Raw genomic sequence first — 72,089 nt, 5'->3', positions numbered from 1 at the left:
GATGGGTGATTTATGTCGGAATGTGGATTGTTGTGACATTGGTGAAGTGTGATTGTGGCTGGAAAGTGACATGATGGATCATTGGTAAATTATCTATTTTGAGTTTGTGTAAATCACAGGACAGCTAAAGTGCAACATGTATGGAGGTTCAATTGTTCAATAGCTAAGTAATAAATCAGTTACACATTCAGTTGATTGGAATTGTCTTTTGTAGCTTAAATCTATAACTAGGTAGACTAGAATGTTGGTTGCTTTACTCTGGTACGAGCCCTTGCCTGAAACAATGTACATTTGGGGCATATTTCCTACCAATAAAGGTGGCCAGTCGCCATATGACTTGAGAACCAACTTAACTATCTTTTTTGGTTTAGTTAAAAGAGTTTGTTTAAAATATGGTCAATGTTTACAATTTGAGATTGGAATGTTGTTATGTTAACCCAGTGACTTTTCAGTAAACTCTTGGACCATGGAGTCTGAATGGCTTGAGTGGCATCAAATGTGATGATGGATAGATGTCAGAAAATGGATTGTTAAAGCACACATGTGACAGAGTAGTGAAGAACTTGACATGCATGGTGGAAGTTGATGGAGACTATCAATTCTTCGAGAGGTCCAGCGACTATGATACTTGCAAGAAGGATATGGTATGGAAAAGCTTTCTACATCTCTGTGCTGGCAGATTTGTTAGATTGGAAGTTGTTTCAGTGTGGAAAGAGATGGACACTTTGTATGGTCAAGTAAAATTTGCTTTTGAAGTCGCAAGTAAGTCTCAATAAAGGCATTGCCATTTCTAGTTGTTTAACTAGCTATGCACTGGAAAGTTGGTGGTTCTACTTTTATAAGGTGTCTGTCTTTGTCTGAAACAATGCCATTAAGGCACATTTTCCTCTATACCTTTAAAGCTGGACAATCACGGAAATAAAACGTAGAATTGTATCTGTTTAATGGAAATATTGTATAGGTTATACTGTTACTTTTAAGAGATTGCAATGTTGTTCTGTTAACCCCAGTGACATTTCAGAAAACCTTTACAACATGTTGGCCAGATTTCTAGCTTGATGTCGGAAGTTGTGATGGTGGGGATGGTTGTGTGACATTGGTGAAATGATTGTGCTGGAAAGTGACATGATGGAGCATGGGTAAATCATCTATTTTGAGTTTGTGTAAATCACAGGACAGCCGGTGTGCAACATGTATGGTGGGTTCAATTTTTGAGTAGCTAAGTAATAAATCAGTTACACATTCAGTACATTTGAATTGTATTTTGTAGCTTTAAAGTCTATAACTAGGTAGACTGGAATATTGGTTGCTTTACTCTGGTACCAGCCCTTGCCTGAAACAATGTACATTTGGGGCATCATATCCTACCATTAAAGGTGGCCGGCCAGTCGCCATATGACTTGAGAACAAACTAAACAATTGTTATCGTTTTAGTTCAGAGTTTAAGTTATGGTCAATGTTAACATTTTGAGATTGGAATGTTGTTTTGTTAACCCAGTGACTTTTCAGTAAACCTTTAGACAATGGAGTCTGAATGGCTTGAGTGGCATCAAATGTGATTATGGATAAATGTCAGAGAATGGATGATTAAAGCACACCTGTGACAGAGTAGTGAAGAACTTGACATGCATGGTGGAAGTTGATCGAGACTATCAATTCTTCGAGAGGTCCAGCGACTATGATACTCGCAAGAAGGATATGGTATGGAATAGCTTTCTACATCTCTGTGCTGGCAGATTTGTTAGATTGGAAGTTGTTTCAGTGTGGAGTGAGATGGACACTTTGTATGGTCAGGTAAAATTTGCTTTTGAAGTCACAAGTAAGTCTTGATAAAGGCATTTCCATTTCTTTTGTTTAACTAGCTATGTACTGTAAAGTTGGTGGTTCTACTCTTATTAGATATCTGTCTTCGTCCGAAACAATGCCATTAAGGCACATTTTCCTCTACCTTTAAAGCTGGACAGTTGCCAAAGTAAAATGTAGAATTGAATGTGTAATGGCAATATTGTTTTTTAGGTTATACTGTTACTTTTAGAGATTGCAATGTTGTTCTGTTAACCCCAGTGACATTTCAGAAAACATTTACAACATGTTGGCTAGATTTCTTGCTTGATGTCGGAAGTTGTGATGGTGGGGATGGTTGTGTGACATTGGTGAAGTTTGATTGTGCTGGAAAGTGACATGATGGAGCATGGGTAAATCATCTATTTTGAGTTTGTGTAAATCACAGGACAGCAGGTGTGCAACATGTTATGGTGGGTTAAATTTTTAAGTAGCTAAGTAATAAATCAGTTACACATTCAGTACATTGGAATTGTATTTTGTAGCTTTAAAGTCTATAACTAGGTAGACTGGAATATTGGTTGCTTTACTCTGGTACCAGCCCTTGCCTGAAACAATGTACATTTGGGGCATAATTTCCTACCAATAAAGGTGGCCGGCCAGTCGCCATATGACTTGAGAACAAACTAAACAATTGTTATCGTTTTAGTTCAGAGTTTAAGATATGGTCAATGTTAACATTTTGAGATTGGAATGTTGTTTTGTTAACCCAGTGACTTTTCAGTAAACCTTTAGACAATGGAGTCTGAATGGCTTGAGTGGCATCAAATGTGATTATGGATAAATGTCAGAGAATGGATGGTTAAAGCACACCTGTGACAGAGTATTGAAGAACTTGACATGCATGGTGGAAGTTGATCGAGACTATCAATTCTTCGAGAGGTCCAGCGACTATGATACTCGCAAGAAGGATATGGTATGGAATAGCTTTCTACATCTCTGTGCTGGCAGATTTGTTAGATTGGAAGTTGTTTCAGTGTGGAGAGAGATGAACACTTTGTATAGTCTGGTAAAATTTGCTTTTGAAGTCACAAGTAAGTCTCAATAAAGGCATTGCCATTTCTAGTTGTTTAACTAGTTATGTACTGGAAAGTTGGTGGTTCTACTCTTATTAGGTGTCTGTCTTTGTCCGAAACAATGCCATTAAGGCACATTTTCCTCTACCTTTCAAGCTGGACAGTCACCAAAATAAAATGAAATATATTTGCTTAATGGAAATACTGTATAGGTTATACTGTTACTTTTTGAGATTGCAATGTTGTTCTGTTAACCTCAGTGACATTTCAGAAAACCTTTACAACATGTTGGCCAGATTTCTAGCTTGATGTCGGAAGTTGTGATGGTGGGGATGGTTGTGTGACATTGGTGAAATGATTGTGCTGGAAAGTGACATGATGGAGCATGGGTAAATCATCTATTTTGAGTTTGTGTAAATCACAGGACAGCCGGTGTGCAACATGTAATTGGTGGGTTCAATTTTTGAGTAGCTAAGTAATAAATCAGTTACACATTCAGTACATTGGAATTGTATTTTGTAGCTTTAAAGTCTATAACTAGGTAGACTGGAATATTGGTTGCTTTACTCTGGTACCAGCCCTTGCCTGAAACAATGTACATTTGGGGCATAATTTCCTACCCCATTAAAGGTGGCCGGCCAGTCGCCATATGACTTGAAAACAAACTAAACAATTGTTATCGTTTTAGTTCAGAGTTTAAGATATGGTCAATGTTAACATTTTGAGATTGGAATGTTGTTTTGTTAACCCAGTGACTTTTCAGTAAACCTTTAGACAATGGAGTCTGAATGGCTTGAGTGGCATCAAATGTGATTATGGATAGATGTCAGAAAATGGATGGTTAAAGCACACCTGTGACAGAGTAATGAAGAACTTGACATGCATGGTGGAAGTTGATCGAGACTATCAATTCTTCGAGAGGTCCAGCGACTATGATACTCGCAAGAAGGATATGGTATGGAATAGCTTTCTACACCTCTGTGCTGGCAGATTTGTTAGATTGGAAGTTGTTTCAGTGTGGAGAGAGATGAACACTTTGTATGGTCAGGTAAAATTTGCTTTTGAAGTCACAAGTAAGTCTCAATAAAGGCATTTCCATTTCAAGTTGTTTAACTAGCTATCTATTGGAAAGTTGGTGGTTCTACTCTTAATAGGTGTCTGTCTTTGTCCGAAACAATGCCATTAAGGCACATTTTCCTCTACCTTTAAAGCTGGACAGTCACCAAAATAAAATGAATTGTATTTGCTTAATGGAAATACTGTATAGGTTATACTGTTACTTTTTGAGATTGCAATGTTGTTCTGTTAACCCCAGTGACATTTCAGAAAACCCTTGCAACATGTTGGCTGGATTTCTAGATTGATGTCGGAAGTTGTGTTGATGGATTTATGTTGGAATGTGGATGGTTGTGTGACATTGGTGAAGATTTGTCAGATTTGGAGTTGCTCCAGTGTGGAGAGATGATTGAAATAAACTACTAAAGTATCTCACAGGTACGTCTCATTATAGATAACAAGTCAGGACACAGTGTTTATAATAAGGTACAGTCCATCTTGCTTTGGATTGAAAATTTACTTTTAATAATTGATGGGTTTGAAAAATCAAAATATGAATATAGTGATAGACGACAAATATTCCAACTTTTTTGTCATATGCCAATCATAGCAAAAGTACCATTAATAACACACTTGTTTCCATAAGTCAGTCAAAAAAAAAAAACGAACAACAAAAGATGTGTACAAAATAAAGTTTTATTGGCATATTGGAGGCATGAAATTATTTGCATTTTATTCTCCATTATGTAGAATATGTAGTTACATGAAAATTATGACCGTCATCTTTAAGCATTTACAGTAACAACACAGTGTAAGTTTTAAATAACGTACATATTCACTTTTAAAATATCTTTTGATAGTGGACATAATGCACTGATTTGAAATAGAGAAAGAAATTTTTCATATACAAAAACATGGTAGTATTTGCTTTTCTATTTATTTCTCTATTTCAATTGTTTTAAAAAAAATTAGTAATTTGAATGCTTTTAACCGTCCAATAATTAAATAAATAACTGGCTTGAAATTTAAAAAAACAAGAATAATTATCACCATTGTCTAAATACACGAACGGGTATTAATTTTTCACAAGTTGGGACGGTCAACGGTGGATCAGTGTCAGTTTCTCTGGCTTCGATAATAGGTGTGAATTTCTTTTAAAATTGTAAAATCAGACCAAAATTTACTTAAAAATATAAGAGGTATTCAGTTAATGTATTTGGAATAATATGTTTGTATTTATATTGATTTATTAATTTATTGTAATGCCGAAGGCGGGCGGGCGGGCAGGCAGGCGGGCGGGCGTCAACTTTTGGTTTCCGCTCAATAACTTTAGTTTGCTTTGGCCTATTGACAACAAACTTGGTGTGTAGGTAGCTTATATCAAGAGGCAGCTTGGGATTGCTAGCCAGGTGTCTGTGATCAAGGTCAAGGTCACTGTTACTAAAAATAGAAATTCAGTTTCCGCTCAATAACTTGAGTTTGCTGCTTTGGCCTATTGACACCAAACTTGGTGTATGGATAGCTTATATTAAGAGGCAGCTTGGGATTGCTATCCAGGTGTCTGTGATCAAGGTCAAGGTCACTGTTACTAAAAAATAGAAATTCAGTTTCTGCTCAATAACTTGAGTTTGCTTTGGCCTATTGACACCAAACTTGATGAATGGGTAGCTTATATCAAGAGGCAGCTTGGGATTGCTACCAAGGTGTCTGTGATCAAGGTTAATGTACATGTATTTAGTTTTCATGTTATAACTTGAGTTTGCTTTGACCTTTTGACACCAAACTTGCTGAGTGGCAGCTTTGGATTGCCACTTAGATATCTGGGAGTAAGTTCAAAGTCATTTGCTTACAATAGAATTTTCAGCTTCTACTTAATAACTTCAGTGCACTTTGACCTATTGATTGCTGTCACATCAAAACTTAGACGTTGAAAACCTGGTTTTCGTCGCATTGCGGCGCTTCTTGTATAATACTGCACGTTTGTAACGTCAATTTTTGATTTTATAACCGTGATGTTAATATACACGGCTGAGAAATCTCATTTTTTTTTCTAAAAATGAAGTTTGCAGAAATATTTATTCCTTATAAATATTCCTGACAGGTTATATGGCCAAACAACCAAGCGGCTCGGGTTATATTTCCAAACAACCTTTTATATAGGGCCATATAAACGGTCGACAATCTTTATAACTAATTATATAGAGATAAAAAAGGACTGCTGATCTACTTTGGATAATATTGGGTATTGAATAAAAGGTTGTCGAATAACTGGGTCAGACTGTAAAAGAAATCCTTTACTTCATTTATTTATAACTTGGATGAAAAGAAATTTCTGTATAGGTTCCAAAAGATTTAAGTACCAAGCTATTAATTCATGTATCCATCAGCAAGCCTTAAAATTATCTTTGTATCCCAGTCCGTTGCAACCATACCAGTTTTGGTAAGGTCGGTCAATAACATTTTTTGTTATCCCAAATATTTTTTCCTTTCAAAGTTATATGGTTTAAGTTATAAATATAACAAAATGTGAATGTTAAGCATCTGTTTAAAGGTTAGAACCATGTTTTATCCAACATATATCCAAATTTTATCTTTACTATTAAAAACATGGGACTAATAAAAAGATGTGACAGCCTTGTTGGCACCCTCTGCTTTCTGATGTTTAGTAGAAAAAAAAAATTTTCTAGGCAGTACGATTTTTAGGTAGCTTTAATTTTTGTGGGAGGGGGAATAATATTTTATTTTAGGCCTATTCAAACTGAATATGCATACACTGAATGATTTGTTGAGAACATTAAAAATCATTAAAGGTAACTTAAGCAATAATATCCATTTCAGCATTGTTTATCGACTGTTTAACACCAGTTTAGAGTTTTGAAGCATAGTAATTGACAAAAAGCCTGTAGGCCGGAGTAGTAAATTTTCTCTCATCATAATGACGAATGCTATTTTAGCAAGTAGACATTACTATGCTGCCATTTTTTGAAAAACATTGTAAATCTTTTTCACACCCTACTCTCGCTAAGGTTTAAAAGTTATGAAACTAAAAAATATGATTTGAAAACAATGTTTCACCTTATTATTCAAGAATAACTTAATCAAATTTTCAACAATTTAAACTTGCGTGTCAGACTGTATTGTTTTGTGTTTACATCAGTGCTTGATAAGTCATTCTTTAAACCCCACCAATGTCAGTTTAAAATGATGTCATTGGGGCACCTTTATGAATGTGTTGCGTACTTAGGAGGATGTCATTATCCTGTTTACAAAATTAATTGACGCTGATAAGTCTTGTATAGATTTTATCACTTGATATAGATGGAACCTGTAGTGTTAGTGTATGTAAGATGTTATTTTAGCATCATATAAGTAAACAAATATTAAGAAAAATATTAGTAAAAAAAGGTGATACTTTACAAAGCTTTTTTAAGGGAAACAATATTTTTTAATCGAGTGGAAAAAAAATAACAACCACATTAACATGTAGTCCCTATCCCTTTTTATCAGCAGTTTTTCGTATAGATTCACATCCAATAAGCTATCATATAATTATAAGTATTCACTTAAAAAATGCTGTATCAAATTGGTATGCATTTTTAGCTCGACTATTCGCAGAATAATCGAGCTAATGCAGTCACCCATTTGTGGGCGTCCCTGTTTTTGCGTGTAAGCTGGTATCTCCATAACTACTGAAAGGAATGGATTGAAACTTCACACACTTGTTGTCTGCGATTATCTTAGATATCTTAGATAATTGGCACAAGTCCCATAACTCTGATTTGCTTTTTAACATAATTATGCCCCTTTTTCAACTTAGCAATTCTTGGTTAAGTTTTTGCGTGTAAATTGGTATCTCCATAACTACTGAAGAGAATGGATTGAAACTTCACACACTTGTTCTCTGTGATTATCTAAGATGATTGGCACAAGTCCCAAAACTCTGATTTTTTTTTTGCATAATTATGCCCCTTTTTCGACTTCTAGGTAAATTTTTGCTTGTAAGCCGGTATCTCCATAACTACTGAAGGGTTTGTACCTTTTCGGACAATTTTATGTATTCATATAGGTAAGCATTATTATACTCAATGAAACACCTTTGTGACAACTTTTCGAATAGTCGAGCGTTACTGTCCTCCGACAGTCCTTGTTAATGGACAGATAACTCTGACTAGTTTTGCTTAATTGTCTCCCTTTAAATTTAAAATAGTTTATATTTAAAAACAAAAAGCATCACACATTTGCTATAAACTTAAAATACTTGACTGCTATCAAGGACAAGTAACTCTGCCAGGCACTTTGTTGAATTATGCCCCCCCCCCCCTTTTCTACTTTCTGTTTTTTAAGGGGAGCATGCTGCCTGTTAACAGGTCTTGACAGGTCTAATTAATTCACTCCAGATCACGGCAATAAGCCACATTGAATTTACCAGAGCTCAATTTGGCCACTGCATTGTTACTGGGCATGCTATCATGCATGTTTACCTGTACTGATTGCCTAGCTTCACTTACACAATGAACTGATTACTTCTGTACATGTCAAGGCAGCGGTACAGTGTGAATTGCCATAGTAAGAATTTAGTGATCAATCACAATGAAAGTGACCTGCACTGTCAGGGAATCAAACTCAGGTTGCCAGATTCACAGTTCTGCCTATTGAGCTAACCGGATAGCTATTTTGATAATTGATAATTTGTCTAATAATTGCCATTTATACTTTTTGTTGATTCTTTAATTTGGTCATCATTCATGATCTTGTATTAAAATGTACTGATTATTAACCAATTCTTCTGTATTTTTCTTGTAGGAGATCTGTTGTTTCATTGGAAAATGGTGAAGTGTGTGTGTTGATCTTACGGGACAATTAATGATTCCAGTATCTTGTAAGAAAGTTTCAATGATTTACAAATGTATTGACATTTATTCCAAGTAGAAGTTGTTTCATGTCGACCGAGTAGAACCACCGACCTTTCATAGTTTATAATGTCTTTAAATCTTTAAACTTTAAAAAGTAAAGAATTTAGCAAAATTTCATTCATAGTAAATTATTTATTAGTTAAAATAATTTATTCGAATATATTAGTTGTTAAGAATGTATAATGTACAATAACTTGCATTTCTCTTTTCAAAAATAGTTGTTAAATGGTGAGTACTAGATGATATTTTCCATCAAGTTACCAAGACAAGACGGTAAGAATGGCAATGTTTTTAGTTGCTCAGCAGTGTGAAAGACAAGGCAAGTACAGAACAGAGAGGTAAAATATTGAAAAGGTGTAATATTGTATTTATTGTGGTGGGAGGGACATAAATAAATGCCATTATGAATTATATGTTGCGGTTAGTGTTAAATTGTGATATGAATAGAAAAGGATATTGTGAATTGCCTGGATGGAAATGAGAATGAATTTAAAACATTGTGAAGTTTTGAGAATGGAAATAGGGCATGAAAAGTTAGTGCAGTGAAAAATGGAAAGTGTTAGTTGAAATATGAAAGAAATGAAAATGGAAAGTGTTAGTTGAAATATGAAACAAATGAAGGAACTACAAGAGGTCAGCAATAGACATTTTTGAAAAATGGAGATGTGAAAGTGAAAAATGAATGAAAATAATTGGAAAGGGAGAGAATATATGGAAATTGGAATGGAAACAATGGAATAATAGTCAAGGAAATGGAAAAAACTACGAGTGTTGAATGAAATGAAATTTGAAAGCGAAAATACTTTATCATATGTTAAAAGCAAATGAATAAAAAAGAATATAATTGGGTTGAGAAAATGTAGATGAAAAAGATAATGAAAGTAATTGGCGTTCTAGACAGATCAACTTTCTGTAGAAAGTTAATTCCAGGTTTCCTGGCATCAATGATTGTTGATTGTTTGCACCTCCCCATCATAGTTCTGCCATGAAGGGGAAGTGCAGATTCTATTCTTATCTAACTTTATCTCGATCTTTACAAATTTTCTTTTCTATACAAAGTTTTCCTCACTTATTGGCCAGACAAGATTATGTAGGTACTGACCATTGGTCATTGACATATACCAGTTGTGACAAACCTCTCCATCAAAATATTTGATCTTACTAGCTTTTGTAATGACATTGACCAATTTACAAGACTTTACAAACCGGTCATAGCTTTCCCAATAGTTATTAATTGGGGAAGCTTTTTGACTAATTTACTTTAACGACGAGGCCCATGCAATCTTAGACCAAAACTTTTTCCGGTTATTGGTCAGACAGAGACATTTGGCATTTATTGAAGCTCTTTGGCGGCCGTTGAATGGTGGGAGATGTGTGTACTTGTGACTTAAACCTCAGTGTCTATTCTAGGACTTGTTAATGCGGGATTCACACTATTTTTTAAAGATTGCGCACATTTTGGAAACACGTGTGAAATCCTGCATCTGAATTGATCAGTTTTCTCAAAAAGCATAAAGGTCTAGACAACTTATTTTGTTTACATGAACACGGGGAAGCCAAAGGGGGGTAATTGTGAACTAAATAAACAATCTCCTTCACAGTGATCTCCCCTTGTTAGTATAGTGATTACAATCTGCCAAGGGAGGTAATCACTGTGAGGAGTTTGCTAAATAAAATCAATATTTTTTCGTTGACAACTCCTTTTTCTATAAAGTTTGTAACGGCACTTTTAGAATCTGTTTGCAGCAAAATTCATGTTCAATAATCCTAACTCTAACCCTAACACATAACACTAACCCTTACTCATAACTCGATATTAATAATAATGTGTAATATGATAAAAATAGCTGCAGACATATTCTAGTTGAGCCATCCCTGATTTGTTTCTTTAATGAATAAAAACCCAATCTAGTTATCTTTTTATTTTAAAGAAAATAAAAATATTAGCTCTGGCTCAATATAAACAACATTGAATTTTTTTACACAATTACTCTTTTTACTGGCACCCCTTGTTTTTGAAAAACCTATTTTTTAATGAGGGGGAAAATACACCCGTACTTTTAAAATTCTAGAAAAGACATTGAACCCTACAACCTATTGTGACCAATCCTACAACGTACAGTGACTGACTTAAATCCATTCAACATTTCAGAGCTTCAAAGGTTTTGACAATCTCAACACTTCTCCCAATGCTGCCTAGTTTTAAAACAGCACACTCCCAGATTCATATTGTTTTTATGGGGAATATTTTATTATATGTCTTAATGATTTAGTAAAATATTTAGATTTAATGTTCTTTAGAAAACTTACAAAGTCAGAATTAAGACAATGTATCCTTTTATGTCTTAGTTTTTATTTAGCAACAGTGTATAATATTTATTTAATATTAGAGTAAAATTAGTAAATCAATACTATTTATTTGCCATAAAAAAGCAAATTTTGACTCAAATTGAAAAAAGTATAATTAAAAAAAAAATCCTGAATTCAAAAATACCCGGATGTGTGCAGTTTTAACTACTAGCATGTCCCAAGCCATGATAAAAGCAGAGGGGGAGAAAATAATCTAGTATTTGAATTGTTATTTTTCATATTAAATATTATACATTTTGCCCATCGTGCTCATTACGTGTGGAGTGATTGAGATTTTAACTGGTTTTAGTTAAACAGACAAAAAAAACCCAGAAACTGCTGGAATATTTAACAATATTCAAACTTTCTTTAAAGTGATTTACATCATGTCACTCAGTGTATGCATCCATTTAATACATGTTAACTGATATAATATGAAGTTCAAAGAACAACACTTGTCAAGCACTATATTGTTGTGCAAAATAATTTCTGTACAAAGTTTCTTTTGTAACAGCCACAGATATGCCTCAGAAAAAATATTAACAACCAAGTTGTGATAATTATGTTCTTTTTTACATTTGTAGATCTGACCATGGTTATTGAAGTGGATGTAATATGTTAGCAAGGATAAGCTACAAATTTATCTGATTCTCTTAAGAAAGGCAAGTTTATGTCAGCAAAATTTAAAAAAAATACCAACAATATTGAACATGTTTTTATAACAAATTTTGTTGTGTATCAACATACACACCAAAATCATTTCATTTGAAAATGCATATAAATAAATTCAACCCACAAATGTTCAGGACCATGTTTATTCTGTTGACACCAAGTCCGTCTGCTTGCTTAGCTCATCAGGGAGAGCATCATTTTCCTAATCCCCTCTGACATTAGGAGCTGCGGGTTCCATCCTTTGACATGGCATAATTTCACTGTGGCTTTTGACCTCAGATATTGTGCGGACTGGTTATTTGTCTGATACAGAAATCATTTGAGCCGTGTCACAACAAAACCAACATAGTGGGTTTGCGACCAGCATGGATCCAGACCAGCCTGCGTGTCCGCGCAGTCTGATCAGGATCCATGCTGCTCGCTTACCAACTCTTTTACAAGTGGAGAAACTGCCGGCGAACAGCATGGATCTTGATCAGACTGCGCGGATGCGCAGGCTGGTCTGGATCCATGCTGGTCGCAAACGCACTTTGTTGGTTTTGTCGTGACTCAGCTCATTTGAGATTAGTAGTCGGGTCACTTGTTGAGAAACTGGTTAGTTATCCTGGAAAACCCATAATGGTGATCAACCTCCAAGATGTTATGGTCGTCTTTAGGTAATGCTTTGCCGCCAAAACAATTCTAACATTATCTTAGCATATTGATTATTTCCAGAAATTTATTTTTGGCAATTGGTTAGGTTATCATAATCAACAATCGCTCATCCTTTATCACTATGTACTAAATTCTGATTATTAATGGTTAAAAAATAATGAATACCGAAGGTTGTGAAAAATATCTTTCCTGAAATGATTGATTTATTATGATATAATGGCCGATGTAAAGGAATTTTGGCAAGTACATGTATGCATTACAGTATGACTACCTTAATTAAAGCCGAAGTTAAATCCAGAAAGATAATAAAAATTTGGCACCCATTGAGTACTGGTGACTTCCAGGAATTGTACTTTAAATGGTTCAAATAAGCAATATACAATGTACTTTGTTAACTATCAACCATATATAAATGATGATAAACCTTAAGGAACTCCACTGAGGTCCAATAGCCTAAAATGATAAATTATGAAAATCTTTCTTAAATCAACTGGTACATTTAAATTTAAAACCAAGCAGAAGATGATAATTATATAAATACACACAGTATTAAATTGATAATCAATTTTTTATGCCATTTTTGGCCGATTTGAGTGAAAAGCGTTGCAACGGTTTTCATTTTTTGGGCCAATTTGCACAATAAAATTATTTCTGGAAAATGGAGTGACACATCTAGTTACGATATACAAAAATCTTGAAAAAATATTTTCGGCCCCCTTCATGTCAAAAAACCTCAGTGGAGTCCCTTTAATTACAAATGAAAATGTTACCAGTAAAGATGGATCTAGATTCATTTCAAGGACAGCTAGATTATCTTTGTCAATTTTGCAGTCATATTTAAACCATCTTTTCCGTAAGTGAATTTAATATCAAAGCTAAAATTTGTAGTGTAAAATAATCTTTGTGTACATTTAATCATTTTCATGAACATTTTGGAATCAGAATCAATTATGATACATGATATTCTTATAAATGATATTAAAAATAATATATATCAGCATTTTCCTTACTCTGAATTGATATTTAAAGCTACCTGCTTCCAAATGAGTCAATATTTTTCATTAAAATCAAGCTTTCATTACATTTTTTAGAAAAGTAAAAGCATCAAGATTCAAGTAATAATTTACATGTGTGCAATTAAGGACTGATTTCATTGTAATTATCACCATATTTCTTTGTGTTGCTTACATTGCAGCATTAAGAGTTATTTTTTGCATATTTTGACCAGTAATTTATATGAATTGTAAGTGTCTGCACTCTTTGTCCACTTAATAATGTTTTATTTTGAAATACATTTTCATGGACATTGGCATAAATCTGGAGGCAAGCTGCTTTAAGGATAGACATTCCTTCCTTTAAGAGCAGAAATTCTCAGTATTTTACAGGGGTTTAGGTTTGATGAAAACAATTTTAAAGATATAAGTAAAATATTAAGCAGGGGTCTGTTTTTGAGCCTAAAAGTAAAATATTTATAATTATTTCTTTTTCATGTATATTCTATTAAAAGGAACTCCGAGGTGGAACCGCAAATTGCGGCATATATTTCTTATCCTGTAACGGCTTTTAAAAACAATTCTCACAATTATCTTGATATCAATTTATATTATCCAAGTGCATGACCTCTAAGATATAATATCATTTCAACATTTAGACTTGCTACTTAAAAAAGTGGCCAAATTTGATGGTTTCTTTTTCTATATGGCTCTTGATTTCACCTATTTTTTAAACTAGCAGATTATATTATATTGAGATTACTTACTTCAAGACAATTCAATTGGATTATATGAAAAGCTGTTCAAATGTTGGACAAACAAAAAAAGTAAAGCCTGTAAAAGTTCGAAACTATGCACCGCAATATGCTGTCCTATTCCTGAGTTCCTATAGCATTTTGAAATTCTAAAAAATTAACCATTATAAAATCTGTATCTTGTTGATTACTAGGCCACAAAGGAACAGTTGTTGCCTTACTATAGAAGTTCCTCCCATACATTAGCCAATATCAAACCATGGTAAGTTCTTAAGACAATTACTCAAGAAAATTGTTGATCACTTTAAATGGAAGGAAAAGGGCTTTTGATGGCCAAGTGAAAAAAAAACAAAACATTTTCCCCTCAACACCATAGGCACTTGGTTTCGGGATAAAAAGCCTTTTGAAGGGTTTGTATAACTTAAATTGGATTGAATGTAACGATTTTTTAACGTAGATGTCTCGATTCTAAATTCGACATTTTTCCGATATTACGGAGTCTGACGGATTTACCACCAAAAGCTCCCAGAGAGACATAAATTGTTACGGACTGACACGGTTTGATACGGAGCGACACAAATCCGGACGGACGCACTACGGATACACTACGGTCTGTTACGGTATAAGCACGGGTCATTACGAATAAGTATGGTCTGATACAGAGAAGAAGGAATTGATACGGAGAAGAACAAATTGCCACGGATCTATACGGACCTATTATATCCGTCCACAACCTCTTGCATGCTCATTTTCAAAATGCCTCACAAGAAAAGAACACCTAAAAAAAGAAATTGCAGAGTTCAATGATTTTGGCGGAGAGGATTCGGTCTCATCGCGTCCGACCCCTGAGACATATCAGGTCTGATTAAAGTGAATTTCTTTAAGGACGCCGGATCCTCAACAAGTTCGGCCATTAAAGCCTAATACTAAACATGAAGGGGTCTTTGTAAAAGCCCATCTCTAGTCCACCATCTCGTCTGTCTTAGGTATCGACTATAGTAATCATTAATGAAGAATGTTGATCAATACTGCTTCTTTTTTTAATTTTAAGATTTGCTGTTCATTTTACAATTACATCAATTATCGTGAATGTTGATGTTTTAAGGATATGTTAAAAGCTTGTTAATTAATCTTATTATCACTCAAGGGCCAGGGTCCGAGGCTTATGAGACACTTTGTTTTATGTACATATTTACTCCAATTTCACGATCTAATGTTTGTAAAATATGTAACATTAAATGTTATTCTATTGCGGATGTATTATAGTACGATATTAATATATTTTTACCTCTATGCATGTCATCAAGCAGCTCGACCACTGCCTCCGCATTCTGAGCCATTTCAATATAAAGTTGCAGCCAGTAAATAGTAATTGTCATTTATTGAATGTTCCCGCAAATATGTATGTTTTTAACAAGAAGGTAGTATTTATTACCTGGAATAAGTACATGATACTTAATTTTTTCGTACTAAACAGTGGTGGACCGTACCATTCCGTACCGTTTTGTGTTGCAACGCAATAAACCATATAAGACCGTGCTAATCCTTGCCTCTCCGTAGTACAACGTATTACGATCATGGCTTTCCGTGACAATGCCGTATTAATCCGTATTAAAACAAAACCGTAGCTTATACTTAGGGTAACGGTACAAATAAGTAGTTCTCCGTACCAAACCGTGGAAATCCTTGACAAGTTGGTGGACTACAAATCGATACGGACTAGCATGGTTTTGGTACGGACCAATACGTATCAGTACGGTTTAGTACGGACTAGCAGGGATACGCTACAGTTGATTTTTCCGTAGCAATTTTTTGTGCATGTTCAAAAATTGTCGAGGATCGCTACGGATATACAAGAACTATTACGATTGATTATGGTTACATTACGGATAGCTACTGACCAGTACCGTTAGCTACGGATGATGCCGGAATTAATCCGTGGTTTATTCTGTGAATATTCACTGGTGTTTAATGCTTTGAGTAGCAAAATAACTTTAGTAAAAAAGACTCAAATTCTGCTATACATAATTATGTAAGTAGTTAAAATTGTTTCTCCAAAAGACAGTTTTCATTATGAATTATAAATCAAATATTTTATTTTACAGGACTGATGCTTGCTGGACAAGTTGTTTAATATTTGATAGAGGACCTCCATGTGAATTGATACTGTGACATTAAACATTGTATATCTATGGCAAGTGATTGACACAGAGTTGTGTGCTGGGCAGTGCCGTGTGGGGGACGGGTAGAGGAGCATGTTGCTTAATGAGTTGCAAAAATTGCAATAAAGATATAATACAACCAATTTAGACATTGTTTATGACTGGTAAAGACCATCAACTTGGGCAGTTTTTGCAAGATTAATAAAACATTCATTATTTTATTAGGTTCTTGATATTAGATCATCCTCTTTGCCAAATTATGTTCTAACACAGAGCAGCAGTACCATATGGAAAATGGGGCCAATACAAAAATGAAACTTTTTGATTGGTTGAGAAAATGGGCTGAGTGTAAAAAAATTGAAATGTCAGGTGTTTTTAACAAATTTTTTAAAATTTATCATTTCTAAATTTCCGTATTTGTAATTTTAAGTTTATTTGATACATAAATATTGATGTTAGTCCCTTATCGGTTTAACCAGAGGTGACTAGGTTACCTTCTGTATGTCCGTCTGTCCACCAAACTGGATCCCTTGGTGATGCAAAAAGTACTGAAAATACTAATGAATGAAGCTTGAAATATGGGTAAATGGCTGTATGGAAATTATGAACATCTTCTTTTCTTACTTTGTTGATAAATTTGGCTGCTATGGCAACAAATAGACTTAAAATATGGCAAATATAACAAAATTTGGTATTACTCAAAAGTACTGAAAACATTTATATTAAACTTAAAATATGAATAAATGGCATCATGACCTTACGGCCATTTTGCATGTCAAGGTTCACAACTCTAGCACCAAATTTATTAGATTTATCCCCCTTGAACTTACAATTTTCACAACCCCCCCCCCCCCAAAAAAAAAAAAAACGTTCTTTATCAACGTTCTTTATTTCTTAGCATATCTGCTTCAAACTTTAGATATATGTTTTTGTGTCTCACCTTTATAATGTCAGAATTATCAATCCTTAAATTTTCAATTTAAAAAATTGTTTGATTTTTTTTAGCTCACCTGAGCTTGTGCTCCAGGGTGAGCTTTTAGGATCGGTGAATGTCCGTCGTCCGTCGTCCGTCGTCCGTTCGGCCGTCCACAATTGCTTGTGAACATCTCTAGCGGGTCGCATTTTTTGCCTCAATCATCAATCAAAACTTGGGTCAGGATGCTTATCTAGTTGAAAGCTCAGATGAGTTCGAACATGGGTCATCTCGGATGAAAAAACTAGGTCACAAGAGCTAAAAATAGAAAAACCTTGTGAACACTCTAGAGGTCACATTTTTGACCCAATCATCATCAAACTTGGTCAGGATGTTTGGTCTAGGGTGATAGCTCGGGGATGAGTTCGAACATGGGTCATCTCGGATGAAAAAGTAGGTCACAGGAGCTATATAATAGAAAAAAACCTTGTGAACACTCTAGTGTCACATTTTTGAACCAATCATCATCAAAAACTTGGTCAGAATGCTTTGTCTAGTCAATTGCTTGGATGAGTTCGAACAATGGGTCATCTCTGATGAAAAACTAGGTCACAGGAGCTAAAAATAGAAAAACATTGTGAACACTCTAGTTGTCACATTTTTGACCCAATCATCATCAAACTTTGTCAGGATGCTTGTTTAGATAATAGCTCAAATGAGTTCGAATATGGGTCATCTCGGATGAAAAACAAGGTCACCGGAGCTATAAATAGAAAAACCTTGTTAACACTTTAGCGGTCACATTTTTGCATCAATCATCATCAAACTTGATCAAGATGCTTGTCTAGGTGATAGCTCAGATGAGTTCGAACATGGGTCATCTCGGATGAAAAACTAGGTCACAGGAGCTAAAAATAGAAAAACCTTGTTAAACACTCTAGTGGTCACAATTTTTGACTCAATTGTCATCAAACTTGGTCAGGAAACTTGAATAGGTCATTGGGCTTGGAATAAATCGAACATGGGACATCTCGGATGAAAAACTAGGTCACATTGAGCTAAAAATAGAAAAATCTTGTTAACACTCTAGTGCTACTGTTGTGATCCAAATATTTCTGTTAGTTGGTCTGAAAGTTTTTTTTGATGATTTCTAAGTCAAGATCAAACATGGGTCATTTTGGATGAAAAACTAGGTCACACCCGCCCAAATATGGAAAAACCTTGTTAACATTTCTAGTGGTCACATTTTCGACTCGATTATCATCAAACTTGGTCAGGAATGCTTGTCTAGGTAATTGCTTGGATTAGTTCGAAATCGCATGTGAAACTAGGTCACCGGAGCTAAAAATAGAAAAATCTTGTTAACACTCTAGTTGCTACTGTTTTTGATCCAAGTATCCTGGAAATTGGTCTGAAAGTTTGTTTTGATGATTTCTAGGTCAAGTTTGAATATGTGTCACCTGGGTAAAAAACTAGGTCGCACTGCTCAAATATGGATAATCCTTGTTAGCACTGTAGTGGTCACATTTTTGACTCACCTGTCATGAGACTTGGTCAGAATGCTTGTCTAGGTAATTGTTTGGATGAGTTTGATAATTCAGGTGAGCGATCTAGGGCCATCATGGCCCTCTTGTTTAAATTTTCTTCTTTGTTACTATTAATGATATATTGTATTTTCCATTGCAATGTCATGTTGTAGTACTATGTTACAAGAAATAAACTTTACTTTTTATATATTTGAAAATTGTTATATTTTTCACTTTTCTTCTTTGATTCTATAAATGGTTTCTACTTGATAATTGTTGTTTGTCACCACTTGCATCATGTATGACGATGTTCATAAGTCTAGCATCTTTATTTCAGTAGTTATCTCCTCTTTGGTGTAAGAATTTTGCTTTTTTATATTAAGTGTTAAAGTAATATGAGCCGCGCCATGACAAAACCAACATAGTGCGTTTGCGACCAGCATGGATCCAGACCAGCCTGCGCATCCGTGCAGTCTGATCAGGATCCATGCTGTTCGCTATCAGTTTCTCTACTTGTAATCGAGTTGGTAAGCGAACAGCATGGATCCTGATCAGACTGCGCGGATGCGCAGGCTGGTCTGGATCCATGCTGGTCGCAAACGCACTATGTTGGTTTTGTCGTGACGCGGCACATATTCTGGTTACAACCAGGGACATTAAAAAATTTGCCTTAAGTCTATCTGTCTGTATGTCTGGCCATCCCAAAAAACTATATATCTTCGATTATAATTAAAGAACTTGTAACTTTTCAAACAAATTTAATTAAAATAGAGAAATGTTGACACGTTAGCACATAGGCCTTGACCCTTCAAATGTTGCTGGGGTGCTAACCAGTAGAGGACTTTTGTATTGCTTGCAATAATATGATAATTGCTCATTATTTTTATGCTCCCCGAATATAGTCACCAACTTGTCCGTCCGTCCGTCCATTGTCTTGTCCGGAGCATAACTTGAAAACCCTTGGAGATAATTTGTTTAAACTTCATACAGTGGTAGGGGCATTGAGGGGAGTGCAGTGTCAAAGAACCATAACTCTATTTTCCGGTTTTTGAATTATCTCCCCTTATAGAAAAATCTTGTCCGGGACATAACTCTAAAACTATAAAAGATATCAACATGAAACTTCGTAGGTGAATAGATCTCAATTGGTAGATGTGCAGTGCAAAAGATCCATAACTCTATTTTGCCCGGTTTTTGAATAATCTCCCCTTTTAGAAAAATATTGTCCGGGACATAACTCTAAAACTATAAGAGATATCAACATGAAACTTTGTAGGTAAATAGATCTCAATGGGTAGATGTGCTATGCACAAGAACCATAACTCTTTTTTGCCTAATTTTGGAGTTATTGCCCTTTGTTAATTTTAACACTTTGAACTTTGTCTGGAACATAACTCTAAATTTATAAGAGATACCAAGATGAAACGTTATAGGAAGATAGATCTCATTGAGTAGAAGTGCAGTGCAAAAGAACCATAACTCTACTAAGCCTCATTTTTGAATTATCTTCCCTTTTAGAAAAATCTTATCCAGGACATAGCTGTAAAACTATAAGGGATATCAACATGAAACTTTGTAGGTAGATATATCTCAATGGGTAGATGTGCAGTGCACAAGAATCATAACTCTGCCTTGCTTAATTTTGGAGTTATTGCGTTTTATTTTTACTTTTTGAACTTTGTCTGGGACATTACTCTAAAATTTTAAGAGATATCAACATGAAACTTAGTTGGTAGATAGATCTCATTGAGTAAAAATGCAGTACAAAAACCATAACTCTGTTTTGCCCAATTTTTGAATTATCTCCCCTTTTAAAAAAAGTCTTGTCTGGGAAATAACTCTATAACTACAAGAGATATCAACATGAAACATTGTAGGTTGATGGATCTCAATGAGTAGATGTGCAGAGCACAAGAACTTGAACTCTGTCATGCCAAATTTTGTAGTTATTGCCCTTTGTAAATTTTTACATTTTGAACTTTGTCAGGGCATTTGACATGGAAACCATAAGAGGTTTTAACAAGAAACTTTGTTGGTTGACAGATCTCATTGATTAGAAGTGCAGTTCAAAGAATGGTTACTCTGCCTTGCCTAATCTTGGAATTATAGCACATTGAACTTTTTCAAGAGACATTACTCTGAAACTACAAGAGGTGTACTTTCCTGTGTCCAAAACCAATTCGGGGAGCATCAACCGGCTCAAACCGGGCTCTTGTTTATATTTATTTCAGTGTTTCTGAGAGTGCGGGCCGTAATAGGTGTTTCTATAGCTGAGTAGTTAATGTCAGTCTTAAAATTATTTGATCCTCAACACTGTTGGTTCAAATCTTACTAGAGGAATGTTGAGTCCTTTCAAGTGAGGAAGTTATCAAGCTAGTTTATGGAAGGTTGGTGGGTCTACTCGTGTACCCACAAATTAATGCAACAGTGCACCAAAGCATGTTCTTGTTCTTCCGTGAGTAAAGCTGGAAAGTCTAAGTTTTAAACACATGAATACAAATTATGGCATGTGGTGGGACAAGAAATATATCTCGTAGATTTGGGGGTGCTCCAAAGATCAGCATTCTACTATCAAATTTGCCATCTTGTGGTAATACAAGTATATGTATAAACTAGTCTTTTGAATGTGATATTAAAACCTTTTGCCACCAGTATAGAAATCTGGAAACAAAGTGATACGTTGGAAGATTTAATCACAACAAAGTTACATGAAAATTGCAGACTCGGTTTGATTGTGTCTGTACATGAGGGATAATGAAGAAGTGCAACATCCCTCACGCCCCCTAGCACCGGCTTGAGCGGTACTTAATTCTCAACACCTAATAGTGCTGGCATAAATGATCCCGAAGGACCAGAAAAATATAAAAAGGACGGAGCAACTATTGGGTGTTTATTATTCTACATTGGTGTTTGAAAATGATGCTGCAGCCACTAGTGGTCAGGGATCTCAGTCTGTCCATGTTCTTCCATACTAATACAGATTGTATTTCCAGGATTATCTTCATTTATTTTTTTGAATGAAAAATTAATATATTTTTTAAAGTATTATCTTCGTAATTATACCTGGTTTATACTTTGGACTTACTCACATCATGAATGACAAGGTTCATAAATCTAGCATCTTTATTTCAAGACTTATTTCATCTTTGAACTTGACATAATATTGTTCAATTGTTACATCATTATTTTTTAAACTTTAACTAAATTGGAACCGAACCTTCACCAATGAATTGTGTATATATACAGAAGAACTTCTATGAGTCGAACTTCGATTAGTCGATTTTCTCGATGTGTCGAAGTAAAATGAAAGTCCCGATTTTTTCCCTCATATATTCCTTATAAAAACCTATTGATGAGTCGAGATTTTATGTGTCGAGTTTTTCGATGTGTCGAAGTTTTTTCGTGGTCCGTATAGAATAAATCTAGTATATGTATTACGCTAACAGCACATTTTTAGGCCTAATATAACTAAAATGTACTATGTAGGTAATGAATATATTTATAAACGTACATTTATATTAAGTTATCGTATAGTGTCACGGTCGTGCGTTTGACAGCCAGTTGCAATAAATATATGCCACCGTTTACTGTAAATGAAATGGATAGTATACAAAGTAATTAATAAATTATTTATATTATATAAACAGTAAGCATTTGTTTGATTCAAGTATTGTGTTTCATTCAGAGTATCAACTTTAGTATAAAACATTCATTCAGAACAAAATGTTATTTACTGCTGGTCATGCGAAAACGTATCCCCTTATTAATTCATTGTGTGTTATAATGAAAATGGTGTAATTCCAAACGTATAGTTTTTCCTTCTAAAAACAATATGTTCGTTATTCGGCAATAAAATAAAATCGAGGAACAAACTAACGTTATAACGAATTACAACATGTATGTTAGTTTAAACGTATCTATTTTTGCTCGATTGCGAACTTATATTAATCGCTTTCGAGTCCGTTTCCTGGAACCAACCAGTACTGAAACATGGTCGTGACCCGAGTAGGGCTCGAACACGTTATCCCTGGGTTGAAAGGGAGACACCTTAATCACCTTAACCACTAGGCAACCACCACTCCCCTTAACATGTATGTTAAGAGATTATGCTTAAGTCAGTTATAATTTAAATACGACTGTTATTTACCCAAAACATATTCAGACAGATTTTACTCATGTTAACTCGGAACCGTTGACATCACACTCCTTGCCCCCTCACCACTGTGGAATAAGGTCCTGCCAGGTATTTGGGATTTTTTTCATGTGAGAAAGCTATCAAGCTAGGTTAAGGAAAGTCGGTGGTTCTACTCATGTTTCCTGTTCATGGCTGAAATAATGCATGGAGGTCTTGAGGTCTTCCAATCGCAACTACTCGGCCCTTTCTACCAGTCTTCGGATAAGGATAATAGATAATATTATATATAATAGCCGAGGAAGTTCCGAATGGTCTTTCTTCAACAGTGATGCTGGAAAATTTCCAAATGTTTTATACTGTGTTGGTGCGACGTAAAACCTAACAAAAAAAAGAAACATAATTTGATTAATGTTTTTGTTCTTAGTCGCCACTGTACTAACTAAAACACTAGAGTTTGACCAAGTTGAAATATTGACCTCATAGGTTATTTTTCGACGGATCAAAGTTTAGAGTTAGAAATTGACCCTTTCCATCAATTTCTGACACACCTACGTGTAAAAAATACAATCTTTGAAACTGATAATAGATCTAATTAAAACATAATCTGAGTGAGCTGGTTATTTAGTACATTTAATTTTCTCTCATCATGTGAGGGAAGGTTATACCATTATGGCCGGGGAATCAATATTTTGAGAAAAAAGTTATGAAAATTAAAAAGAAGACATCGAAATGAAACAACTGATTTATCCACTGCATAACATTCTATCTGGGAAAAAAATTCCCGTGGACTTGAACTTGCAACTTACTTACGGACGTATGCTTATATTTAGGCGATCTGGTCGTAATTACAGTATAGATTGAAGAATCGAGAACACGTAAATCGTTATACCTAGCGAAAATAACAAAAAAACTCCCGAAAATTAATCAGTTTTTGTTCAATATTGCGAAACAATACAATACAAGTCGCCGTGCAAGGCATGTGGGTGTGTTTTTCAATTGAACATGAACTTTCCGTGGGATTAAAACCCCAAGATGACAGCAAAAGAGGCGGCAAAATCATACACATACAGACTGATGTGATATATGACCATTGTGAGCACAGTACAAATTGAAAGTAAAGACGCGGGAACCAAAATAGCACGAATATTTCGTGCTAAAACACGCTTGCTTCACACTGCTTAGTGAAATTGAAGCATGTTGACCGCTTCATGAACATCACATGTAGACGCATTGTGGCAATGTAAAAGGGGGAAATGAACAGGTATGACTTCTTCTTCTCAATTTATCGAATTAACGTGTTATATAAACAGTAATCACGTGCACTTTATTGTCATTACATGCACACGTAAATGTTACTGTGCTAATAGCGTTTTGTAAGTTTTTCTTTCGTTCCAATTTTCTCCAAATTTAAAATTTCAGCTATGTAATATGAAATATTATTTCACTTTCTATCTCAAAGGGATAATAGACATATAGACCTTGCAGAAGTTGGTGCTACATGTGATGTCCTCATGAGCAATGATTTTATCATTTTATCATTCCATTCTGAATTGTAAATTCTCAGTTTAACATCATTTCTTGCATGTCAGACTGGCGTTTCCGTGAGTTTTACCCATACCGGAAATTTCATCTGGCATGGGGGGTTCCAGATGAGTCGCGTGCTGTACAATGGCACGGTTAGGATGACGTCATTTTACCGTTATGAATGAAGTTGTAATTCATACGCAGTTGTAAGAAAGTAGTTACGGTTGTAATGATATAAATTTTCATTGAAAATAAAGATAAAGAATTTAAAATATAATGGAATATGGTAGAATATGCAAGAAAAAATATCTGACATATGTTTGCGGTTCGGATCGGAATATCCGTCCCTCGGTCACCCGCCCATGGGCGGTAACTTGGCAAGCCTCGTTACCGCCCAATGGGCGGGTCACCTCGGGACGGATATTCCGATCCGAACCGCAAAATATGACAGATATTATTAATCTAGTACATGTGCATTATATTCCACGATAAGTTGGATAACTAACATTTTCAAGTTTCTGATTTCACTACCGTACGAAATTAAAGGGAAGCAAACCTGGTTATAATGAGTAACTTACGACTCAACATATTTTATTGGTTACCTCCCTTGTGTTTATTTTCTATCAACGTGTATCCTTTAGATCTGAAATAATAGTTTGAAGAAGTGCATAATTTAACTAACCAAACACTTTTTCTCGATCTAGATGTAGCCTATATCTGTAAGACTGTTTATAGGGAATCCTTTGCAACAATTACACATATAGAGTCTACAGTCAGGTGCAAAAAATATTGGTGAAAAGGGAAGCAACTGACGCATGCTTAGGAAATCTGTGCATTCTAGATCTATAATTAGATTCTAATTGAAAAATGTAAGCAAATAATTAAAAGATAACGGCAGATATAGATCTTCCCCTCTATACTATAAATAAACACACATTTACAGTATAGAGGGCTATACTATCTAGAGCTAGATTTATAAAATGAGTTTCTTACTAGATCTATTTAAAACTCGTGAGATCTAGATCTACATGAAGGACATCAAAACATCTGTTACCTAGTCAATTAGACTGTTAGATCTACCGGTATCGCAGAAATTAAAAAAAACAATCGTTATGGTCATGATGACCAATGAAAATCATGACCAGAAATTGATTTCAAATTTTCCCGCTTCGTATTCGGGAAAGTTGGCTAAGAAATTTGGCGGGAAAATGTTTCGTCTTACTGTCTTGAAATGTAATATATTACAACCGCCTGAAGCTGTGTAAATCTTTCTTTAAATAGATAAATATATATCTGCATAGATCTAGGTACAATTTCTTATCTCATTAATTATTTCACACTAATAAATTTACTTAAGTTAAATAGATAATTTAATCAGTATCACTTGACAGCTTTTTGAAAATTTAATCAATCACCAGAATAGTATGATCAAGCTGCTGATTACACTGATCGAAGGTGAAGGACAGTTTTGATCATTGTTTACATATTTGCTAGGCAGCCAGTACGACGATCAATGGTCGTGCTCCGTTGAGCCTATTATGTTTACACAGCCCTAAATAGGTGTATTGAAAAATATCCGTTTTATCTGCACCTGAAATAACTCTGACATTTCATTGATCCATAATCTTCTGTCATATTTTGGCCCAGTTTTTGGCAATCTACGGTAAAATTCAGCTAAAACTTGGCAAAAGTGAAATGTACACTTACAAAGTAAAATGAAACACGGTTAAATAATTTATAGATTCCACAGTTAAATAAGTGAGCTACCTCTTTACAGTTCATTAATTTGGTATAGAAATATATATGTGGTCTATTAGACAGTGCCATATCGTATAGACATGTACATTGTGGGCATATTAAAGGATTTGGAGTACAATAGTGCTTATACTGGCTAATATTGCTATTCTATATTCATTATTGAAACACGCGAATGTGTTAAAGATAAACTGATTATATCTTTTGTTATAAAGTAATGCCAATTATTCTGAAGTATTGATCATTTCAGAATTGAAGCTGATTAAAAATAGATATCGCTTGACTATTTAGAAAAGTGTATAAAAAAATCTAATTGTTATTTTTCTGTTAATACATCAAGTGATTTTTTGGTGGATTTTATCAGTTGTGTTGGATTTATTAATATTAAACTTGTTCAATACCATTACAAAAAAAAAACTGGATTTATTTATTTATATAGGAAGTAAACTTAAGTGACTCCACTTTTGAATTTTATATAGTGTTGGATTGTTAATTTCAAGGTAGATACGTGCATTTTATTACAATATCATACACTACTTCTGAATGACATATTTTGAAATTTTTTGTTTTGAAAAGAAATATGTCAGAATAGTAATAACTTCTATGGTTATTACCCCTTATCATGTCTTTTTTTGTCTTTGACAGATTTTATTTTTAATTAGGCCTACATGTTCAAGCTACATGTATATGATATCAGATTTTAACAATTTTCAGTCAATTTCTTCCTTTTTAATAAAGCAGTATTATATAATAATTTTACTTCTTTATGATATCAAAATTTTATTAATAATACTTAGATATTTACTGATAATTAAAATGTGGACTGGTGTAAATTGTAATGTGAATTAATGACTATTACATAGTACTACAGGAAAATACAAAATTGGTAATATTTCTATGAGTAAAAGAATATATATATATACATGTATATATATGGTCATACTTTTTCAGTTATCTTTATTTTACGATAATAAAGTCATTTTTAAATTAAGATTTTTTTTTGTTGTTTCTTTTTTTATCTCAGAGATGGACTTTTTAAATTTGTTATTTGAAAATCAGGGATTTTTTTGGCTTATTTTAAAGCTGATATCTGGTCATGCTCTACATGGAATATAGTATATTATTTTCCCAAACCACAGGGAAAATATTCCAAATTGAAAGTTACAAAATAAATATACTGAATATCAAATTCTAAAATCTTTGAAAATAAGGGCTTCTTCACTGTTATGATGGTGCTTAAATGTTTGAAGATGCTACATGTATCCTAGACAGTGATTCTTTGCATTCATTTAATCATTGCAAAATTTAAAGTCATGCATTTTTGCATTAATTTTTAACAAAACATCTGCTGAACATCTCCCAATTCCATGGGTATGGGTCATGTTCACAAAATCCTGGAAAAAATCCCTGTAGGTTCAATTTTTATTCTTCAGCAATTTTCCCCTTCAGAAATGTAGATATTAACAATGGGAAGCGGTAGTTCAAGTGAAGCACCAAAAGAAACCCAATCAGCTCCAGCCACTGCACGTGCAACCCCAAAACAACCCAAGAGAAATCGTCAGTTTGAAGAAGTTCAAATCGCCGGCCAAGGCGGCAGCCGGCCACGAGCACCAGCTCGCTCGACAGGTGCGAGTCCAAATCCCCATCAGTCATCATCGACATCTAAGACTCCCAGAGGAACGGATCCTGGAGCATCTGGAAGCACAACTGACAGATCTAAACCACAGAACACACCGAGACAGGGCGCGGCTGCCAACGGGAGAAAGGTAACTTTATATATTTACAATTTATCATTCATTTATCCATTTTCCTGAAAAGATGGCTTGTTCTTGTTGCTGCTAGATTTAGAAATTTTATTTATTTAAACAACAGTGCAATGCTTGACATTGGTTTGTTAAATGTAAGCATAGATTTATTCTAATTATAACTTATTTGTATTTCTTATTGCCCACTTTCCTTTTTGAAAAGCTTTTTTTTTTTTAAATGCTTCGGATACCTTACAATTATATAACATTTTCAACATATTATCTTCACGCTATCTTGCGTAAGAGACAAGAGCCAGTGAATTTAAGATATTTTTAAGTACAACGTTGAAGATTAACTTGAATTTAAAGCTTAAAGTATAAAAAAGCATACAGTTTGTCAAGTTGCTTTAAAGTTGGATTAACCCTTTTGTATATAATCTTAGATTATTCTATTGTGTTATTGCTGAAGTTCTAATTACAGAACATGCTCTGACGTAGGCTATATCATATTCAATCTTAACCGTTAAAGTACATAAGAACAAAGGCCGTTTTTGTGACAGATCGAAAGCAAAGGGTTTTGAAAGTTTTCTTTTAAAAGTTTATATTTTGAAAAAAAAAAAACAAAAAAAAAACTTGAAAGTTACACATTGAATCGGATATTAATTGATTTGTCCACTCTTATTAATTTCACTTAAATCTGGTTAATAAACTTACATTATATTACCTTGAAGATTAGAGTAGTAAGAAAATTGTGTAGACAAAATGTTTTTTTAATTTCAAGTGTCATAATAACCCGCAATTAATCTTTTTTTGCTATGACCACATTATCCAAAAAGTTTCAATTAAAATGATAATGTCCTTTTTTACGCCATTTCAGGTTTTATTTTTTCCCTATCTATAACAGGGGCTTTACAATAATGCAATTTTCCCCTAAAGTACAATTGAAATCAAGTTTTACTTCCCCATTTGCAAAAATACCATGTAATATTTCCACAATTTTAAGGGTAGAGCCACTTTCCCTACCTGTAAGTTGAAAATGTGATTAGGTACTCACACATGCAAAAAAAAAAAAAATAATAATTGAATATAAAATTAGGTAAATTAGAGTAAAATGAGTCTCTTTAAAAGCCAAGGTGTGAATTATGATTAAATTCTGTTGCCATTTTACGACAAAGGAATTTTTAACATGTCCATAAACCACACTTGAAAAAAAAATCCAAAAAAAATCAGAATTTCAAGTAACTGATTTAAAACTAGGTATTAGTTTATATAGCAATAAAAGCACAAATGATATATTCCAAAAGACATGGTACATATATATTGAAATTCGAAACATTTGCAGGAAGCTGAATCAAAACATGAGGAAGAAATCACTAAAAAGCAAGTACGAATATAAGATGTGTCAATAAATGTTGTATATAAATGTATTTAAATGTCAAGGTCACCATGTAACATGTTATCTGTTGTAAATGTCCAAATATCTCATATTGAGGGTTGGCTGCAAAACTGTTGTAAGTCTTTCCTTATTTTATAGAAGTTACTACAGTTTTGGGGAATTTTTGCAGTCATAATATGTGCACCAATAAATGGAATCTGTGTTCTTGTCAGAATATAACAAGTAAAATGGTTTCCTGCGGGGAACATTTTTAATGATATAATGGTATTTCATTTAACTATTTTCAACATTGTTTTAGGGGGGGGGAAGGGGATAAATAAACGTTTTGTATCAAGGAATATAGTTGATAAAAATCGATCAATATAGAAGAAGGTCTTTGGAAACTGGTGACCGTTGATGACCGGACGAGAAGGTCGAACTAAAACAATTATTTCTTTTTTAAGAAAATGATTAAATAGGCCTACCATTTTTATGAATAATTCCCGAGCAAAAAAAATAAAATAAATAAAGCAAACACACAAGTTTTCGCAGAAAAATATCTCTTTTTATTATGGCAGATGCCACTACGAATATTTTAATTTTGTAGATTTCAGTATTAACAATTTATTGTTTGTAACATTTTGAGATACATATTAAAGAAACATTTGGTAATTTTCACAAACACATCAAAAAGTTTTTCATTTTAAACGGTAACAAAATTTTTTAGAAAATTAAAAAAACCCACGTAATAGTTTTTGTTTGTTTTTTGGTTTTGTTTCTGTTTTATTTTAAAAGGGGAAATTAAAAATCCGAAAAACCCGTCCAGCACCAAACGGTATTTGCCAAGGGTGTTTCGAAAACCCAAAATAAACCAAAAAATTTAGGGTTTAACAATCCTTGTCCCAGGTAGCCAAAAAAAGGCAGTCTTCCTCCATGTAAAAATTAAACCGGGTCCAAAATTGGGCCCGCCCGCAGGGAATTGATTTTCACCTTTTCCCAATGAAAAAATTATCTTAAAAAAAAGGTAAGCTTTGTATTTTCAATCTTGGGAACAAATTTTAAAATTTGTTTAAAAAATCTTCTTTATTTTTCATTAAGCTTAGCTTTAAATTTTTACGCATAGTTGCTTGGTTTTTTGCAGCATTGCGGTATTACAAATTTAAATTTTCCCCCTGTCAAACATCCCGCCCGTCTTGATTTAAATAAGCAATTGTTTTATAGTTTTGCTGAAACGGCCTTTTGTTTTTTTAAACCCTTTAACTACGATTGAAATTTGGGGGAAAAATGGGATTTTTATAATGAATTTATTTAAAACAAAAATTCTTTAAAACCCAAAGGCCGGACAGATTGCAAGATTTTTGTAGACTTACCGTATTATTTTATGTTCGGGTAAAAATCGCCCCGGGTCAGGATCCGGTTTAAAAAAAGCATGGCACTAAGGGTTATTATTGCATGATCGTTTTGTATTTAAAAGGTTGTTCAATTTTTGGGTCAAATTCCAGGTGGAAATTTTTTAAAATTATTAATAAAAAATAATGTTATTATCTGTAAATTATTTAATATTTTTAAAAAAATTATAATTAAATTTAAAATTTTAAATTTGCTTTTTCACCATTGCCATGGTATTTTATAATGTTTAGACAAAAAAATTTTCTACCATTTCAATAAATAAAAGTAACTTTTTAACCTTTTGTTCAATTATGCGGGTTGGTTCCCCCCGGGGCCTATTTTCTTTGAAAAGATTTTTTTAACAAAGGAAAAGGGTTTATGTTATATATAATTATTTGGTTTTTTAAAAGCTCCCCCAAAATTTTCTAAGAACTTCCCCCCAAATGCCTTTTCAAAGGAAACAATTTTCAAATTTTGGTCCTTTTCTGTTTTTTGGTTTTGTTGCAAGGGCATTTTTTTGCCCTATCCCAAAATAAAATTTAATTTCTTTTTTTATTTTTGTAATTATATTATGTAAAACCTTTTAATTGTATTTTGAGGGGAAACTAAATTTTTTCGACCCTGAAATTGCTCAATTATATTAATGAACTTGTCCAACTTCCATTTTGAAACAGTCTATTATAAATTATAGGGGTATCAGGATGAAAATTTTGGAGCAGTGTTATAAAGCCTGGTCAGACTGCATGAATGTACAAGATAGCCTGGCTCTTATAACACTGGTGGCTAAAGTGTTGCATTTTTGGTATCTGCATTGCAAAATCGAGCGTTTTGACATTCACCTTGCAAATTTAGTTTCTATTTCTATAAGCGATAGTTATAATGGCTTGTTGATTTATAGATTAATTAAATTTTTATTTTACTCTTGTATTTGTATTGATTTACAAATAAATATATTTCTATAATTTAACAAGCATCGTAAGAGGTTTCACTCAAAGTATTTGGGTAGATTCTATTTAAATTTATCTCTTATATTTTGGGTTTTTTAAAAACATGTGTTGGTTTGAGTTTTGTTCACAATCCAGTTGCACTATAACCAGTTGTTCTCTGAGTGTTATTTTAATAATTCATTGAAATGATGAAAGAGAAAATTGAATTTTCAAAATTGTTTTGAAAACAATTTTTACAAAACGAAAACACCATTAAGCACCTATTATAACCTTAGTGCAGTAATGGGTTAACTCCAATAAGATTATTTAAGTAGTTAACCTGTTACTGCGCTAAGGTGGTAATACATGTATGTAGCTATAATAAATTATAAAACTGTATAAGTAATTAAATGCATACAGAACTTAACAGTTATTGCTTGTAGTTACAATTTAACTATTTATTCAAAACCTTTTGCATGTTATAAAGCTTTCTCTAATGCTTGTCGAAAATTTCAAGATTTCAGTAAAAATTTAATCGCAAGTGTTGAAATAATTGTTCTCTATCACATGGACATGTATATTTTAAAACTTAGTTGAATAATACATATTTATAATTACGTAATTACATGCATGTAATTTCTTTGTGGACCTTTGAAGTAGGATTATGACATATTTTTGTTTTATATTTTGTATTTCATTTTTGGTAAAGGTTGAACACCACTAAGTGCTTTCCTTCTTTATGTTATGTTTGTGATGCACTTGCAATGAAGTTTTATACAATATTGTAGTGGGCTGTTAAAGTGGTTTTTGATATTGTATTAAAATTGTGCATGACTTATTTTGTTTGTTAATGAGAACCTTGGTTTCAGTTACACCCATGGTTAAAATTGATATTATCAAGTTTTGTTCCTTTAAAAGGAGTGCCGATGGCGTCATTACATTATAAAAAAATTAGAAATATTTTTTTTTATATTATACTTATGTTTTATGTTTGTATTTTACCTAGCTTGTTGTTGGTACTAATCATTTAATTGTTTTTGTTTTTATAAACAATGTATATGTATGTATATATAGTGCCAAAAAAAAAATTTGAAAAAAAAATCTGAATCCAAAAAAGATAGATATTTAGTTTTTCAACATTTAATGGAATTTCTTTAAAGTCTTCAGAAGTATAATTTCAAGCCTGCTTAATAAAAACGCCTGCTTTTGGTCATATAACAAAAAAAAATTTGAACATGAATTTACTGTTTTTGACAGCCACAAATTTAATATATCAAATGGTTAAAGAATTGAGGTTGTTTTAATGCAACATTTAATGCAATTTTTTAAAAATCTTTAGAAAAATTAAAAGTTTATAGAAAGGGCGTGCTATTTGACCTAAGTGAACCTAAAGCAGTTCAAATGGGAAAACAACTATAGAAACCATCTTTGGAGATGTCAAATTGGAAATGGATATAGTCGATGAAAGGCAAACTTAGAATAGGTCAAATGATTGTTTTCTTTAATTGGAAACAAGTACAAGTTAGTAATTATTGTTTCTTTGCTCAGTTTTACCTAATTTATTAGTCGGTGTATAAGATGTACGGTACATATTTGATACATGTCATTTGCAAACTTTGTTCTGTTTGTTTTAAAACGTTTGCACTTTTGTTTGAATTAAACTGAATTAAGTTTTAACCAATATTGAGCTGCATTGAGGGAAATTGCAGAATAAATATAAAAAGAATTAGTTCCATTTGAACAACACTTTGCGTAACGTTTCTTAAGTTACAATGTAAACATAGGCCTTCAATAATGGTGAATTTTACAGTTGGAAAAATTACAACAGAATAAATAAAAGTATGCATGAATAATTGAAACCATTTTCATAACGATATATTGGTATAATAATTATAAAGACATTTTAGCAGACTCATTGTTATATAATTATATCTATTTTATAAGAATTGAAATGCTGTTTTTGTCCACTTTTGCTAAAAGAATAAATCAATACCATTTTATGTATTTAACTCATGTGAAATAAAATATTTTATGGTAATCGATGAGTAATAATGAAATATAATCATTTATTCTCACCAACTGTCACACTTGTTTTTCATCATCTATTATGGAGTAAAAATATATTTCATTTCTCTTTATATGGATATATGGAAAATGAATATACATGTATGTAGTAAATGAATATGGAAAATGAATATTGAATGTCCAGGGTTGACTGCAAAACTGCAGTAACTTATATGAAATTAAGAAGAACTTACAACAGTTTTGCTACCAACCCTTGATATATGATATCACACTGTAAAATGAGGGAATAATGATTATTTATTTTTGTGGCTTCCTTGTTGTTTCAAATATTGGTGCTTCCTTGTCGCATTCATATCAACAGAAATCAAGTTTATATATGCATCATTCAAGATATAATTGTTCATGATAATAGAACTATTTTTAGCTCCAATTTCTAGAGAAAAATTATGGAGCTATTGTCATGACTATCTGGTTGGTGTTTCGATAGGCATTGAAGTTAACTTTTTTGTTTGGATCTATTTTTCTCAGAAACTATAAAAAGCTATTAAATTCAAACTTGGTATACTTGTTTGTTGTCATTAAAGGATGCCATTTCAAAAGGCCAGATAATCATAAAACAATTTTTGCAAAGTTATGCCCCCTTTTCTTTGTTACTTTTATTTAGCTATCTAGCACTCACTGAGAAAAGTGGAGTGAGCTGTTCATGGAAAGGTCTTGTTATATTTGTTTGATACAGTACAACCTTTGCAAAGCAACCACCTTTGGGAGAACAAGCTTTGTGCATGTTGTTGTGGAGAGGTGACTGCTCTAGAGAGGTTAAATTTATTCTAACTTTGGAAAGAATTGAAGTGGTTGTTGTAAATAGATTATTGTTCTTTAGAGGGTTGCTCTACAGAGGTTACACTGTATTTTACAGGCTTCAGTTTTTTCTATGTTTTTGGGGTATACATGTACATTTCTAATGTGGTTATTAGTATATGGAAGAAAATGGCCTAATGCTTTGTAGTTGACAATCATTCTGCTCTTTGAATTAAAAGTATAGTAAAAAAAACGACTGCTATTGATAAATGAATTCTTTTCAAGAATTATAAGTTAACAAAAGTTTTTCATCATTTTTAAGAAATTACACAGTGTCTCTTGGCAAAAAATCACTTGAAATTTCATCTTGGATGTGTTTGATTTAATTTTTTCATACATGTAAATTATAGATTTATTATTCTAATCAAATTATCTTCAGTTTAGGTTTGCTTGATTGGAATTATTGATTCAAATTATTGATCAGGTCATGTTCATTGAAGATCTAGGAAGTTGGCGTTTTATCAATATTTCTTTAACATTATGCACGTTATCATGACAAGATTAAAAAAAAACAACACTGTTCGATCGTCTCGTTAATATACATATTTAGACTTCCTTATGCCGGTATCATTGATAGATTTTATGCATAATCTTCATCAATAAATTAAAGATTATTAAAATGTCAAAAAACAGTCTCAGTTTAATATCTATATAAGTAAGTTCACAGTAAGATTTTAGAAAGGTTTTTAATTTCTTGATAATATACATCTATCGGTATGGCATCAGGTGGTTATAAAAAGGTGGGTTTTTGACAATTTCTTTAATTTCTTTCTTGAATTTGAAAATGTTCAGAGAAAAAGTTGCTCACAGTCTCTCTAGGAGAAGTGTTAATAATACATATAATTGTGTTAAAATGTTGTTATCAAAAACTGTATAGGTATATGTAGAGTAAAGATAAGAAAATTTTTGCTTTTTGCAGTGGTTTAACCCTCAACCTGCTGAATTTGTGAAAATGGATCTGCCCTGCTTTGAAATTAGAAAAGTCCATTCAAAGTTTAAGGGATTTCAATATCAAAGTTAAACAATTTAGCTACCTTCAGTTATAATATAGCTTGATCAGACTGCACGGTTGCGCAGGCTTGCTTAGCTCTATGCTAATAGGTTAGTTTATACAGAATTTATTTTAGTTAAATTATGTAGGAAGCTGTAAACTTATAGACACACTCTCAAACTTATTCCTGGAACCAACCAGTATCGAGCAATGAGTGCAAAGTTTCTTGCTCAAGGAAACAACAGCTTGCCTCTGACGGGGTTTGAACCCACATAGCTCGAGATCCGTTAGACTTACAAGTCTGATGCTATAACCATGCCGCCACACTTACCCACTGGTAGTTTGAGGGTTAAACCTGAGTCATAGTATATTTATTGCTTGTAGACCAATAAGAAATGGTTTATCTAATTTTACAGGCAGCACCGGCTTCAACTTTTCAGGAACTTCTCGACATGAAAAAAGTATGCTCATTCACAATTGTCAATTTGTAGTAGAATTTCAATTACTTATGCATGTTCGTACACCTAGCAGAAGTAATACCTAATAAATTCATTTTTATTTTTTATTTTTTTTTTACAAATATTGTTTTTTTTGGTCAATATTTTTTTCACATAAATTTTGCTTTTTATGTGGGGAAACAGAGATAATTGAGGGGAATGCTTGGCCAAGTGATTTAAGTTGCCAACATAATATCACTTGCCCTTCTTTGTTGTCCATTTGAATCTTGTTAAGAACTTTGGATTCATCCATGTACAGAGATTATTAAGCTTAAGCTTTCAGACAATTTGTGGTTCAACTTGGGCGCCCTATGACCTACCTGAAATAATGCATTGAGGGGCTGTTAGGCCTAAATCCAACTACAGTATTTAAAAGCAGGAAAGTCACCATTATAATAACCTTATAAGCTTTGATATGATATAAAACTGATAAAAAAAGAGATGTTAATGTTATTTTATGCTATTTTTCATGTCATAATTCCCTTTTTCGGGTCCTTTGTCACAGTTTGACAAGGTTATCATCAATTTCCATCAATGGTCAAATGTGCATTTCAACCGAAATCCTGATAGTTTTATGAAAAACCTGATTTTTTTTGGTGATAGTCCAGTCTACAGCTTAAAATATTGGTAACACAGAGAAGTTACTATCACTATACTTAATACTTAATGTGTTTACAACATTAATTTTTAATTATGAACGTGTTAAGAAAAATGGCAAAATTTGTGATAATTATAGATTCCTCTTTTAATGTACATTAATGTTTATATCCATCCCCGTAGGATGTGGGTCGCTCAGATATGTTGTGCCAATTTTAAATATTTTGTCTTATGATTCTTTACATATTTCAGCTTTTGATTTTAAAAATATTTTAGCTTTCCAAGTTTGCTTTTGATTCTTAATTTACTTTTAAGCATTTTAGTCAGGCTTTTGATTCTTTAAATATTTTAAATCATTTTCTTACAATTTTTAAACATTTTAGCCTTTGACTTTAAATAAATGTATTTTTTCCTGTCTGGCTTTTTAATTTATTTTTTTAAGTATTTAATTTGCAATCACGCTTTTTTAAAAAAAAGATTTTTTTATATAAATATTTTAGCTTTGCAAACAGGCTTTTGATTATTTTCCTTTTACCTGGCAAATTTAATAATAATATATAATTAATTTACTTTAAATTACAAAGATGTACAGTCATGTAAATTTAGGAAATGTCTCTAATCGGTAATGATAGATATTGTTAATTAGTTTTGAAATCAGGATATAAATTGTTTTATTTGACCTCCTGTGGAAATCAGAAAAATTTTAAAAAGAAAAAAAAAGTGACCGTCTTACATTAATGTATAGCTTTTGCTAGGTGTAATCAAATTCAAGAATTTATCTGCATGTTAGGGATTCATATAATGAAAATAGGAATGTATTTGATTTAAGATTTTCATAGAATAATTGATTTTATATAGCTAAAGTTATTGCATGCTTTGAGGTAGGTAGCTTGAATTATTGTTAACAGCATTAGACAGCATTCCTCACTGCCTCTTGGCATTGACTAATCAATCATGGGGATATTGTTTATAACCTATTTGGGTTTGTCTGTCTGACTGCGGACAACATGTACAATGGTCATAACACTGACCTTCAGTACTTAAGTCTGAGCCCCTCCTTCTTGATGACAGAATATACTAGCGATCTAGGCCAGAGCTTCATGACCTCTTGAAATTGACCTTGACTCCTTAATGACCTTGACTTCAAGGTTGGATGTTCAAAATCATAGAAATTTCATCAATACTTTAAAAAAACAATTTACCAATTTTGGAAGGGTGCATTTGTGTTTTACAATTAATTGTTTGATTAATTGTCAAAAAAACAGAGTGAAGAGTAGAAGACACCCGAATATTCCTTTCTGACAATATTGTGTGGTGGTGAATAAAAACTTATATAAAATGAAATCAATTATTCATATACATGTATAAGAAATCCATTTTCTATTTTCACCTCGGATATACAATACAGGATTAAATGTTAAGATTATATTGTGCTAAAATTAGTTACATTTTTAGCACTTTTATCTTTGAAGCATTATTCTTTAAGTGTTAAGGTAAACATTACCTTAATATTCAAATTAATCTTACCAGTGGAATTCCATAAATTTATTAAAGGAAGTAAGCTAATAAAAATATTCGTTGCTCCACAGATAAAGGGGCATTGATTTGTAATTTATGATATATTAAATTCATGTGCTGTTTATTTAGATGGCTGTATAGATAAAAAAAAATGTGATTTAACTTCCTTTTTCATTGCAAAAGCAAACACAATGCGCGTCATGTATATACAGTCGTATTCAGGCCATTGTTCAATCTTTGAAAGACATTTTATATCAAAGTGGAAAAAGATCAGTTATATTATATAAAATATTGAGATTTTGTGCCGATTTATAAATTCCATTGTTCTTTTTAAAATAGATAGTTGCAAAGTTTATATTCTATAATTGATTCTAGTTGAAAGAAATTTTTACAAACAAATTTTAACTGGCAGACAAAAACTTTTCATTCGTGGAATAATTTTGCCATTAAGGAATATTCTTTTCTTAAAATCTCCTATTACCTTGCAAAAACCAATGTAAGAAATGGAATTATATATAGCCGATGGAATCGCACAGTTAGCTAAAAATGACCATGCAGTGTTGGCATTTGGCAGCCAATTAGGCCAGCGATTGGTTTTTGCTTTTTTCAGGATCTATTTTTTAAGAACTTTTTATTAGTCCTGCTCCATGTAAATATCTTTCTAAAGAATGTCTCAAAAGTTTTTGCAAAATCTCTAAACTTATGCTTATAAAGTAATCTAAAAAATGTCCCAAAAGTATTCGCAAGATCTCTTAACTTTTTAGACTTCCTCAAGTATTATGCTTATAAAGTATGATTTCTTGAATGTTACATTATTCCATTGTTGTCATAGAAACCCGGCAACAAAAGAATACAAACAATCCAAGAGGAGGAGGGTGTAACACCAAGTCGTACTGATAATAAAGCCTCGGCTCAGAGCCAGGTTGAGGGCGAGGGAGATCGGAGGGTATTGTTTGATTTTGACATTGCATGAGTGACAGTGATATTTTAGAATAAAAAATTCTTTTTGCTTGTCGAATGGTACAGTGATATTTTAGATTTTTTTTTTTCATTTTGCTTATGGATTATGGTGTTGATTTTGATTTAGAAGGGTATACAGCCATAGAATGGTATATTGATATTTACATGTATATAAAAAAACGAAATCTTGGAGATAACTCTTCAGGATGTCTTTACATATAATGAATGACATCTTTAAAATAAATCAAGTATCTTTGTTTACATTTTAAATCAAACACAAGTACTGAAATCGGACAACATGACAAATTTTGATTTAATAAATTTTTAAAGTTAAGGGTTCCTATCTCTATCACAGACAATTATGACATTTAAAAAAATGTGTTTTTTATCAGATAATTAATTTTTTGCCTTTAAAAAAAGATAACAGGTTAATTATGCATGATTTTTTTAAAAATTGTTTAGACCATTGAATATTTATACAAAAGGTCAAGGACATAGGAAATGCATCAGAATCATCACAGCATGGCAACCGTAACTTGGTTATTGCAAACCATGGCAGTAAGTTTCAGACCAGCCAGGCCAAGGCAAGGGAGTCGGCACAGGCTAAGTTTCAGACAGAAATAAAGGCCAACCAGGCTGGAAAACCAAATAGCGCCTCTGTTTCGGACCAGGTTAAAAAACAAGGCATAAGTGAAACTAAAACAACTGGGAAATTAAAAGATGCAAAAGGAGACGAAAACTTAGGCAAAAGCATTAAAGGGAAGTCGGTTCCGGACAAGCCCATAGCTGGAGTAAGCACAGCTGCTATGAATGGAACCATGGATCATAAAAATGGAACCATGGATCATGAAGACATGGAAGATATTGATGACTTAAGTTATGACCATGGCAATGAATCTGACTTCAGTGATGAACAGGGTCATGGCCATATGGTACACAATGACCTTGACAGTGAAGGTCATGATGAAGGTCACCATGAGATAGAGGCTGCAAGTGGAGCAAGAAGCGGGACTGAGCAGCCTGCTAGGAGTAATGCTAGAACCAAAACTTCTGTCTCCATGGTATTTTGAAATATGTAACAAAATGTGTTCTTAATCTGAATTCTAACCAGAAATGAAAACGAATGTAACTAACAGTGTTTTTTGGGAAGCAACCCTTTGGAGGGTGGGGTGGTGATGTATTATTTTATTTCATTTCTCATAAGGGCAGAAATAATATCAGGTGATTATAAAGTCCTTGCTTGCATTTTGATTTAATATATTAAGTCCTGACTACCTCTGTTAGTGAATTAGTTAAAAACATGTTTATTTACAAATGATCTAAGTGATTTACATACACAATTATTGACATTCTTGAAGACAGGATCACTGTTCTGGCACAAAGTCTAGAAAATGTTGTATTCATCTACCCAGTTTAATTTTTTTTTACCCTGGTGAGCTAGTAAACTAACTTGGCCTAATTTGTGGAATAGATTTTGCCTTCCTTTGAACAGATTATTCAAAGTTTAAGGGATTTCAGTCGCAATAAACAAAAGAAATTGAGATACAAACAGTCTAGAGCCTGGTCAGACATAACAAAAGTGCCAGCTGGTCTTGTTCTACACAAAAGGCATAGGCTGAACAATTTTGGTTCCAGCAGGTTTAAATTTTAGGGCTTTCAATATATAAATGCTAAAATTTAAGAAACAGCTGCAGGAAGTCAGCTTACTGGTCTAGTAAATATTTTGTAGCGTGTAACACAATAAAATGTGCCTGAGTATTTTGTACGGGTCACGTGACATCAAAACTGAAACCATGGATCGAGATTGCGATAAACATCTGTAGCTGGCCTCTTGTGACGGCACTGGCTCCCAAAGTGGGACATGTCAAAACATGTTAATTCGTACATGATAATCTGCAGTCAGGTCTTGTTTTTCAATTCTGGGAGTTACTTTAAGTCTACTAATTTCAATTTTAGCATTTTGTCGTATCAAACTTGTGCTTGTGATAAGAATATAGCTAATTTCAAACTAATGATAAGTGTTATAGATAAATATTTCTACAAAGGGCCATCCAGTAAAAGTGTTTGTTTGTTTTTGTTGCTGGGGTTGGGGTAGAGGCTCTGGGATTTCTTAAGTAATTTTCTGAATACAATTATATGTTTTATTAATGGAGGTGGGAATAAAAAAAGAATAAAAAATGCCAATTTTAGTCAAATTGTTTCAGAGAATTTTGAATAACTCTGCCTCAAAAGTTGAAACAAACAATTTCATATGGATGGCCTGATGTTTTCTGTATATTGTTTTGTTTGTTTTTATTGATTTTTATGTCTAACATTTCTTACAAAGATGTGTAGATGATATTGCTTATTTTTGTTTTATTAAACAAGGCTTCTGGGATTTGCTGTTATATTTTTTATGTGGATTTTGATGTTATTTGTTATCATTATTAACTTTACTAGTCATGTATATAATAATTGTTGTTTTAGTAATTCCTTTGTAATAGATTTTTTATAATTAATTTAATTTAATATTTTAGCTAAATTTATTGTATTATGATACTGAAATTTTCATTTTTAATTATATCAAATTAGATTAAAAATATATTTAATTGAAAACATAATTCAAGAACATATTTTTTGAAAATTATATTAGTGAATTTACTCATATGGTAATGGTATTGATACATTATACATATATATCCAATGTTTTTAACCATATCTTTTTTACATAATCATACAATATACATGTATATGGGGATCTTATAGGTAAACTTACAATGTATCCGATGTTTTTACCTAGTTCCTCCTTACACTTTTTCAACTGTTGATATATATATCTAACAAAGATTAGGCATCCTTGGCCAAGTGGTTGAGGTCATTGACTTTAAACCACTTGCTCCTCACCGCTGTGGGTTCGAATCCCTCCAGGGACTTTAGAATCTTTCATATGAGAAAGCTATCCACCTTGCTTACAGAACGTCAGTGGTTCTCTTCTGATGCTGGTTCATGCCTGAAATAATGCAAGAAGGTGCACCCGAGGTCTTTTTCCACCAGTATAGCTGGAAAATTTGCTATGATTAAATGATGACCTTTACAGTGTTTTGTGCAATAAACACGACCCCCCCCCCCCCCCCCCCAAAAAAAAAAAAAAAATTCTTTTCAAAGAATAGAAAAATATAGCATATTATTCATAATTATGTTGAATTATTAAAATTAAACCATTCAAATTTATTCATTGTTAAAAATGTTGAGATCTTAATCAAATATCTAGTATAATATGATAATTTTGTTATCTTGGTATCTAATTTTTTTTAGCCCAGTTTACGAAAGTTTGTCTGCCGGTATACTTTATTTATGAATATAAAAATCCATGCCACTTGGTCCAGTTTGTTTAAATTTTCTCCCATGTCTTTTCCTGCTTAGATATAATGAAATTAGACCAGGTTTTCTGACAGAGCTCTTGAGATGAAAATTATAACAATCTCGAAAAGAGATCCTCATTGAGATTCTCATCGCAGACCTACTTAGATTTTATAATTCAAGTGTATGATTAATATTTACATTTGCACTGATATGTCAACAGATTTTGACAGTTATCTACCATTATTTATTGTGCATTTTTTAGCTGCATGGTCACGTTAAAGGATTATAATTTTGGCGGAAACAGTTTCTCATGTTTTTTATTTGAGTTGCATCAGCGTGTTTTGTTGTTTTTCTTACATTTCAAAACAAAATATTATATACAGACCTTTGAAATTTACTTGTGAAAAATAACAATCACTTGACACAATATTTAACCGGTCTGATTCTCATTTTATCTTTCCATAATTCATAAAACTTTATGAGGTCTGTTACTATTTTGAAAACGTGTTGTCAGATGTTAATTTTTTTTTTTACTAAAATCTTGTCTACATGTAAAAAATCAAGCATTATAGGAATGATGGTAAAAAATAAAAAAATGTCCCGTAATATTTTAGTCTTCAAAAGAATTCATTTTATAAATTTTAATGTAATGAAGAGAGTAATAAATATTTTCTTAAACTACTTGTTACTAATTTAGTAAACACCACAAGGAAGGTGCTTGTTTAGAAATCGATCTATTTTAATCATTTAAAAAGAGTTGAAGTGACCGAAATGGGCAAATATTTACTTTTTAACTCCAGTTTGTATCGCAAACAAATTTATACTGGACAGATATGACGATATAGTTTACAATTTTTAAGTCAGTTTTTGTAAATAAACCATTGCATATATATTTAGACCAAAGTTAAGAGATTATGGCGGGCTTTTGAATCTCGGGCCATAATCGACTGTGTCAAGTGCTCGTATAATAATCATCATTGATTTGTATCGTGAAGTCTATAAAACTGACCTTAAAATTTTAACCCTCGGTCCATTTTGTTTAGCAATGATTTAATCGTTCTCCCGTAAGGTTTTAAATTTTGTTTGGTCGTGCTTATGAATTTCAACTATCTGATGTAACTTGGGTAAATTTATAATATTATAAATACATGTATCAACAAAAATCAAAATTCAAGACAAGCATTTACAGTTTAGAGTCTAGGCAGACGGCAAGGAAAAGATGAGGCTTGCCTAGCACTGGTGACCCTGGCAGGTCAATGATACAATAAGTATTTAGGAAGTAAAAGTTTCAAAGACTGACAAGTTAGATACAAAATTAGTTTTGATGTTTTGAGTATATAGAAAACATTTTCAGTATTCATATATCTATAGTTTTATTATTATCCAATCACTTCTCAAGTTTCTTTCTAAATTTTTTATATCAGACCCCAACCTGTATTTAACATAGAATGTTAAAATACAATTCAACACACTGCAAAATTAAGTTAGCACTCGCTTAAAGTACATAAATTTGCAAACGTAAATTTAGTTTTAAATTTAGACTTGTCCAAATCTCACTTCCGACCATAACGTAAGAGAAGTAGTACTTGTGCAAAATAAACATTGATGCCTTGTATAAGATCTTTACATTGTGTATTTGCGCAATAATTTAAAAATACATGACTCTCATTTATATATGTGCTTGTAAACATCATCAAATTTTGTGTTACAGAAAGATGACGATATTGTTTTTGAGACGTTTTATCACCGGAGCGGGAAAGAGTTCCAATGTATCTATCAGAGTGGAATGCGATTCTACCTCGATGATTGGGGATCCAAGGTTTGTGTTTATATTTTTATATTTTTACACTTTTTATTATGCCCCCTTTGTAGAAGGGAGGGTATATTGCTTTGCTGCTGTCTGTCCGTCTATCAACAGTTTCTGTGCATTAAGACTGTTTCACAAACATCTCTTGTTTAAGATGATCTACTCGGGTTAAGATGTGTCTGCCTTTCGAAACGAGGTCATGGGTTTGAGATCATCCTATATCTAAACCATGTTAAATCCTCATATAACACCAAGTACTGGTTCCGTTCCAAGAAGGGAACTTATTGGGTTGTTCGGATGAACCTGTAAGGTCTTAGCCTTCATTACAATCAAATCAAGCTTAAATGAATATGTTTAAACTTATCCTTCACTTTGTTTTTAAAATCATGTGTTTTTATGTCTTTAAGAACCGATAACTTTTGTAATTGATTTATTCTGCTTTGAGTATGAAACAGTCTATTCAAAGTTTATGGGATTTCAATAAAAAAATATTAAAAATAAAGCTACCATAACTGTAAAGAGACTGTTCAGACATTTTTAAGGCATTGTACAAAAAGTGACCAAAAAAATGAAATTGATGTTATACAAGTGTGTTATTCTGATGGATTGCTTTTGTTGGTTGCGTAAAAGATGTATTTATTGCCATTACATCACTTCAGCCATATATCCCGTCCAAATGCCACACTCGTGTGATAATCCCATATACATGTACATGTATTTATGGATAATGCAAGAATATGCGTGAATGATAAAACATTTTATGGCCTCTTCATATTTTAATGTCCCTTTTAAAATGATTCATAAATCTTTTATTACAGTGACAGGATATTCACCTAAAATTTTATATACTTTACTTTTTTTAACATGACCGGGCTCTTTTGGGTAGATTAGCATATTTGAGGTAATTTAGCTGTTTAAATTGATCAATGAATTCCTACAGAAAGTGTTTTAAATGCTACATGTATACCATACCTATATTTGCCCTAGTCCAATTACAATATTTGAATTATTGTATAAATTATTGAACGCTATACCGCGACCCAGTTCAAGTGGGGCAGGCAGCTTAATATATAACCGTCAGAGAAAATTGGGCTAATGTTGACCTTTTACCAAATATATGTTCATACTGAAATATTAAACTGTGTAGCGATTGTTAGCCTATAACCCGAAACAAGATCTGTCTTAAAGAAAAAAAAAGTAAGATTAATTCATCGAAGGTATAATCGGTGACATTATGACCACAAATCATAATTGTCTCGGTTTTTCACACATTATGTGCGGTTGTTCTGTAAAGGGTGGAAAACTAGTTGTTCAATACAAATAGAAGTATTAAGTCAGTGACTTCTGAAGACTTCCCTGAATATTTCAAATTGTTGTGTTGCAAAACAATTTATACTGTAGTGTACACATGTTCATATATAATATATCAGTTTTGTTTTGAAAAAGTAAGAATTTATAGGCTTTAACAATTAGAGTAATTGAAGTTTTATCCCGACAGCCCACTTACTCCTGAAATGAAGCATAGAAATGTTTGAGATCAGTAGGTTTGTCATAAGACCTTAATGAATCTATCAATGTTTTGGTCCTGAAAGGGTTGAATTTACATTTTTCATGTTTAACAGTCTAAACTCCCACCCTGAGGCATTTGCCCGTACTCAAAGGCAATGGCAATTTTGCAAAAACTTTGAGTCAGTGATTTTTGTCTGGGGATTGGATTTAATGATTTTTTTTTAAATGCTCAAATGGACAAAACCATTCATCATTTCATTTATGAGAAAAATTTCAAAATTTTACTAATTGAATAGCGATGTGCTGCCTGATCGTGGTCAGCACGGGTCACACATGTATACACATTTACCACCAGCAGGCTTAAGGTTAATGAACACAACCAATCTGTATTTTAGATTAAATGTTGCCTGCATCTTCCTCTTAACACCAAATTTGGGGAAAATATTGATAAATGAATATGTTCAGGGATCTTTCATAAGCACCAACATACCGTACCCTCTGACCTCATTTTCATTGATTGTGGAACATCCTGTCCCAACAAGTTGTCAGTTATATGTTTCTATGTACTGTAATGTCATTTCTAATTGTTACTTTATGCAGTGTTGTTTTTACCATTTCAGGAATGGCAACCGTTCCCTAAGCGTTGGTACAATGAAGGTTTACTAGTGACAAACACTATACTTAAAGATGAGAATGCTGTGAGTTTGAAGCCAATTTTTATATATATTTTTATGAATACTGGTACTTCTGTTTCATTGGTTATCAAGATTGTTCTTAGGCAGTCTCTTCATTCTTTACCTGGCAGCCCCTCTGGCCAATTAAAGTACAAAAAGATGAGTCAAATATTTACCTTTCACATGTCCTGGCTCTGCCTGGTCAATATGCTGGTTTTTGATTTGGCACCAAAATGGCGAGGAATATTACCAACAGTTAAAGGGTCATTATGTGGGTATTTCACAATCTGACTATCCTTGCAGAGCATAGCTTTACAGGAGAATTGATAGCCCAAAAGTTCTTTTTCCCAGGATCCCCATGTGATCGAGGGGTTGCCTTTAAGTGTTGAGGTATCAGAATTGCAGCCACCGTTTATGAAATTATTTGTTTGTGTTCATAACAGTTGACTATTATGCTTTCAAATTACTGGAGTCTATGCATGTCTCAGCTCCAGCAAGTGAGGTGGTTTTAACCCTTGGTGTTGCTCAAGTTTCTGTTTTGGCACTATATGACCTAAATTGGTTGGAGTTCTGTAAACCCAAACAAACATACAATTTCCCAGGATGGAGAGTGTGTCAAGTGGCACACATAAGCAAATTTGGTGCCAGGTTTTAGTTATACTGTTCCCTATGAGTTCTCGAGCTTAGACCCTTTAGTGGCTTATCTAAAACTGGTTCATCACATTCCTCTGAGAGTGTAGAACCGTGTTTTCACCCATGACAAGATATTTTCATACTTTCACATTCTGTGGGATGTGATATTTATATATTGTTACTTTAATGAATATTTGTTTACAAAACTGTCCTTGAATACAATTTAAAAGTGCTTTTCGTGACCTAAACCATAACTACCGGTATTCAATTCATTCACCTGTGCTACATGTACTGAAAAAATTGACAACATTGTATGTAGAATGCTTTGATTGAATCGTTAACAGACTTACTTAATTATCTCGTTATATGTATCGCCAATGCAATAAATGGATTGTACAATATTAATGAGAATTTAATATCAGAAATAACAGTACATTACTGAAGTTATTGACGTCATCAATGCTATACATTGTAGCATGGATATGCCCATTAGTTTTAATTATTGGGACAGTTTGATCACATAGAGGAAGATATGAATATAAATGAATAATTAATCAATTTCCGGAATTTCATGTTTCAGATCATTTCAGTATTGCTATAAAGGGGCTTTATTTGTTTCTTGTCTGCGATGACAACAATGAATTTTAGTTCTGGCAGAGTAAGTTCAGATAAATGATAAGGCTTTAGGATTATCAGCATTACTTTATAAACATCAAAACAAATGAGACTGATTGTAACATGGGTCTCCAATAATGAAGCACTCTGTTGATCAGGACCACTGTAAGTTAGGGATTCTATTAACCAGGGTCTCTAAAAAACAAGGAACCTTATTGACCAGGAACCCTTTAAATTGGGGAACTCTATTAATATTTAAGATGACCCCAGTCAAAAAAAGGAACACTTTTAACAAGACCCCTACAGGAGATACTCGGTTAACCAGGGCACCTATAAACAAGGCACTCTATTTACTAGGACCTCTATAATGAAGGGCTCTTATTAACTAGAGTCCCATAAACAAAGGACATCGTTAGCTGGCATCCCATGAATCATAGCTCATTATGTATAAACAAAGTAGATTTCTGCTTCTAAATGTAGGAAACCAGTTTTGCCATTTTACAATTTAAACTAATAAATTTTTCCTTAGTTATCAGTTGTGATATAATATACATGTATTAGGACCTTTTTATGCTCACTGAAATTTTTGGCAGCATAATGTTGCGGCCTTGTCCTTCCATAGTTCCCTTATTCCACAGCACTCTCCTACAGTTTCACCTAGCATCTTCATTTATTGATTGGTATCCTTCATATTTGGTAGGTACATTGTAACCTTTTATGGTTCCAAAACTTTTGCTGGAGAGTTTAGGACATTTTTATATTAAAAATTATTTGTATAAGCTTTCTATAGTAGAAATGTTACGACGGTATTGAAGATTAAGGAATAGTTGATTAGAAAGAGGATATCTTTGTGTTGCAGGAGAATAATGCTAGAAATGAACAAGCTGCTGGAGCATCTGGTCAAGGTCAGTCATCAAGGTCACAAGGTCGTGGTCAAGGTCAGAGCGGAGGTGGTGGCGGAGGTGACGACAGAGAGGGTTTTCTTATGCATCCAACGAAAGGCAGAATACCAACTTATATATTTTATGTAAGTACTAAGAGGCTATATTTTCTTAAAATTTATGTAAGAAAAAGCTGTAAACATGTATATAAAAGGTCCAAGAAAGGATTTGTTTGTTTAAAGCTTAACTATGATTAGTAACTGTTAGTATGTCCTTTTGAAATTTAACACATTAAGTATATTAAATCATCAGAGAAATCAACCTTTATCTATTTATCTTTAGTAAATAATTAATGCTATAATTTGAAAAAGCCTCCATTAAAACACAGAAAAAGGAATCTTTGAAGAACAGCCAAAATGGCAAAATTGAAAATGTTGCATGCTCGGTTTGATTGAGCCTGTTCATTGACGGTACTGGAAAGTGTAAGTTACCATCCACACCCCCTAGCACCGGCTTAAGCAGAATTCAACATTTAAACCTGAAAAATAGTAAAATTTTGAATTTAGAAACATCCACAGATGTGTTCATATGGTGATTAACACTGAATTGCTGGATCAAAAATTATAAGCATAGTGGGGCCAGCCTGGACTTCAGTGCAGCCTGACCAGGTTCCCTAGACTTACTTTATCATCTTGATATCCCCAAGATTGATAATGGACAGTTCCATAAATGTAAAGTGGACAAGTCCATTTAAGAAATTCAGTAGGTTTAAGCTAGTGTTATAAACTTTATAAAGAAATCAATCGGGAGCTTGAAACAACCACATACATGAATAAATGACGATTTTATGCGATATAAAAAGCAGACGGCACAATGAATCTTTATATTGGTGCGTTGTCAATGAATTGATCGGGAATTGATTTATTAAAGGCTGTTCTAAAACATTCCTGCATGAAAGCTTTAAATGGTGATTGGTTAGGAAATGAAATGTTACATTATTGATGAAAGTTTTAGAAAAGTTTGCTTTGACTTTGGCACTTTTCATTGTTGTGTAAGGGGATATCTAAATAACTGTTAAAATATGTAAGCAAGAATCATAAAGTATAGAATCAGGTCAGACTTTACAAATAATTGGTTTATTTAAGCTCGATTGCAAAACTTATATTTATCACTTTCGAGTCCGCTTCCTGGCACTTACTAGTATTCGTGTCATATAAAGAAACATGGTTGTGACCAGAGTAGGGCTCGAACCCATGATCTCTGGGTTGAAAGGCAGACACCTTAACCACTAGGCCACCGCTCCCCTTTACAAATGTTTTTTTTCTGGTTTGAAAATAGAGAATTTACTTTGGCAGTTTGTATGCATTAAATGCGTTTGGCTGGTTTATTTGTTACCAAGCCCCTCTATGACTACTGCACTCCTTTAACAAATGTCTCTTTCAAAACATGGTCAATAGCCATTTTCCATTGAAGAAATGTCATTAAATATCACAAAGCTGCATTGTTTTAAGTTTGTGGAGTATGAATTTTAATACTGTATTTATTACAGCGTTGATTGATTTTGTTCTGGAGAAATTGGGGGAGAGGGGGATTGTAAACTGTGGGGATCTGATGTGAAAGGACCTTGTAATCAATGCACCAAACATTCATGTTGTGAAGTATAGTTGAATATTATCAGCAGTTGCATAATTTATAAACTTTTTTGACGTATTTATAAGTGAACTATAAATAAAGATTATGTTGTTTATTTTGCTCTGTTTTCTCTTATCTTATTTAATTGGTTACAAGGGCATAGCTAGGCTAAAAAACGGTATGAAAAGTTACAGCTGGGTGTTTAGGGAGTCTGATAGGCCCCTTTTATCAGTCCAGGGCGGAGTCCTGCTATGGGGCCATTGGACAAAACCCATGGAAATTTGATGATTTTTTATCTGATTTATAGATGCAGAGATTATGCATTTTCATGTCAATTCAAGGTCAAAGAAAAATAAGAAAGACCAGAGTGATATATCATTGAATAATATGACACTACTAGTATTTCATTGTCAACTACATATGTATTGGACACTTAGGATCTTCTAGGGTATGTGTGTGCCCCTGGTGCACCATTCCCCCCCCCCCTTCCTCCATCCCCCTGCCTCCCCACTCCTTGAAGGTGCTAGTGCATATAGCTATTCATTTATAATTATCTTGCAGATGTGTCTTTATGTGAAATATCACATACCCTGGTGCATTTAAAAGGAGCGATACTGTAATAAATCATTGATTAGTTATCCTATGAATATCTATAGTTGCAATGACATAAGTGTATTCTTTGATATCTAAAATTGTTTCATGCACAATCAGAAACGTAACTTTTATAATGTTATTTTCGTATTCAATGCAACAATGATATAAGTGAACAAAATCGAACTACAAATTATGTCGATTTTCCATTGAACACTGGATTCATTCAACACCACTTCTGAGGTCTTCCTATAACTATCTATCATTAATATGTCAGAAGGATTCTGTCAAGTTCTTTACAGTAATTGACGTAATAATGGTTATATATCTGAAAATATGGCTAATTAGGTTGTACCATGGGAATATATAAATTGTAATTTATCCTGCCGAAGTTGTTATTAATACATGCCAATGTGATAATTGAGGTTTAGGGATAATGTTTGTTTATGACAAGTAAATAAATATGATTTTTTTCTGCATTTCTCATTGTAATGAAAAGAAAAAACAGGACCAAAAAAATAGGAAGGTCTATATAAAGTTTCTATTTGAAACACCCAATTTAAAAAATATGTTATTTTATCTGTAGAAATAATAGGTTTATTACAATGTTTTAAGAAATCAGTGTTGGTGTGTACGTGCCTTAAAACCCTATCTTCAATATGCATTTGAATATCATATTTGTTTAACAGTCAGTTAAAATAGTGCTGTGTTACTCCTGTATATTGTTACTTAATTAAGTAGCTACATTTGTCATAGACAAAATATTATTCTCTGTAGCTATGGAATGTTATATTTCGTGACTGTATATGAAGTTTAAAATATAGGTGACTTTTTTTATTCAGTACTAATTTCCAATAATCAATAGAAAATAGTTGATCCCGATAAGTAGTTCATTTCTTTTTTCACATTAATTTTGTGTCTTAAACGTGTTATAGTTATATATATATTTTTTAAATTGAGGTCAATAGCTGGGTATCAAGGAAATTTGAGAATTATGGAAGATGTTCCCTTTCCTTCAGGCTTTAAAGAAGCCAGCAGGCCAAATCAAAATTTTATCTGCTTCTGCTTCAGACAAACACACCAGATACATCATTCCTGCAACAAATTTTAGTATTTTATTTTTCTTATCTCTGTGTTTCCAATCATAACCGCTGGACAATTTGACAGATGGCCAGAAAAGAGCTCAGAAAAGAACTTTTTGAAATTGAACATTTAACACTAATGAATAAAATTATGTAAAGTTGGTTCACAATGAAAAATGAAAAATTATTTTTTGTATGTATTTGAAAAAACTCAGCTTATTTGACTGACCCAACCCAAGAATGTGGTTTTAACAAACAGTGTATCTGAAATCATATACCTTCCTACACAATCAAACTAAAATAAATTATGTATAAACTAAATTTTTTTTTCTAAGTCACCCTAAAGTTAATGTATCTATACTGAGCCATTCATCTAAGCGTTTAATCCATACCACTTAAAATTATACCATTTAACGCATATAATAAGAACCCATATTATTCAAACCAATATTAGTGAAGCCAATACCAATCTAGACCAGTTAGACAGTTAAAAGCATAAGTTATAATCGGGGCTCTCAAGGAAGATCAAACTTGATAAGTGGGAGTGGATTGGGTGCGCCTCAATGGCCCAGTTATGTAGGCGTGACTTAAAGCAGAACCAAAAAATTGAAAATAAGTGCTCCTTAAAGAATTAAAAATGAATGCTGCTTAAATGAGTCCCAATGGGGTCCAAAAGCCTTAAAACATAAAATTTTAATTTCTTAAATGAATCAGCTAGAGCACGTAAACTGAACAATATACCAAAGATTATAATTAAGAAATATATTGAGAAATAAATTGCATATCGTATTTTTGTACTACTCTTAGCCCGATTTTGGCAAAATTGGGTATTTTATATAATAAGAATACTTATTCTGATGAAATGGAGTAAGCAAATTATCTGAAATTTTGCACACAAGCTATTCGTCAAGATCTACATCAAATGGGACATTAATCTCTAAAAATTATTTCAAGTCGTGTCATTTCAAAAAACCTCAGTGGAGTCCCTTTAAACTTAATTAACTGAAGTGATCTTTAAACTTAATTAACTGAAGTGATCAAATGACTTCAGTAGTATGTCTATTAGTTAAAACACAGTTCAGTGATCTTTCCAAAAAAATATTATTAAATTAGCATGATAAAGAGATATGGATTTGAGTTTTTATATGAAATAGTCTAAATTATATCATGAAACTTCAATATTTACCTACCATTTAGACATAGATATTAGGTTTAATTTGTCTTACATTTTAAATAGAATTAAAAAATAACATTGAACATAGACAGTATTATGTTTAATAAATCTTACTTTCACCAAAAAATTCAGATCATTATAAAATAGCTCTGGGGAGGAAAAAGAGGAATTAATACCAACGCAAAGAGAAAAGGGTGTATGAATAATGAAAGACATCTTTTTTACAAAATTTACTTAACCCTTTACCCCATATATACGCGAAACAACGCACTTTCGACCCCCCCCCCCTTTTTAGGCCTCAAAGAGTGAAAAAATGTCCTATTTGGGCCCCAAACACATGATTTCGTTTGAGAAATGTTGCTAAAAAAATTGAGCACTTTTTCGGCGCCGCCCCCCATCTAAAAGATACATCAGGGGGTTGCCAGAAGGGGGATGTGCCCCCTTCTGTTAGGGGGGTTTGAAGGAGGCGGAGTCCCCCTCATCGCCAAGAAAATTTTGGACTTGTGATAGGCTAAAAATGACCCCAGGTCGATCATAATGTAACGTGTAACCAACGCTGAAAAGCCTTTGACTCTATCTCAATCCCTTGAGAAGTTGCAGCACTTTGAAATAAATTTTGATGGAAGAAATCAAGGCAAAATAGTGTTTTTTGGCAATTTTGAGATGTCCCCTCGTTGCCATGGTAACAGGAAATTTAAGACTGAGCATGTCGTTACAAAGACAATGGTCCAGTCAACATTTGTGCCAAGTTTAATTAGTATTGAAGCATTTTTCATAGTTTCACAGCAGTTTGAAATTGTAACAGGAGGCTTTTCAGTGAAAACGGCCATTTTTCACAATATGCTCATGGGGGAAAGGGTTAAACTTGAATACCCTATTTTACCTAATTAGTCACAAAATTTTGACAAATCCACCTGTATCTGAGATAATTTAGTTATGATATTTGCAAAGTAAATAAGATAAAAGTATAAAAATATAAAAAAGCAGTCTTAAAATCTGTGGCACCCCCAAATGCCATCTTCTTATCCCTATACTCAAAAGACAAATATGCCGAGTCATTGTGGATTTTGAAAAAAATTATGGATTTTAATAGGATTTTGATGATGAAATTAAGGCAGACAATTCTTTGAAGACAGATTGTTGATCTGTCAGACTTATAAACTGTTTATTAGGTCCTGAAATTATTTTCTCTATTTATTCTATGACAACAGTTTATTGTTCCGTCATTGTTTGGAAACAGTTGCAGCTATGAGTGTCTGAATCTTTTCCCTCTTATCATGTCCCATCTCCACACCTTCATTGTCTCCAAGCACCTTATCACATTTTTTGGTAGGTCTGTATTGACTTTTATGATTAAACTACTTTATAAAAGTTCAATGCCATGTTTCTTTTTGTACAATCGTTAACACTCCAATCCTTAATACATTGTCACAATTCTATACTGAATAACATTACATGAACCCTGAACCTCCTGTATTTATGTAATGGACTTGTCCAAATTTGAGTTTAGAACAGTCCATTTAAAGTTTTAGGTATTTTAGGGATTTGTATATCAAAATTCAAAAATACAGCTACCAACAGTTATAGAACCTTGTCTGACTGTAGGGATGTGCAAGTCTGGCCTGACTTATAATATACTGGTGGCATTTTTAAGGCTAAATACTTATGGTTCTAGAAGAGAAAAGTTGATATTCTATTCAACCAGTACAAATGATGATAGGGTTCATTACTTTGTTGGGTAAGCTTACTAAATTCTGAAGTGAAACATTTACCCACACGTTTAACATTTCCTGTCCTGTTCTTATACCCGCTACTAAGTTACTTGTATTTTCTGTTTCAGAAAAAGCACAATGTACACATGTACTTTGATAGAGACACGGGTTCGTGGGTTCGTATGCCTGTTGGTTGGGAGCTGCATCATAATATGGTCAAATCACTTGTTGATCAAGTAGACGTAAGTATATGTTGTCATTTAAATGAATTTCATCAGGAAAACTTTAAAAACTATGTGATTGAGTCATCGTTTTGTTGGTTCTTCTTTTTTGCGTATCTTTGACAACAACTTTATAACATGTTGCATACATGTTATTTTTTTTTCTATGATCAAGAGGGAGATTTTTCTTCACAAAGAGGGAGATTTTAGAATTTGCAATGAACAAAGATTAGGAAGTTCTGACATCAAAAAGAGTGTGATTTCTTTAATTTGTGAAAATACCCCTTATTTTAAGAAAAATCTTTGAAAATATGCCTGCAGAAAGAGGGAGTCTCCCGCTTAAAGTGGGAGTGTTCACATGTATGATGTTGTAAACTAGGATTTTATTACTTTGTTTATATAGTAAGTTTATGAATATTTATGAGTACAGAAATCATATAACCAGCAGTTAAGAGATTGATTCTAAGGGCATGGGTTATAATTAGGGCCTAAAGGAACATTGAATTTTAAATTATAAGATGTATAAAAAAAAAAATGAGAGCGGAAGAGGTGTGGGTGCCACATGAGCATCACTTTACACGGAAGACCCTTGCTCAAAATGAAAATGAGTGTTGATGTTCATAAGTTTACTGGTATTTATTTTGATTATGATTATGTTTAAACCATTGACAGTATTTAACCAATGGTATTAAAATATAATACATGTACAAAGGCATGCTCTTGACTTAAATTAATAATGATAAGTTTTTAATAATGTATTTCAGGAGGCCGTGCCAACATGGGGTGATAGACATGATATACTAGCACTGCTTCGAGCATGTAATTATGATCCTGATGAGTGTATATCCATATATCTACATTTAGAAAGAGATGGTAAATATATTGTCAAAGATTTTATAAAATATGATTAATTTATACATGTATACTCAAGGGGATATAGTATAACATGTATAATTGTATTAGCTGTATTTATCTATATTTAGAACTAAGTCTGACACTGACGTCTGCTAGAGTGTAATTTTAAAATTGAAAATTTTTCGAGAGAGTTCAAATAAAATACAAATACCTGTAAAAGTGTTAACTCTTTGCCGTAACTGGCGGAACTAGATCGACCCGTGTGACACGACCAGTACATCTGCACTGTCTATATTAACTAGTGATAAATGGTTTTGTCTAGATTGTTCTGCCTTTCATTTACTTTTTGACAAAATATACAAATTTTAGACAACTTTCAACATTAAATAACTTTGACCAACTGTCACCTTCTATATAAGTTGTCCAAATATATCAAAAGTCAGATTTGACTATCTGTCATATTTGACAAGATGTCTTTTGACAAAATATCATTGAAGCAAAAGATAAATACTTCCATTTAACATATATTTGTATTTAGGGTTGATGTCATTTATTCACTTGTTGCTATGTCTATGTTGCTAGTATTTGGCCAAGATTTGGAGTCATTATTTCAGCCTTAGTCTCTTCAAGAGAATCTTTCCTTGCTAAAAAAAATTGAAAAAAAAAAATTGAAATATTAAGGGTCATTATTTCAGTGTTTTCTGTTCAATCTAAAATTGCTTTGCCTAAGAAAGCCTATGAGAGTCAAGACAGAAACAAAAGAAACATATTTGGTGTAACGGAAGAATTCATTCGAGTATTTAGTTTTTTTACCACAGTTCTGATGGACAGATTACCAGGCTTTCATACTCTTTTATATCCTGTACTTTATCACTAGTAATAATAAAATGATTGTACTTTAAACAAGGACTAAATGTAAATATATGCTGACGTTTTATTTAGAATGGATGAAAGGACCAAAGACCTCAAAAGAAAACAAAGTTTTGATGGAAAAAGAAGTACGAATTCTAGAGTTGGAGAAGAGAGTCAGACATCTAGTAAGTATCAGGGTGCATTTAGTTGTATTATATAGTTATAAATGAAATATTGAGAAATATTGATGAAATAAAATGCATTATTTTTTTTTTCCGAATTTTCACTGTTAATTTTTTTTTCGCTGCAGTGAAACATACTTTCTGTATTTTCACTTGTGTCTTGCTGGTCTACTTTCTTCCAAATTTAGCCAATACACAATTTCAACAAAATGTCATGGAAGCTGATGAATATTTAAGATACATTTGTGTTTAGGATTGATGGCAATACGCATCAGTATAATAATTTTACTTCTAGCTTGACTTTTGACAAGTCCATTTATCATTACTGGAGTCTCAGTATGTTAACTTTTCATATTTTTTTTCAGGTAAATTTATTTATTTCAATACGATGATTTAAATTTATGTATGCACTCTTCTTACAGGAAATACAATTACAGAAAGAAATGGATGCTAGAGCAGATGCCGAAAGAAATGTAAGCAAATTTAATAATTTCGAGTGATTTACTGAAGAAAAATTTGATATGTAAAGGGAGGTAATCAGGAAAAAAAAATGTTCTAACAATGGAAGCAGTGATCTCCCTTATACAATTCATTTTCTTATGCAAAGAATATATCTGTAAAAGAGAGTCAGTATAAAAGTATATGGTAAATACTATTTTTGGGGATATTTCAAATACATGTAGCTTTGTAAGGAGGAACAAGTTTGATAAACCATACAAAAAGGGACACTTTACAAAATACTGTAATTTATTATTTATTTGAACCCTATGTTTTTGTGCCTTTTGTATTGCATTATTCTACCAAATTCTATTTTTAGCTTGAGATACAAATGACGAAATTTAGTGAATTGGAGGCGGAATCAAAGGAGACAGAAGCTCATTTGTCTGCAGTAACTGGTGGCAGGCCACCTACTGCAAGACCTTTCTCAAGAATGGTGAAGCCGGGACAAAAGGGTGCCAAAGGTGTTGTCGCTGGGGCAGCTGTTAAAGGGGTGAGAAATCTCTTAAAGTTGTTTTGTCACTACACATATTAAAGATTTTATTTTGGAATTTGATTTCATGGCTTTTAAAAAAAATGCTTTTTAATTATTAAAAAAACAAAAACAAACAAACAAAAAATAACAAACAAAAACTTAAGTTTTGAATGGTTATTGAACAGATACAAATTTTTTTTTTCCATGAAGGGAGGTAAACAGGTACAGTCAGGAGAAGTTGTCAACCCTGATGATGTCCTTGACCTTAATGCTAATGCCAAGGAGTTGCGAAAGGCTCATACTCGTGTTAAAATGGACATGGAAAGATTTGTGGGCGACATGAAACATATGTTAGAAAAGGTAAATTATTCTTTTGGTACCAGTATTCTTTTGCTTTTTAAAATGACAGATTTAGTATGAATTAAGGACAGATTTATTGTGAATTAAGGACAGATTCATTGTGAATTAAGGACAGATTTATTGTCAATTAAGAATATACAGTCGACTCTCGTTATCTCGAAGTCATCGGGACCGTCCAAAAAATATCGAGATAAGGAAATGTCGAGATAAACATATAAGGGTTTGAACAAGGCAGAAACTGATTTTTACAAAAGACATGTGCATACCTTATGTCAAATAAACTATGATATCCCATGTCTTGTTTCGTAAGCCTAGTCAATATTTAACAAAGTAACATTAGCGGATGTTTACCAGCGGAAATACGGGTGTCTGTGATAAAAACACATAGTGAGGTTTACTGACTAATACACCAATATAGTGAAAACATTATTGTTTTCAGGGTGGTTGATCCGGATATCCTCCCGGGTTAGTTATCGGGTCTTTCTCGAGGTTGTTCGACCGCTGATTTTTTTGATGTTGTGAAACAATATTGCAGCCATAACGTTTCTATACTTTCACTGTATTTCATTTACATTTAAAGTCATAAAGAATTAAAACGGTGTTCGAACATTTATAAAGAACATAAAATTCACTTATTTTTGGACATAAGTCAATAAACACGCTAATTAGATTAACTTTTATAATAACACCTCAACTTGTTACAAACATGATCATCATTATGACACGCGCTATTGAGCAATTATAGTCTGGTTTGTGTTTTTCACAAGTCTGAAGGGAACAGACAAAAGAAAACTATTACCGGTAGTCGAGATAAACAAAGGATAATGGTGTGAAAATAACTGTTGGGGCTGAAATTTTACATCGAGATACTGAAAATATCGAAATAAAAATATCGAAATAAACAAATATTTCCAACATAGATAAAGAAGGAAGAAAATCGGGACTTTCAAAATTTCATCGAGATAACGAAATGTCGAGAAAAGCGATGTCGAGATAACGATTGTTGACTGTAATAAACAGAGTAGGAACAAAAATAATAAAATGGTGTTGGGCAGTTTTCAATATTTATATTGTTAATTATCAGTTTTAGCAGTATCAAATAAAATGTTTTTAAAGTTGCATGTACATGTATTTGCAATGAGAAGACTGCAAGGAAATCTAAACACAAGCCAAAAAGCTATTTTTAAGGCTCAAGTTTTTCCACCCTTCTTTCTTCATGTGATAAGCAACAAACATGCTCTAAATCCATTACCAAAAAATTATACAGCACAGGTTTGCTATCTCTTCAGAGGAAATACCATCTTTATTTCTGAGGCTTTATGTGGCTTTAAGGAGATTTTAATCTTGGTGTTTCAGATTGGTCCAGCATTCAAGCAGATGAAGCAGTCTGAGAAAGGAACCAAGAATGAGATAGAGGAGGTGCGAGCCTTGTACAGGAAAGAGGCATTACAGAGGAGATTACTGTATAATCAGGTAATCAATCCTTATCACCCTAAATATCTTAAGGAGAGCAGTGGCCTTGGGGTTAAGGTGTCTGCCTTTCAACCCGTGTATCATGGGTTCGAGTGTTAATCGGTCATGACCATGTTTCTTCATATGGCACCTGTACTGGTTGGTTACAGGAAGCGGACTTGAAAGTGATTAATATAAGTTGCAAGAAATTATTTCGCAATCGAGCTTAAATATGTTTAAACCAAATATCTGAAATGGACTTGTCCATTTGTTAGTCTGGACAAAAAGCTTTCATCATTTTTAGGGAAAATTTTAAATCAGATTGTGCTGGCTGGCTGATCTTGGTCAGCACTGTTTGCATGGGTAGATTCAGGTGCCGACAGCATGCAGCTGGTTTAATGGAAGGTTCAAGTAAGCATCAAGTGTTTATCACAGTGGAGCTAAACTGAATAAGTTTAAACTTGATATTTCAGCTACAAGAGCTACGTGGTAATATACGAGTGTTCTGTCGTGTCCGGAAGGATGACAGAGCCGAGAATTGCCTTAAATTTCCAAGTGACCAGGATGTCATTGCTACGTCTCAGGGACAGAAAAAGATGTTTAACTTTGACAGAGTCTTTGACCCATCTAGCACACAGGAAGCAGTATGTACCATTCTGTTTGACCTTTTGAGTTCCTATTTTCTGTCGTCACAATAATTTTTGTAGATAAACTCTATAAAATGCACCAAAAAAAAGGAAAATATATTAATATATATTTTCAACCCATTTTGCAAAAGATGCCTTATGAGAATATATTAATACAGCTCTAAGAAACATACTGGTCCACTGGTGCAATCAAATGACACGAGTCCTGTGTGAATGACTGTTATTGACATGAGCCCAGGTGTGTTTCAAACATGTAAAACTTTGTTATGACCGAGAATCTGAAGCAAATGAAAAAACCAATATTTCCCCCTCTTGATTACATATTCTTGCTATTTAAGTATTTTAACATCCACCCATTTGTATTCTGTCTTGTTGTATCCATTGATGGTAAATGTTACTTACTATGTATGTATGTAGTCTATGCTTAATGAAGGTCCATCCGCCCTTTCGGGCACAAAATGCAGCTTTTGCTGTCGAGTACGGACAGGGCTGTTGGTGCCAGCAAAAGGCCTGCCATTCAAGCTGTTTAACCATGCTAAGGGCTCACGCACCTTAGCACACCATCCTTGTCGACCCAAGCGCCTACTTTGTAGGGCCATTCCCTTGGCTTAAGTCAGAACATCGGCAGCTGGTCCGCAGCACAAGTTTCGATCTTTTTTTCGCTGTCCCCTGAGTCTTCAAATCTTCTGCCGATGTCCTGCGTCTTCTCAACGACTTACACGCACTGAGGGGAAGAGAGAAGATGTTACTTACTTGTACCCTTTTAATTTATATAATGGACTGCCCTGCTTTGAATCTGGAACTGTCCATTATTTATGTGAGGGGAAGTGACATTAGGTATAAATATAAAATTTTGACATGATGTTAAATGATTACAACCTAACACCTCTCATAAATTGAGGGTTCAGTGATAGAAATTTTAAAGGTATGATAACATCATAAACTATAAAAATCAGAAAAGAATAAGCTGTCATTGAAGATGGAAGCCATCTATTGACTACAACATACATGTGAACTCTCCCACTCTTAGCGGGAGACTGCCACTTTCTGCAGCCATATTTTCAAAGATTTTTCTTAAAATAAGGGGTATTTTCATAAATTAAAGAAATCTCCTTATTTTGATGTCAGAACTTCCTTGTTTATTGCAAATTCTAAAATCTCCCTCTATTTGAAGAAAAATCTCCCACTTGATCAGCGAAAAAAGTTCACATGTATGCTACAAATTCTTGCTTTTAAATATTTAACATCCATCATTAGCTCGACTTTTCTATGAAAAGGGGAGCTATCCTACTCGCCCCGGCGTCGGCGTTAGCGTTGGCGTCACACCTTGGTTAAGTTTTTCGTACCACCCCACTTTATTTCAGAAGTATTACAAGTATGGCTTTGAAACTTACCATACTTGTTCACCACCATAACCTCCATCTACAGACAAGAGTACATAACTCTGTCAAGGTTTTTGACAGAATTATGGCCCTTTTTTGACTTAGAAAGTGTATTGAGCTTGGTTAAGTTTTTTGTACCACCTCACTTTATTTCAAAACCATTGGAGGTATTGCTTTGAAACTGACCATACTTGTTTACCATCACGACCTTCATCAACAGACAATAGGACATAACTCTGTCAAGGTTTTTGACAGAATTATGCCCCTTTTTGACTTAGAAAATACATTGAATATGGGTAAAATCCACTTATTGCCTTAACCCTTTGAGATATTGCTTTGAAACTTTTAATGCTATTTCACATCATTACCCCCATCTGTACGCAAGAGAAGGTAACTCTGTCAAGGATTTGTTTTAAAAATTAAGGCCTTTTATCGACTTAGAATCTTGGTTAAGTTTTTTAGTACCAGTCCACTTTTTGACTGAACTGTTTGAGATATTAATTTGAAAGTTGGAATACTTGTTTACAATCATGATTCCCAAACATGTCCAGGAGAAGGTAATTCTGTCAAAGATTTTATTTGAATTATGGCCCTTAACTGTCAATGTTTTGTATTATAGGCAAGCACTAAAAAACTTAAAAAATCTAAAAAAATTCATTCCTATCCACTTGTTCACTTTACCATAAATTATGTCATATAAACATTGCTGTAATATTCAAGGGTATCAAACAACTAGTTCACTTTAAAAATACAGAGATTCTTGTATTGCCTTTTACTGCAAAAACTTTTTTTATTGGCAAGCAATAAAAAAGTCGAGCGCGCTGTCTTACGGACAGCTCTTGTTTTGAATATCTTCTTGTTATATCAAATTACAGATTAGCTTGATAGTTAAGATTTATTATTGCAAACATGACAAGCCACTCATCAAATTTTTAATGTAACATGATTACAATTCTTCAAATCCATGATTTGATGAATAGAAAATTGAATATTATAATGACGTTTTCCTAAATTTGTCCGAGCATGCTGTAGAACTTATCTTTTCTAGACGTAATTTTACTGAAGAAAGTGCTTGGACAAATATTTGCAAATTGAAATATTTCTCTCCTAACTATATTTACTATTTACTGTTCATTTAGTTCTTAGTTTGACATGAGAGGGTCCTCTGCGGCTGATTGGTCAATATTTAGATCACAGCTGTGGGTGTAAATTCAACGATTTTGTATTCATTAATGTGTGACAGTATAATTTAGCTAGGTTACTGAAGGTCTGTAACCTGGGTGGAAGGTCTACTGTGGCACACATTTTTATCTGAAATATGCTCAATGGGGCAACAGAGATCTTTCATCACCAATGAAGCTGGAAAGTCATTATGTAACTTTTAGTCTTGTCTGTTATTCTTCATGTGAGGAAATTTCACAGATGCTCTGTGGTTCTTGAAAGGTCTACTCAGGTGCATAATTGAGTCTGAAATAATGCATAAGGGGCAGTAGAGGTCTTTCTTCACCAGTAAATCTTGGATGTCACCACATGACCAAAGTCTGTCCATTGTGGGTGTACACAAACTATAGAAATGAATACATGTATATAATTTGGTGTGATGTTAAATGATTACAACCTAACACCTCTCAAATTGAGGGTTCAGTGATAGAAATTTTAAATATATGATAACATCATTTACAATAAAATCTGAACAGAAGAATCTGTAACGTAGGATGTAATGCACGCAGGGGCTTCAGCGGTCTTCCTTCACCATTGAAGCTAGAAAGTAAATCCCCTTAAGTCTTTGATACAGGATAAGCTTGACTTTAATCTAAACCATAATAAAAACCATAAGAAAAATATATACATGTATATAATTTGGTGTGATGTTAAATGATTACAATCTAACACCTCTCAAATTGAGGGTTCAGTGATAGAAATTTTAAATCTATGATAACATCATTTACAATAAAATCTGAACAGAAAAATCTGTCACGTAGGACGTAATGCATGCAGGGCTGCAATTTAGGTCTTTCTTTACCATTAAAGCTAGAAGTCTTTGATACAGTATCAACGCGACTTCAACCTAAACCATAGAGAAAAATATATAAATGTATAAAATTTGGTGTGATGTTAAATGATTACAACCTAACATCTCTCAAATTGAGGGTTCAGTGATAGAAAATTTTAAATATATGATAACATCAAAATTTGAAATTTGGGGCAGAATGATGGAACATGATCATTCAACCTTATACCTCTCATTATTGAGGGTTCTATGAATGCAATCTATAAGTATGATACCATCTTTTTTTTTTAATCTTTGTGTGTTAACAGAGATTTAGATAATTACGTTATCTATGTCTCTGGTGTTAATAACAAAAGAAGCAAAGTTATGACACCCAAGCCATGCAAACTGGCATCAGTCTATGTACATTTGGCTATTTGAGATATTCATAATTTGTTATGGAACTCCCTTAAGCTACTATTGGACTGTTCCCGATTCAAAGTGGGGCAAGTTCATTATATAAATTCAGGTGAGAAAGGGTTGATAAGAAATTATGGAATACAATAGTAGTAATAATCTCATGATTTGGTATTGTAATTTATGGCAAGCCCACAGTAAAACAGCTCGTCAGGTTTGCATGGATTTGCAGGCTGGCCTGGCTCTATACTGTTGTCAATGACTTACTGTTTCAGTACAATAAGGTTAAAGGTGGTTGCAGATTATTTTGATAATTTTGTTTTTTCAGGTATTTGAGGATACTAAGCCTATTATTACATCATGCGCTGACGGTTACAATGTGTGCTTACTGGCATACGGACAGACGGGTAGTGGTAAAACATTTACTATGATGGGTCCAGATTCCAATCCGGGCATTAATATCAGGTGATTACTTGCATAATTATATTGATAACTATAAGTTTCTGCAAATGTTTAGCCTTAGAATGTGAAGAATAAGTTTAATAACTATCAAGTCTTATAGATTCCTATTGTTTCTTTGAAAAAGATGTAACTTCTTGGAAAAAAAGAACCACAACTCTGCAATGTTAATTTCATAAGTTATCTTTCTTGTATTATAGAGCAATGAAGGAGCTGTTCCAAGTGTGCAGTGAGCGTAAGGAGACCATGTCTTTTACACTAACTGTAAGTATAAAACTAAGTGACAATCTTCCCACACCTATAAAACTAGAAAGTTGCCATATGACCTTTTCGGTGTAGGTTTGGATATATAACCCAAGCCGCAAAACAGGCTATTACATATGGCCATATAACCTGGCAGGAATATCTATAACCATTTATAATACAGTAAACTTCCTTTTTTAGAGAATAAAGTGAGATTTCTTCATAGATTAAACCTATCACTGTTTATATATCCTTTCAAAGGCCATCCGCTATACCCGTAGGACGGCCAAAGCGTAAGAAAACGTATCGAATTTTTACATTTCTGAAAGCCAGTATTATTTTACGACCTGACGTCCATAGCGTAGTAAAACGTATCAAAAATTTACCTTTCTAGAAACCGTAGCGTAAATCAGCGTAAAACTTGAATTTTGTGTCATGCAAACACGTAAACACCTCGTTTTCGTACATTCTGGGTTTTTAGTGTGTTCATGAAAAATCAAAATATTACGCTATGGCTGTTCAACTGCATACGATAAACAACAAAGCCATACCGTATAACACTGTTAATATTACGTTCAACTGCAATAAACAGACTCACAATCCTTGTTTTCTAAAACAAGTTCTGAACGTTTTAAAACGGTAAATTTTACGTTATTTACCGATATAGCCCATTAGAATACCCTGTTGAGTAAAACGTCCACAACGTTTTAAAATGTAATTATTGAAAATCAATTTTTCTCAGGAAGGGTGATTGATATTATGCTTTTCAACGTGAATTTTGTAAGTTCAACTCATTTTTGTTTCAAATAAGAGAACTGCTTACAGAAACTCCGTTTGATGTATCAATAAATGCATTTTAAAATACTATACCATTTAGAAGATTTTCTTCAATTAATTTGGATATCGATTTGATTACCACATTAATTAAAAAGTGTACTGTATATCTAAACATCTACTATATCTGTCAATAAAGGGCACTATACAATTAACATATTTGGTGTTTTTATTTGAACAACATTTAACAGAATGAAATAAATGAAAGGTAAACTTTAAGAATTTAGTCATTTAAAACTAACTTTTGGTGGCCTTCCTACGACAAAACAGTAGTGGCTTTCAGGAAGCCAAAATTTTATACCGGTTTATTACGTTATAGCCTTCTTATGACTATAGCGCCTGGCTTTGAGAAGTCGATTTTTCGGTACGTTTTATTACATGTACACTATGGCCGTCGAAAGGATATAAATGATTGTTTGCAATATAGGCGAGTATTTCCAAACAACCATTTATATAGGGCCATAATACATTGTAACCTGTCAAAAATATTTATAACTAATAATATAACCGTCACGATTATCCAATGAAAAGCAGAATTTTACAAACATGCAGTATTATAACAGGCGTTATACATAGCTGATTGTGAATTTTAAATGCAGCGAAGTAAAAAAACATGGTTATTCTCTTGTACAAGGTATCGTTAGTGGAGATCTATAATGAGACCATTCAAGATTTACTGACAAACGATGCGAAGACATTAGAGTTGCGAACTGCTGGCAACAAGGTACAGATCCCAGGCTTGACTGAACATGAGATTAAAAATGTTGATGACGTAAAAAGAATTATGGCCATGGGAGATAAAAATAGATCTGTGGCCTCGACAAAAATGAATTCTACGAGGTAAGTAAAATTGAAGCTATGACAGAGATGCAGTTTTATCTAGCAATTGTATATAATTTATAGAGCTATATTTAGCCATGATTGATAGCATATAAGGAAGATAGTTTGTTATATCTGGGTTCTAGATTTAGCCGTAAAAAAATGCACAAAAGGAAACAAGGGTATGTATTTATCAGTGATGTAACTAACATGGGAAATAAATTATTTAGATTTTTAGGGTTCTTTAATACACATATAGGTATCAAAGATCAATTATTAACTTGACATTTGCTCTTAAGCAATTTGCTACCATGATAACTAATTGAAATAATTTGAAATTTGTATTGAGTTTTCAAGCCATTTGTCCCTCAACAGTGTGGGTTTAAATCTCAAAAGGGACTTTCATAGCTTATGGGATGTCATTGGTTCTACTCTGGTGTCGTTCATGCTTGAAATAATGCCATGTGGCCTATACTGTGTTGGTACGATGTAAAACTGAAACCCCAACCTCTACTTGCGTTTGTTACTAAAGACCATGGCCACAGCCTATAACATCCTTGCAATCATTAATAATATTTTGAACTAATGATGAGCTTTTCCAACATCAAAGCACAAGTAGTCATATACAAGTACTACTGTTGAAGTCTTGAGGCAATGTTTTTTTCATTTTTATTTTTTTCACTTTCAGTTCACGTTCCCATTTGGTATTGATGTTGGCCGTTGAAGGGCATGACAAAGTAACGAGTGCAATAACGCGTGGTACCCTCGTGTTGTGTGATCTGGCTGGTTCCGAGAGAATATCGAAAACAGAGGCTGAAGGTCAGAGGTTGGTCGAGGCTGCAGCCATCAATAAATCATTGTCAGCTCTTGGACAGGTAGGGACAGTGTCTTTAATTCACATCTGAATTTTTTTATAATACATTAAAGTTTCAACTGGATTGTGAATAGGTATATTTTTCTTGAAATATAAGTATACTTTATTAAAGGGTGATTTTTTTTTAAGATTTATTATACTTGTTTGAAAGTGTGCCACTTTAACTATTGACTTTATTTGACTCTTTCCATGTTTTTTCTAAAATTATTATTTTTATCAAGATACTTTTGCGATAATTAATAATTTGCATAATTTCTAAATTTATCATAAACTTGTTTGAAAGTGTGCAACTTTAACCATTGACTTTATTTGAGCTGCGTCACGACAAAACCAACATAGTGGGTTTGCAACCAGCATGGATCAAGACCAGCCTGCGCATCCGCGCAGTCTGATCAGGATCCATGCTGTTCGCTTACCAACTCTTTTACAAGTAGAGAAACTGATAGCGAACAGCATTGACCCTGATCAGACTACGCGGACGTGCAGGCTGGTCTGGATCCATGCTGGTCGCAAAGCCATTATGTTGGTTTTGTCCTGATGTGGCTCATTTGACTCTTTCCATGTTTTTTCTAAAATTATTTTTTTTATCAAGATACTTTTGCAATAATTAATAATTTGAATAATTTCTAAATTTATCATATTTAAATAATGTAAATTACGAAACATTGGTGGTTCTACTCATGTTTTATTAATGCATGGAAGGGCAACCGAGGTCTTCCTCCAGTAAAGCTGGAAAGTCGCCAATTATGACCAGTACTGTGTTGGTGTGACGTAAAATCCAATCACACAAACAAAACAAATTATGTAACTTCAACAGTGTAAAAGACCTTTGTATTACTATCCTCAAGCATTATTTTTCTAATTTTGTAGGTTTTCTCGGCATTACGAAGCAGTCAACTTCATGTTCCTTATAGAAACTCTAAACTAACACAGATATTACAGCCTTCATTGGGAGGAGATGCTAAGGTACATTGTGTCTTATAGCTTATAATAAATGAAGTTTCGATTATCTTATTTAGGGCCTTTGTGGTTAAGGTCACTGACTTTGAATTACTAGTACTTGCCCTTTTGCTACTTTGGGTTCAAATCCAACCAGGGGTTTTGGAGTCTTTTATGTGAGGAAGCTATCCTGCTTGCTGAACAATTGTTGGTGGTTCTACTCAAGTGCTTGAAATAATGTACAAAGGGGCTTCTTTGGTTCTCTTGCACTAGCACACAGTGTTGGTATGGTTTTATACTGAACTTAAATACAAAGAGAACCACTAAGCCCACTGTTTAAGCTCTTGGAATGATTTGGAAGGCATACGTTTTTGGTTTGTTTGTCAAAAAAACTTTAACCTTGACTAGAACACAAAGTTTAAACACCCTTACAACATCCATTTATAAAGAGGTGTACGCACCTTGATGGGCTTTATCTGCCAGACATATTTAGAGGTTATTGGGTCAAGGGTCACGGCCAATGTCACCGAAGGGGTCATAGCGTTCATTTCTCTCATAGCATTTGTTATATATGTATTTGAAAGTCTGTTAATTTATTTATAGCATATTTACTGTCAAGAAAGATTTCAGGATCTGAAAATGATAGGATTACTGGAAACAAAATATTTATGTTCATTGATAAAATCTTTATTTTTTTTTTCCAGGCATGTTTGTTTGTTAATGTTAGCCCAGATAACTATAACTTCTCAGAAACAGTGAGCACCCTTACATTTGGTAGTAACGCTAGACAAGTGGCTCTAGGTCAGGCTAAACAGAATATCAGCAAAGGAAAGTAATGAAATGAAATGAAATGCGGACATACCAAGAATCTATAAGTGTCTTATTTAGTCATAAATGTAAATGTGATAAATTAACGTTGTGTGTGGGAGTATTCTTAAAAAGCAAATGTTTTAGGGAATTAGATCATAGATCATTGTAAAATCAGCCAACTTGTCAATTCATGCTTATAATCCAGTAGAATCAGTTAAATTGTCAATTTATAGTGGTTATCCAGTAAAACCGGTAAACTTGTTGATTTATAGTTGTTATCCAGTAAAATCAGCTGACTAGGCAATTTATAGTGGTTATCCAGTAAAATCTGCCAAATTGTCATTTTACATTAGTTTTATAGTAGTTATCCAATGAAATCAGATAACTTGTCATATTATTGTGGTTATTTAGAACAATCAGCCAACTTGTCATTCTGGTAATCCAGTAAAAATCACTACTTGTCAATTTGTAATCAGTAAATTTTAACAGACTGACCACTTGATTATGTATACCTGATATCTTAGTTGGATAGAGTTCCAAATGTAAGCTAACTGTATGATTCAAAATATACTGTATTGGTATCTTGAAGCAAATCGATGAATTAAGTTTTTTATGTCATAATAATTTTGAACATACATTGTCATGAATTGTTTTAGGAAGATGTATTATCCCTTTCACATGCTCACAGTTTATATTGACTATGTCCCTAGATTATCATTGTATGTGATGTTAACAAAATTATCTATAGTTCAAATTTAATCGTAACAGTTTTTTAAGTTTAGTTTGATGCCAGTTTAATTATATTGTGTGGTATAAATCTGTTATTCAAAATATATAAATTTGTTATGGAACATATCGCCTGTAATTGTTTGAATCAATTTGAACATCATTTTAAGTTGAAAGTAAGTATTTATATACATGTCCACTCATCTCAAAGTGAGTAAGGCTCTCCGCCCTCTTTCATTCAAACACTGTGTCATGCTTGAATCTTAATTAATCATTTTCTTACATTCAGCTCAATGTAAATTATATTTTTTACTGGATATTTTTCGTTTGATTTACCCACTTGGTGGTACTATAGGTTTGACTCTTTAACATGCTTGAACCAGAAATGATTAGCCCTTACCATGTGTATAGAGCCAGGCCAGCTTGCACATGTCTTCAATTTTAACCAGACTGACCCACTTTAAATTTTCATCCTGATATCCCTTTATTTGAGAATAAGCAGTTCCAAAAATGTAAGCTGGACAACTCTATTGTAGAAATATAACTGGTTATGGGTTAAATCCTTGAAAGGTCAAATGTCATGAAAATTACAAAAAAAGTGTTTGCTTATACAAAATAATTTACTTGAACAGATATCTTGAATTTGTCCAGCTTCCTGAACTTGTTTATGAAGGGAGGAGACTCTGTGATATACCAAACTCCTCACAGTGATAACCTCCCTTAGCAGATTGTATCTCTGAACTGATAAGGGGAGATCACTGCATAGGAGATTGGTGATATACATGTATAATGTTTTTGAATGATTATATCCCTTAGCTCACAGATAACATAAACATTTTTGTTGCCAAAGTTTACCTGCATGGGCAAATGACACTTGTTTTAAGTTTAGTTGATGCCAGTTATTATTAATTCTGCAGGTATAACCTCTGTTTTTATTTTTTGTGTTTTTATTATTTTTTATTTCATGCCAAATATTTATTTAAATATTTTTATATTGTCAGGAGAAAAATATGATTATTTTAAGTTTGCTGCCTTGTACAGTCATAGTGATATTGTGTACATGTACTCACATACATTGTACAAACTTAATTAACCCTTGTATTGCCAACAGCCCTGTTTTAAAGACCACTCCAAAATACAAACCACATATCGTTACTTTAGTGCAGTAATGTGTTAAAACCCTCTAAATCTAACAGGAGTTAACTGTTTACTGCACTAAGGTGATGTTAGGTATAAAAACCAGTCGAGTTAGTGATGCACAGTAGAGTCATCAAAGTCTAGAATTGACACGACATTGGCAGACGGTCAATGGATACCATATTCCATACATTGTCAAAAAACAACCTTTATTTTTTTTGTCCAATTTTTTTAAAAAAGCCAGAAACTTCTATTTTTAGCTCGACTATTCGATAAGAATAAGTAGAGCTATTGCAGTCACCCGAGCGTTGGCGTCGGCGTAACCACTTATGTTAAAGTTTTTGTAATAGTTCAAATATTTTCAAAGTCCATTGACATATGGCTTTGAAACTTTGCACACTTGTTCACCATCATGACCCCAACCTGTAGACAGGAGGAGGTAACTCTATCAAGCATTTTGACAGAATTATGCCCCTTTTTCGACTTAGAATTTACGTTAAAGTTTTTGTAATAGTTCAAATATTTTCAAAGTCCATTGACATATGGCTTTGAAACTTTGCACACTTGTTCAACATCATGACCCCAACCTGTAAACAGGAGGAGGTAACTCTATCAAGCATTTTGACAGAATTATGCCCCTTTTTCGACTTAGAATTTACGTTAAAGTTTTTGTAATAGTTCAAATATTTTCAAAGTCCATTGACATATGGCTTTGAAACTTTGCACACTTGTTCACCATCATGACCCCAACCTGTAAACAGGAGGAGGTAACTCTATCAAGCATTTTTTTTTACTATCAAACACTAAGAATAGTCGAGCGTTGCTGTCCTACCGACAGCTCTTGTATAAATAAAGGCTGTTTACAATTTACCGGGGTTAATTTAGTTTAACTTTATTTCTTCTGTGTTTTTGGGTAAGAGATTTTTACAATTTGTTAATGGCAGGTACATTAACTATAAATGCTGGCGTATGCATAACAAATATAACAAGTTCATGGAGTTTATGATATTGTTAGAAGCCGTCAATATCTATTTATTTATTGTTTATATTTTTATGTAAATATCAGCGTCATTTTACATAACTTTTAGGTTTTACAAATATTAGGACTATTTTTATTCAA

At 33.1% G+C, this 72,089-nt stretch overlaps 1 protein-coding gene and 2 long non-coding RNA genes across 8 annotated transcripts; all 3 read left to right on the top strand.

The window, feature by feature from the left end:
* Positions 1–4,320: 4,320 nt before the first annotated feature.
* Positions 4,321–9,825, top strand: LOC132742769 (uncharacterized). Its single transcript, XR_009627480.1, has 3 exons — positions 4,321–4,352; positions 8,718–8,793; positions 9,085–9,825. It is a non-coding gene; the product is annotated as an uncharacterized LOC132742769 (long non-coding RNA).
* Positions 9,826–11,475: 1,650 nt separating this feature from the next.
* On the top strand, positions 11,476–17,252 carry LOC132742758 (uncharacterized). The gene is made up of 3 exons (XR_009627472.1): positions 11,476–11,848; positions 14,444–14,511; positions 16,355–17,252. It is a non-coding gene; the product is annotated as an uncharacterized LOC132742758 (long non-coding RNA).
* Positions 17,253–24,094: 6,842 nt separating this feature from the next.
* Positions 24,095–69,554, top strand: LOC132742767 (kinesin-like protein klp-3). Of its 6 annotated transcripts, none has more exons than XM_060731240.1 (19): positions 24,095–24,246; positions 27,714–28,030; positions 44,199–44,306; positions 46,424–46,501; positions 48,585–48,752; positions 54,926–55,039; positions 55,783–55,891; positions 56,816–56,910; positions 57,330–57,380; positions 57,725–57,898; positions 58,091–58,240; positions 59,597–59,713; positions 60,166–60,336; positions 64,457–64,593; positions 64,788–64,851; positions 66,299–66,504; positions 67,172–67,358; positions 68,228–68,323; positions 69,001–69,554. In XM_060731240.1, the coding sequence occupies exons 2-19, from the start codon at positions 27,731–27,733 to the stop codon at positions 69,130–69,132; spliced, it is 2,457 nt and encodes an 818-aa protein (XP_060587223.1). In that variant the 5' UTR covers positions 24,095–24,246; positions 27,714–27,730; the 3' UTR covers positions 69,133–69,554. The 6 variants fall into 6 exon arrangements, with proteins under 6 accessions (XP_060587223.1, XP_060587222.1, XP_060587227.1 ...); XM_060731239.1 differs by lacking the exon at positions 24,095–24,246 and adding an exon at positions 26,060–26,764; XM_060731242.1 differs by lacking the exons at positions 24,095–24,246; positions 27,714–28,030 and adding exons at positions 38,977–39,131; positions 39,631–40,206.
* The last annotated feature ends 2,535 nt before the right edge of the window (positions 69,555–72,089 follow it).

This window comes from Ruditapes philippinarum, unplaced genomic scaffold (assembly GCF_026571515.1).
Source record: "Ruditapes philippinarum isolate M1 unplaced genomic scaffold, ASM2657151v2 ctg166_1_1_1_1, whole genome shotgun sequence".
In the NCBI taxonomy this organism is placed as follows: Eukaryota; Metazoa; Mollusca; class Bivalvia; order Venerida; family Veneridae; genus Ruditapes; species Ruditapes philippinarum.
This window is presented reverse-complemented; position numbering and strand designations above follow the sequence as displayed.

Excerpts from the sequence above, each read along its gene's own strand:
- LOC132742767 (XM_060731240.1), top strand. The coding sequence starts at position 27,731 with ATGGGAAGCGGTAGTTCAAGTGAAGCACCAAAAGAAACCCAATCAGCT. Across the intron at positions 58,241-59,596 it reads TGAAACATATGTTAGAAAAG|ATTGGTCCAGCATTCAAGCA; the intron begins GTAAATTATTCT and ends TTGGTGTTTCAG. Across the intron at positions 60,337-64,456 it reads CATCTAGCACACAGGAAGCA|GTATTTGAGGATACTAAGCC; the intron begins GTATGTACCATT and ends TTGTTTTTTCAG.